This window comes from Miscanthus floridulus, chromosome 14 (assembly GCF_019320115.1).
Source record: "Miscanthus floridulus cultivar M001 chromosome 14, ASM1932011v1, whole genome shotgun sequence".
NCBI lineage: Eukaryota > Viridiplantae > Streptophyta > Magnoliopsida > Poales > Poaceae > Miscanthus > Miscanthus floridulus.
In genome coordinates, this window is record NC_089593.1 from 52,492,492 (window position 1) to 52,564,580 (window position 72,089).

The 72,089-nt window shown below is 44.2% G+C and overlaps 3 protein-coding genes and 2 pseudogenes across 3 annotated transcripts; 2 read left to right on the forward strand and 3 right to left on the reverse strand.

Annotated features, from left to right (window-relative positions):
- Positions 1-6,406: 6,406 nt before the first annotated feature.
- On the forward strand, positions 6,407-39,325 carry LOC136503441 (disease resistance protein RGA2-like; annotated as a pseudogene).
- A 398-nt stretch (positions 39,326-39,723) lies between these two features.
- LOC136504398 (uncharacterized) lies at positions 39,724-43,209 on the reverse strand. Its single transcript, XM_066499316.1, has 5 exons — positions 42,823-43,209; positions 42,044-42,196; positions 41,805-41,946; positions 40,833-41,074; positions 39,724-40,044 (listed from the first exon to the last, which is right to left on the reverse strand). Exons 1-5 carry the CDS (start codon positions 43,180-43,182, stop codon positions 39,838-39,840), a joined length of 1,104 nt encoding a protein of 367 aa, XP_066355413.1. The 5' UTR covers positions 43,183-43,209; the 3' UTR covers positions 39,724-39,837.
- A 685-nt stretch (positions 43,210-43,894) lies between these two features.
- Positions 43,895-45,233, forward strand: LOC136503443 (uncharacterized). The gene is made up of 2 exons (XM_066498523.1): positions 43,895-43,968; positions 44,198-45,233. Exons 1-2 carry the CDS (start codon positions 43,895-43,897, stop codon positions 45,231-45,233), a joined length of 1,110 nt encoding a protein of 369 aa, XP_066354620.1.
- A 13,513-nt stretch (positions 45,234-58,746) lies between these two features.
- LOC136502885 (uncharacterized) lies at positions 58,747-60,550 on the reverse strand (annotated as a pseudogene).
- Positions 60,551-61,763: 1,213 nt separating this feature from the next.
- LOC136503444 (ATP-dependent DNA helicase PIF1-like) lies at positions 61,764-62,702 on the reverse strand. Its single transcript, XM_066498524.1, has one exon. It carries the CDS (start codon positions 62,700-62,702, stop codon positions 61,764-61,766), a length of 939 nt encoding a protein of 312 aa, XP_066354621.1.
- Between the last annotated feature and the right edge of the window lie 9,387 nt (positions 62,703-72,089).

The following is a 72,089-nucleotide window of genomic DNA, read 5'->3' on the forward strand; positions in this document are numbered from 1 at the left end:
TCGGTATAATGCAGAGGCGGTGGCGACACGGCTGGTGGCTTCCCGTCACTGGCTGCGCCCCTCTAGATCGGATTAGAGATTTCGGTGGGGAACTATAGCTCAGGCGAACCTCATGACTTGAGCCGCCGGCCCCTACCTCTATTTATTACGCAGTGTGACAGGGCCCTCCAACCATAGTGGGCTGGGCGCCCCCAATCAGGGCGCGAATCAAAGGCTCAACTGGGCCGTTGGGCCCAGTTTGGGATTAGAGATCAATCTAACAATCTCTCCCTTGATCTCCTACCATCTTTCAATTTCATATCATTTACTTTTGTTCATTCCATTACAGATTAGCGCATAGAGCATGTTTCATCGTCACGGTCAATTGCCGATAGATTTAACAGCTACAACACACCACTCTGTTCTGAAATAGATACTTAACTTTGGGCATTCTTTTGTCTAGGAATTATAGGCTTTCCCTTAAACCCATGCCGGTTACATGTTCTCTGAACACGTTGGGTGGTAAGCCTTTTGTAAGTGGATCCGCGAGCATCTTTTCAGTACTTATATGCTCAAGACTTATGACATGATCCCGGACTTTATCTTTCACAACATAATACTTTATGTCAATGTATTTGGCAGCACCACTTGACTTATTATTGTGAGCATACTATACTGTCGTATTATAATCGCAGTATAACTTAAGTGGTCTATAGATGTCGTCAACCACCTTCAAATCGAGTATGAACTTCTTTAGCCAGTTCACCTGTCCTGTTACCTCATAACACGCTACAAACTCAGCATACATTGTGGACAATGTAGTGACGGTTTGCTTTGAGCTTTTCTACGAAATAGCTCCCCCTGCGAGAGTGAATACATATCCAGACGTGGATTTTCTATCATCTCCCACATAATCAGAATCTGAATATCCCACTATATGGAGTGAATCAGATCTTCTATACGTCATCATGAGGCTTTTCGTTCCTTGCAAATAACGCAAGACTTTTTTTACTAATTTTCAGTGTTCTGTTCCAGGATTGCTCTAGAATCTGCCAAGTAACCCAGTAACAAATGCCAAGTCAAGGCACGTACATACTTGAGCATATTGTAAGCTTCTGACAGCTAAAGCATATGGAACCGCTTTCATTTGATAGATCTCATATTGGTTCCTGGGCATTGAAAATCTCCATATGTGTCGCCCTTGACTATAGGAGCAGGTGAGGGACTACATTTGTGCATACTGAATTTCTTTAAGATCCTTTCTATGTATGCCTTTTGTGATAGTCCTAATACCCCTTTACTTCTATCTTGGTGAATCTCGATCCCTTGAACGAACGAGGCTTCACCAAGATCTTTCATATCAAATTTTGAGGACAAAAATTTCTTTGTCTCTAGTAGTAGACTAACATAACTACTAGCAAGTAAGATATCATCCACATACAGGACAAGGAAGATAAACTTCACATTCTTTGCATAGACACAATTATCCTCTACATTCTCTTTAAACCCAAAATTCCTTATTGTCTAATCAAACTTCAAATACCACTGTCTTGGAGCTTGTTTTAATCCATATATGGATTTGTTTAGGCGGCATCCCATTCGTTCTTTTCCTTCCATGACAAAACCTTTCGATTGTGCCATGTAAACATTTTTCTCCAAGTCTCCATTGAGAAATAACGTCTTTACATCCATCTGATGTAATTCTAAATCGTAATGTGCCACTAATGCCATTATGATTCTGAAGGAATCCTTACATGAGACTGGAGAAAAGGTCTCATTGTAATCAATCCCTTCTCTTTGCGTAAAGTCTTTTGCCATAAGTCGCGCTTTATATCTCTCTAGAGTCAAGTTTTGTTTTGTAGACCCATTTACAGCCTACTGTTTTGGCTCCTTTAGAAATTATTTCTAAGTCCCAAACTTTATTGGCATTCATAGATTTCATTTCATCTTCCATGGCCTTAAGCCACTTTGATGAATGATCACTTCTTATGGCTTCTTCAAATGAGGTGGGATCATCCTCCATTTGAAATTCCTCAGTGTTGTATACTTCAGTCAGCAAGAATAGCTGATTTTCTAACTCTTTGAGACCTTCTAGGGGCCTCCACATTTAGCACATCTTCTGTTTGAGGCTGTTGTTGCTCCCCCTCATGTGTGGCAATATGTTCTACAGCATCCCGAAGAACAGGTTCCTCATTGTCATTCATTGTTGCCACAGGCGGAATAACAACAGGTGCCGGCACCACAGTATCTTGCACTATCGGTGCAGCGATAGCAGGTAGTGAGAAAAATGACTCATGAATCATCGGAGTGGGCACATACACCCACTTCTCTTCAAGGTCAATTTCTCGAGCTACCATGCTCCCCCTTATCATTTCATCCTCTAGGAAGATAGCATGTCCTATTTCCACAAACTTTGTATGTCTGTCTAGACAGTAGAAACAAAAACCTTTTGACTTTTTTGGGTAGCCAATGCAATGGCAACTCACTGTTTTGGGATCTAGCTTCCCAATGTTTGGGTTAAATACTTTAGCCTCAGCAGGACTCCCCCACACACGTAAGTGGTTTAGTGAAGGTACTCTTCCTGTCCACAACTCATACGATGTTTTGGGCACTGACTTACTTGGTACTCTATTGAGAATATGAATGGCGGTTTTTAACGCCTCCATCCATAGGCTCAACGGTAAGGTGGAGTAACTTATCATACTGCGCACCATATCTATCAGGGTACGATTGCGTCTTTCAGCTACTCCATTCTACTGAGGTTCGCCTGGTGTAGAATACTGGGCTACTATGTCATTCTCCTGTAAGAACCTTGCAAAAGGTCCAGGAACTTGGCCATATGGGGTATGTCGACCGTAGTACTCCCCCCACGGTCGGACCTGACTATCTTAATCTTTAAATTGTGTTGGTTTTCAACTTTTTCCTTAAATATCTTAAATTTATCCAATGTTTCTGTTCTTTCTTTGATTGGATAAATGTAGCCATAACAGGAGTAATCATCTGTAAATGTTATGAACGAATCATAACCATCCATACTCTTTACAGGAAATGGACCAGATGTCTGTGTGAATAATCTATAAAATTCCTATGCTTTGTTTGGCATCTTTCTTAATTTTCTTTACATACTTTCCTTTTATGTATTCTCTGCATTGTTCTAAATCTGAGAGCTCTAATGGAGGAAGAATATCATTCTTAACTAGTCTCTCTATTCTCCCCCTCAAAATATGGCCTAAATGATAGTGCTATAATTTCAACAACGCATCGTGAGCTCTCTTTCGTTTTCTATTTACATCCGCAGACGAGGATACATTCTCATTGTCACACACAACGTTCCCATCATCGCATACAACATTCACATCGTCACGCAGTGATAACAAATAGAGCTCATTTTGTAAGATAGCAAGACCAACACATGCATTATTAAATGTTATCCTACATTTGCCATTTCCAAAATGGCAATCATATCCATCATTGTCCAAGCATGAAACACTAATCAAGTTTCTCTGTAAAGCAGGAACATAAAGTACATCTCTAAGTAAAAGTGTGAAGCCATCAGCAAGCTCTAGAGAAAGATCACCAACAGCTTCAACATCTACTCGGACTCCATTTGCAACTTTAACGTGTCTTTCCCTTCTTTGCGTAGTCCTCGTCGAATGGAATCCCTATAAAGAATTAGCAATATGAATAGTTGCACCTGAGTCAATCCACCAAGTAGAAAGGTCCTAATGGCTAGAGGGGGATGAATAGCCTAATAAAAATTTCTACAACAACACTTAGCAAACCGGTTAGACAATTATGAGGCGAAGCAAGTGTTGCGCTAGCCTACTAAAAATACAAGCCACCTACCACAATTCTAGTTTAAATAGTTTCTATCCATACAATAGCTATGTCACTACACTAAGTTAGTGTGCTCTCAAAGGCTAACTAAAGAGCCACACTAACCAAACTAACAAGCTCTCACGACTAGCTACACTAAAGAACTTGACAACTAGTTTGTGGTAATGTAAAGAGAGTGAGCAATTTGTTTATGCCGCCTTGTCGAGGAGTGAACCAATCAATCGCAAGAATGAATACCAATGAAAACCAATCACCTCGGAATCAAATGATGAACACAATGATTTTTACCGAGGTTCACTTGCTTGCCAGCAAGCTACTCCTCGTTGTGGCAATTCACTTACTTGGAGGTTCACGCGCTAATTGGCATCACACGCCAAACCCTCAATAGGGTGCCGCACAACTAACACAAGATGAGGATCACACAAGCCACGAGCAATCCACTAGAGTACATTTTGGCTCTCCACCGGGGAAAGGTCAAGAACCCCTCACAATCACCACGATCGGAGCCGGAAACAATCACCAACCTCCGCTCAACGATCCTCGCTGCTCCAAGCCATCTAGGTGGCGGCAACCACCAAGAGTAACAAGCGAATCCCGCAGCGAAACATGAACACCAAGTGCCTCTAGATGCAAACACTCAAGCAATGCACTTGGATTCTCTCCCAATCTCACAAAGTTAATGAATCTATGATGGAGATGAGTGGGAGGGCTTTGGCTAAGCTCATAAGGTTGCTATGTCAATGCAAATGGCCAAGAGAGTGAGCTTGAGCTAGCCATGGGGCTTAAATAGAAGCCCCCACGAAATAGAGCCGTTGTACCCCTTCAGTGGGCACAACACGGGGTGACCGGACGCTCTGGTCATATTGACCGAACGCTGGACCTCAGCGTCTGGTCACGCGATGCACGCCACGTGTCCCTCTCTTCAAAAGTCAATCGCCTGATCTCAACGGTCAAGAGGACGACCGGACGCAGCAGCTAACAGTGACCGAACGCTGAACCCCCATCATCCAGTCGTTTCTAGTAAGCTTCCAGAAATGATTTTTCTCGACCGGACGCGTCCGGTTATGCTTGACCGGACACAGCCAGCGTCCGGTCACACGGTGTCTTCCTCTATGCTGCCATGTCAGCATGACCGGACATAGCCTTCTAGCGTCCGATCGCTGAGCGACCCAATGTCCGGTCATTTGACTGACGCCAGCGTCTTCGCTGTTACAACTGACCGGACGCGCTGTTCCCTCTGAGACCAGCATCCAGTCACTTTGTGACCAGCGAGACCAACTCATTTTCACCTCTATCTTCTTCACCCTTGCTCAAATGTGCCAACCACCAAGTGTATCACCTTGTGCACATGTGTTAGCATATTTTCACAAACATTTTTAAGGGTGTTAGCACTCCACTAGATCCTAAATGCATATGCAATGAGTTAGAGCATCTAGTGGCACTTTGATAACCGTATTTCGATACGAGTTTCACCCCTCTTAATAGTATGACTATCAAACCTAAATGTGATCACACTCAAGTGTCTCGATCACCAAAACAAAATAGCTCCTACAATTTATACCTTTGCCTTCTTTTTGTTTTTCTCTTTCTTCTTTTCTTGTTCAAGCACTTGATCATCACCATGGTATCACCATCATCATATCATGATCTTCATTTGCTTCACCACTTGGAATGTGCTACCTATCTCATGATCACTTGATAAACTAGGTTAGCACTTAGGGTTTCATCAATTCACCAAAACTAAACTAGAGCTTTCACAAGTAGATTTTGAATATTGTACATACAGGGATTCATTTATGAACGTAATAATGTTCTCACCTTTCTTTGCCATGATCATCTTTGAGTAATCGGGATAATCTTTCTTATAATGTCCTGTCTTCTTGCAATAGAGACACTGGTCTTTCTCTACTGTAAACTTGTTCTGTTGAGGCTGATGCAGCATGGGACCCTTTCCCTTTGGCTTTGAGGAGTTAGCATTATTATTCTTTTTCTTGTTGTCTTTCACATAATTGATAGTGCCACCATTGATAGCTTTCATTCTCTTCTCCTCTTGCACACACATAGCCATGAGCCTCTCTAAGTCCCACTTCTCGGGCTGTATGTTGTAATTGACAATAAAAGTGTCAAATTCTTTTAGCAAGGAAGCAAAAATTAGATGGATAAGTAACCCTTTCTTGAGAGCCAGATCTATTGGTTTTAGCTTGGATGCCAAATTGCTCATCCTTAGTATGTGCTCTCTTATGCCACCATTTCCAGAGTATCTCTCTGTCACCAGCTACTTTATCAGTTGGGTAGCATATGTCTTTGAAGAGCCAGTAAACTAAATCAAGATGCAAGTGGATGTTTTGTAGTGCAAAACGCACATGCTCTCACATGGGTCGGTTAATCTATGTGCCCCGATCAGTCATATGTCCAGCTGTCAGCGTGATACTAGTTGTCACTAAGCAAGGTCAGAGCTCACATTAATTATCAGTTCCAATTTTCCTCAAAATCAGTTGCTGAACCCATCCTCATCTTCATCTTCATCCTGCAACCACACTTCTCTGCGTACACCCTGCCCTCGCATGTGTTGTGTGTTCTAAGCGCTCCGATGGCAGAGGTTCTGGGCACCATGGTGGTCATGCCACTCGTGTCCATGGTGAAGGACAAGGCCTCCAGCTACCTCCTAGACCAATACAAGGTGATGGAGGGCATGGAGGAGCAGCACGAGATCCTCAAATGCAAGCTACCTGCCATCCTAGACGTGATCGCTGATGTAGAGGAGTAGGCCACAACCCACAGGGAAGGGCCGAAAGCTTGGCTTGAGGCGGTCCGGAAGGTGGCCTACCAGGCGAATGATGCCCTCGATGAGTTCAAGTATGAGGCACTCCACCAGGAAGCCAAGAAGAAGGGGCACTACAAGAAGCTTGGCTTTGATGTAATAAAGCTCTTTCCTACTCACAATCGTGTTGTGTTCCGTTACAGGATGGGCAACAAGCTTCGCCAGATTCTTGTAGCACTTGAGGTCCTCATCACAGAGATGCATGTATTTAGGTTCAAATTCCGACCACAGCCACCAATGCCTAAGGACTAGAGGCAGACAGAGTCAAACATCATTGACCACCAGGAAATTATGAGCAAATCCAGAGGCAAAGAGAAGGAAGAGGTTGTTAACAAATTAATTGGTGATCAAGTGAGTGACTCGCAGCTTATGGTCCTTCCCATCGTTGGAATGGGGGGCCTGGGCAAGACTACCTTAGCTCAGCTTGTGTACAATGACCCTGGAGTTAAGAAGCATTTTCAGTTGCAACTATGGGTATGTGTCTCTAACAACTTTGAAGTTGATTTAGTAGCTAAAAGTATAGTTGAAGCAAAAGCAAAAGAGAAGAGCAACAGTGATAAAAGTGAAAAATCACCACTGGGGAGCAGCAGTGATAAAAGTGAAAAATCACAACTGGATAGACTTAAAGAAGCAGTGAGCGGGAAGAGGTACCTCCTTGTCTTGGATGATGTATGGAACCGTGATGCCAATAAGTGGGGAAAGCTGAAATCCTGCCTACAACATGGCAGCAGCGGCAGTGATGACAACAACTCATGATCAAGTAGTTGCTAAATTAATGGGCACAACTGATGAACCCTATAGTATCACAGGATTACATGAAGACTCCATCAAGGAAATTATTGAGGCAAGAGCATTCGGTTCAAAAAAGGAAAGGGATGCTAAGCTCGTTGAAATGGTTGGTGCTATTGCAAAGAGATGTGCTGGATCTCCTTTGGCCGCTACAGCCGTGGGATCTCTACTTCATACCAAGGCCAGTGTGCAAGAATGGAAGGCTATATTGAGCAAAAGCGCCATATGCGATGACGAAACTGAAATTTTACCGATACTCAAGCTCAGCTATAATGGGTTGCCATCACATATGAGGCAATGCTTTGCTTTCTGTGCTCTTTTTCCGAAGGATTAAGAGATAGATGTGGAAAAGCTAATCAAATTATGGATGGTTAATGGTTTTATTTCAAAGCAGCATGGAGTGAGTCCTGAGATCACTGGTAAATAAATCTTCATGGACCTGGTGTCAAGGTCATTTTTTTAACATGTGAAGGAAGTCCCAGTTGAAGTCCATGACAATAAGGCTCCTAGAGTTACTTGCAAGATTCATGATCTTATGCATGATGTTGCACAGTCTTCTATGGGAATAGAATGTGCTACCATATTTACAGAGCCAAGTCAAAGTGAGAAATTTCCATATTCTGCTCGACGTTTATTTATATCTGATGATGTACCAAATGTAAAGTAATCTGTTGCTCCCTCACCTGTACACGCGGCAGGGGTAGGCGCCGAAAGGCTCTCCTGCCGCACTGTAGCCACAGCAGGGGCAGGCGCCAAAGTTAGCCCTGCTGTCACATCTAGTAACTGTAGCAGCATGGGTAGCCTAGCATGTCTATGTACTAGGAATATATGGGTAGAGTTGTATATATAGCTTCCCACTGCAACTCAGTAAAGTTGAGCGAGTTCAGTTTTGTCATCTCCTCTGTAGAGCTCCGACCAACGCTGGTGCTTGTGTTGTGTGTGTGCACGCTCTGTTCTCCCTCCCTTCTTCTACCTCCAGCCGTAGTGTGTGTGGTCAGCAATGATGGTGAGCGGTCGGCTCACCCGTACCGGAGATCTCGAGACCAACAAGTGGTATCAAAGCCGTACAAGCGCCGTCGCTGAACTAACTGCTAGCGATGATGGATGGTTTGGAGATGGGCGATAGCAGCGGCGCTGCTATGGCTGCCCAGCCACGACAGGAGGTCATCGTGCGCATGGTGTGGGAGGTTAGCGGCACCAGTTGGCCAACGCTGACTCGCACCAACTATGGCGAGTGGATGGTGACCATGAAGATCAAACTCAGAGCCCGACGACTCTGGAATGCCATTAACAAGGGCACCGACAACGAAAAAGATGACATATCAGCATTGGAGGCTATCCTCGCTGCTGTGCCAGCAGAGTATAGGGAGTCGTTGGGGGCAAAGAACTCTGCTAAGGAGGCGTGGGAGGCCATTGCAGCGATGCGCGTCGGCTCTGACCACGTAAAGAAGGTGATAGCCCAGTTGCTGAAGCAAGAGTACGCCACCCTCAAGTTCAAGGATGATGAGTCAGTGAAGGACTTCTCCCTCCACCTATAGTTGCTCATCAGCAAGCTAAGGAGCCACGACGTCAACATCGACAAAGAAGATACGGTCTCCAAGTACCTCCACTCCGTTCTAGTGAAGTACATCTAGATCGCTCTGTCCATAGAGACGTCGGGCGATGGATGAGCGCATGGAGCAGGCCATAGCAATGATGGACAGCGGCAAGCTGCTACTGACAGAGGAGGAGTGAGCTGCCCAAAAGAAGTCTAGGGATGCCTCCTCCAGCCGTGGTGACGATGGCAAGCACCATAGCAAGGCTTCTTTGGAGAAGAAGAAGAAGAAGATCGACCCTAATGCCTACCGGCACTACGGGAAGATGGGCCATTGGGCAAAGGAGTGCCCAAATCACAAACAGGAGAAGAAGGCTTAGGCTCATTTAGCATAGGCTGATGAGGATGATGAGGCCACTCTCCTAATGGCGATGTTCTGTGCACTGCACGATGTTGAGGCCAAGGAGAAGGGAGAGGTGATGGCGGTGAAAGGGCACGACAACGCTCTGAAGGCTGTCAACCACGAGGAACCACGCACCCAAGTCCACCTCGGATGTGTGGGTGGCAAACAGGAGCAGCGGTGGTACCTGGACTCTAGCGCCAGTAAACACATGATGGGCTCCAAGGAAGCCTTCTCCGAGCTCGACGGTAACGTGACCGGCACGGTGAAGTTCGGTGACGGCTCAAGGGTAGCAATCCGAAGGCGTGACACCATCATCTTCAGGTGCCAGAACGTTGAGCACCGCATGCTGACGGATGTGTACTATATCTCATAGCTACGTTCAAGCATCATCAGCATCGGGCAGCTGGACGAGCGCGGATGTGAGGTACTGATCAAGAGTGGGATCCTAAAGATTCGAGATTTGGAGCGGGGTCTTCTCACGAAGATAAAACACTCACGTAATCGATTGTACCTGCTCGACTTGAAGGTGGAGTAGCCAGTGTGCCTAGCAGCACGACACACCGAGGAGCCATAGCTGTGGCATGCCTGGTTCAGCCATCTTAGCTTCGACGTGCTCGGTCGGCTGGAGAAGATGGTCCAAGAGTTTCCCCACATCAAGTACAGAGGTGAGCTGTGTGACAGCTACCTGGCCGGGAAGCAGACGAGGCTATCGTTCCTAAAGGTGGCCAAGTATTGTGCGGTGGATGCTCTCAAGCTCGTCCACAACGATCTCTGCAGGCCAATCATGCCAGCCACAAACGGTGGCTGGTGGTACTTCCTCCTACTCGTGGATGATTGTAGTCGCTATATGTGGCTGCAACTCCTAACGAGTAAGGACGAGGTGGCAATGGCGATCAAGAAGTTCAAGGCACGCGTGGAGGCAGAGAGTGGCAGGAAGTTGCGCATGCTGCAGACTGATTGTGGCGGTGAATTCACTTCGATGGAGTTCGCTACGTACAGCGCGGATCAGGGTGTGGTGCGACACCACACCGTGCCATACTTGCCACAGCAGAATAGCATGGTGGAGCGGCGAAACCAGATGGTAGTTGGCATGGCTCGATCCATGATGAAGGCCAAGAGCATGCTGGCCAGGTTTTGGGGTGAGGCGGTGACCACGATGGTGTTCATCCTCAACCACACGCCCACCAAGGCCCTCAAGGGCAAGACGCCGTTCGAAGCTTGGTATGGGCGCAAGCCGAGCATGTCATTCCTTCAGACATTTGGCTGCATTAGCCATGTTAGGAAGACAAAGTCGGTCCTCACTAAGCTAGAGGACAGGAGCACACCAATGGTGATGGTGCTCCTAGGCTACGAGGAAGGTACCAAGGTATACCAGCTCTACAACCCACGCAGAGGCAAGGTGGTTGTCTCACGCGATGTCGTGTTCGATGAGAAGGCGGCCTAGGACTAGGACAGTCCGGGCATGGGGGAAGCTGGCGGCTTCACTAGCACCTTCGTCGTCGAGCACTTGGTCATCCATGGTGGTGGAGACACTGGAGAGGAGGTGCCAACCACTCCAGCAACAAAGCCAAGCACTCCTAGGGCGGTGTCGAGCACTTCGGGAGGGGTATTGAGCACTCCAGGAGTGGTGTCGAGCGGTCCTACAATGGTGTCGATCACTCTAGGATGGATGCCAAACGCTCCCATAGCAGAGCCAAGAGGTCTTGTAGTGGTGCCAACCACACCAAGACTGGTGCTGAGCACTCCTGCAGTGGTGCCAACCACTCCAGGAGTGGTGACGAGCGGTCTAGGAGTCGTGTCGAGCACTGCAGCCAGGGTGCCGAGCACTCCAGGTTGAAAGCTCTAGTTTAGTTTTGGTAAATTGATGAAACCCTAAGTGCTAACCTAGTCTATCAAGGTAGCACACTCCAAGTGATGAAGCAAATGAAGATCATAGCATGATGCTGATGATACCATGATGATGATCAAGTGCTTGAACTTGGAAAGAAGAAAGAGAAAAACAAAAGCTCAAGGCAAAGGTATAAACCATAGGAGCTATTTTATTTTGGTGATCAAGACACTTAGAGAGTGTGATCACATTTAGGATTGATAGCCGTACTATTAAGAGGGGTGAAACTCGTATCGGAATGCGGTTATCAAAGTGCCACTAGATGCTCTAACTCATTGCATATGCATTTAGGATCTAGTGGAGTGCTAGCACCCTTGAAAATGTTTGTGAAAATATGCTAACACATGTGCACAAGGTGATACACTTGGTGGTTGGCACATTTGATCAAGGGTGGTGAAGTTTTGGAGCAAGGGTAAGAAACTCTACTGGCGGAGTGTCCGCCCGTAGAGTGCGGACAGTCTGACGGTGCCACCGGCGCCCTAGACAGAAAAGACAAAGGTCACTGGGAGTGACTGAATGCTGGCCTCGATTGGACCGGCGTGTCCAGTTAGATGTATCAGTGAAGATGCTGGTGTCGGTCAAACAACTAGATGTTGGGTCGCTCTGCGACCGGACGCTGGCAGGGTGTGTCCGGTCTGTGCTGATGTACGCTGACGTGAGGCGCACAGAGGAGACGTTGAATGACCGAACGCTGGGTGAATCCGATCAGGCATGACCGGATGCGTCTGGTCGTGAAAATTCATGTTTGGAACCTTACTGGAAACAACCGGACGCTGAGGTCCAGCGTCCGGTCACTTTCTAACTGACGCATCCAGTCAACTGATGACCTTTGAAATATGACGAATAGTATTTGAAGCAGGGGACACGTGGCGTGAATCACGTGACCGGACGCTGAGGGCCAGCGTCCGGTCGATCGGACCAGAGCATCTGGTCACCCCACGCTGTACCCAGTGAAGGGGTACAACGGCTCTATTTCATGGGGGCTTCTATTTAAGCCCTATGGCCGGTTGAAGCTCATACCTTTGGCAATTTTCATTGACATAGCAACCTTGTGAGCTTAGCCAAAGCCCTCCCACTCATCTCCATCATTGATTCATCATCTTTGTGAGATTGGGAGAGAATCCAAGTGCATTGCTTGAGTGTTTGCATCTAGAGGCACTTGGTGTTCGTGTTTCGCTGCGGATTTCGCTTGTTACTCTTGGTGGTTGCCGCCACCTAGATGGATTGGAGCAACGAGGATCATTGAGCGGAGGGTGGTGATTGTCTCCGGCTCCAATCATGGTGATTGTGAGGGGTTCTTGACCTTTCCCCGGTGGAGAGCCAAAAGGTACTCTAGTGGATTGCTCGTGACTTGTGTGATCCTCATCTTGTGTTGGTTGTGCAGCACCCTATTGAGGGTTTGGCGTATGAAGCCAATTAGCGTGTGAACCTCCAAGTGAGTGAATCACCACAACGAGGACTCGCTTGCTGGCAAGCAAGTGAACCTTGGTAAAAATCATTGTGTTCATCATTGATTCTGAGGTGATTAGTCTTCATTGTTATTCATCCTTGTGATTGATTGGTTCTTTCATCTACACAGTGGTATAACCTTCTTGATCACTCTCTTTACTTTACCATAAACTAGTTGACAAGCTCTTTAGTGTAGCTAGTTGTGAGAGCTTGCTTGCTTGGTTGGTGTGGCTCTTTAGTTAGCCTTTGAGAGCACACTAACATAGGGTAGTGTCATATCTCTTGTGTGAATCGACACTATCTAAACTAGAATTGTGGTAGGTGGATTGCATTTTGAGTAGGCTAGCGCAACACTTCTCATAATTGTCTAACTATTTTGTTAAGTGTTGTTGTAGAAATTTTATTAGGCTATTCACCCCCCTCTAGCCATTAGGACCTTTGAAGTGGTATCAGAGCCGAGGTCACCGTGATTTGAGGCTTAACAACCTTCAGTGTAAAAATAGCTCAAATCAACAACACCAAGAAGCCACCCTAATTTGATAGCATAAATTATCCTTATTGGAAGTCAAAAATGATCACACATATCAAGTCAATCAATAGAAAGGTGTGGAAGGTGGTAGAAACCAAAATTGAGATTGAAGATCCAGAGAATCCCACCGTGGCCGAAGAAGTGCTTCTCCAAAACAATGATATTGCTCTAAGTGCCATTCATGATGCAATTGATGAAAGAACATTTGAGCAAATCAAGAATATTGAGATGGCACATGAAGCTTGGAAGAAGTTGGAAGAATCATTTGAGGGCACTCAAGCCATAAAGGGTGCTAAGGCATACATCCTCAAAGAGAAGTTTGCAAGCTTCAAGATGAAGGAGGATGAGAGTGTGCCGGAGATGTTCCATAGGCTTCAAGTGCTTGTCAATGATCTCAAAGCACTTGGAGAAGAGGTGAAGGACAAGGACTTCTCCCATAAGTTCTTGAGGTGCTTACCTTCAAGATTTGGCACATTGGTCACCATTCTAGTAAGAAGCGGTTTGGACACCATGACACCAAACCAAGTATTGGAAGATATAATGACCGATGATACTTATAGAGATGATGATGAGAAGGAAGAAAAGAAGGAGAAGAAAGATGACAAGAAGGATGACAAGAAGAAGAGCATGGCATTCAAAGCCACATCATAAAAGGGCAAAGCTAAGCAAGAGACATCAAGTGAAGAAGATGAATCTTGGGATGATGATGATGATGAGAAGATGGCTCTCTTTGTCAAGAGATTTGGCAAGTTCATGGTAAAGAAGGGCTACCATGCTAGAATGAAGAAGTCTTCATCCAAGAACAAAGAAGAGTCAAGAAGGTGCTTCAAGTGTGGAAGCAAAGATCATCTTGTTGCTCAACGCCCATACAATAGCGACAATGATAATGACAACAAGAAGAACAAGAAGGACAAGAAGGAAAAGAAAGAGAAGAAGGACAAGATGGCATTCAAGAAGAAGAAGGGTGGTTCATATGTAGTCACTTGGGATAGTGATGCTTCATCAAGTGATGATGATGATGATAGTGATGATAACAAGACCACCAAGAAGAAGGTTCTTGTAAGCATTTCTATCAATGAGAAGCCTTCTCTCTTCGAATCCTCATTATGCTTCATGGCTAAGGCCACTAAGGTATAATCTTGTGATGATAAAAGTGATGAAGAACATGATGATGAAAATGAACATGAAAATGAAAATAACCATGATAGTGATAGTGATGATGATGAACCCACCAAAGATGAACTATTTGACATGCTAGAGGATGCTAGAGAACACTTTGACATCAAGAGAAGGGAATGCAAAAGCTCACTCACACCTTAGCTAAAGCTTATGATGGTGAGGACCGCTTGCTTATGTACTTGGGTAGCCAAAGAGCTTCTCTCTACAAAGAGGAATTAGGCTATACCCCCAAGAAAGGCAAGGCGGCCTTTGCTCCTCACAAGACTAGTTTTGTGAAGAACAATGGTCGGTTTTGCACTAAATGCAAGCAAGTTGGTCATAAAGAGCATGAATGCAAAAACAAGAGCAAAAATGCTAATGTATCCTCCATTAAGCTTGATTCATGCTATATGCTTACTAAGAGCACAAATGGTGTGGAGGCTAAGTTCATTGGTAAACCATGGATGGGCTCAAAGAAGAAAGCCATTTGGGTACCAAAAAACTTAGTGACTAACCTTCAAGGACTCAAGCAAGTTTGGGTACCTAAAAAGAATTGATCTTCTTTTGTAGGTCAATTACAAAGCCAGAGGAAGGCATTGGGTTCTTGATAGTGGGTGCACTCAACACATGACCGGTGATGCAAGAATGATTTCGATGCTAGTGAAGCTAAATTATCTACATGCTTATTCACTAAGTCTAGCATCGGTTGGTTATGGCATAGAAGGCTTGGTCATGTTGGAATGAAACAATTGAATAGATTGGTTAAGCATGACTTGGTTAGAGGCTTGAAGGATGTTGTGTTTGAAAAGGATAAGCTTTGTAGCTCTTGTCAAGCCGAAAAACAAGTTGGAAACACCCATCCTAAGAAAAGCATGATGAGCACTAGTAAAGCATTTGAGTTATTGCACATGGACTTGTTTGGGCCAACACAATACACTAGCATTGGTGGAAACAAATATGGATTTGTGATAGTGGATGATTACACTAGATACACATGGGTATTCTTTTTAGTGGACAAAAATGATGTATTTGCAACATTCAAATAATTTGTCAAGGGCATTCACAATGAGTTTGAAACAACCATCAAGAGAGTTAGAAGTGACAATGGTAGTGAGTTCAAGAACACTAGAATTGATGAGTTATGTGATGAATTTGGAATTAGACATCAATTCTCGGTCAAGTACACTCCTCAATCAAATGGCCTTGTTGAGAGGAAGAATAGAACACTCATTGATATGGCAAGGTCTATGCTTAGTGAGTACAATGTGAGTCAATCCTTTTGGGCCGAAGCTATCAACATGGCTTGCTATTGTAGCAACCACCTCTATTGTCACCGATTGAAAGAAAAGACACCATATGAGCTCTTGAATGGTAGAAAGCCCAACATTGCATATTTTCGGGTCTTTGGTTGCAAATGCTATATCTTGAAAAAGGCACAAGATTAGGTAAGTTTGACAAAAAATGTGATGAAGGATTCCTACTTGGCTATTCCACCACAAGCAAAGCATATAGAGTCTGGAATTTGGATAATGGTACTCTTGAGGAAGTTCATGATGTTGAATTTGATGAAACCAAGGGTTCACAAGTAGAGAATGAGAACTTAGAAGATGTTAGAGGCATTCAACTTTTAAATGCCATGAAGAACATGGATGTTGGTGAATTGAGGCCTAGGCAAGTGAATGATGATGAAGATGATCAAGTGCAAGTGCTCTCTAATTCAAATGTACAAGATGATACAAATCAAGTTAGTGCAAGTGGATCTCATGACAATGAACAAGATCAAGTGGCTAGTACATCATCTCAACCCAATGATCAAGCAAGTGCAAGCAATCAAGTTCCAATCCTCCAACCAACCAATGTTGCAAGAGATCATCCATTGGACACTATCATTGGTGATATTTCAAGAGGTGTACAAACAAGATCAAGATTGGCATCATTTTATGAACACTTCTCATTTGTGTCATCCATTGAACCAAAGAAGATAGATGAAGCATTAAAGGATGTTGATTGGATGAATGCTATGCATGAAGAATTGAATAACTTCATAAGAAATCAAGTATGGGAATTAGTAGAGAGACCAAAGGGACACAATGTGATTGGAACCAAATGAGTCTTTAGAAACAAGCAAGATCAAGATGGGATAGTAGTAAGGAACAAGGCAAGATTGGTAGCACAAGGCTATACACAAGTTGAAGGTCTTGACTTTGGAGAAACATATGCCCCAGTTGCTAAATTGGAAGCAATAAGAATCTTGCTAGCTTATGCTTGTGCCCACAACATCAAGCTCTATCAAATGGATGTTAAGAGTGTATTTCTCAATGCTTACATCAATGAAGAAGTATATGTTGAGCAACCTCCCGGTTTTGAAGATGATAAAAAGCCCGACCATGTGTACAAGTTGAAGAAGGCATTGTATGGATTGAAACAAGCACCTAGAGCATGGTATGAGAGATTGAGGGACTTCCTCATCTCTAAAGGGTTCATGATGGGCAAGGTTCACACCACTCTTTTCATCAAAAAGATTGGAAAAGATCTATTTGTATTGCAAATCTATATTGATGACATCATATTTGGATCAACCAATCAAGACTTTTGTGATGAATTTGGAAAGATGATGGCTAATGAGTTTGAGATGTTCATGATTGGAGAGTTGAGTTACTTCCTTGGTCTTCAAATCAAGCAATTGAAGAATGGTACATTTGTAAGTCAAGGCAAGTACATTAAGGACATGATCAAGAAGTTTGGCATGAATGATAGCAAAGCCATTAGTACACCAATGGGAACCAATGGCAACTTGGATAGTGATGGAAGTGGAAATATAGTGGATCAAAAGTTGTATTGGTCTATGATTGGAAGCCTACTCTATGTGACCGCATCAAGGCCGGATGTCATATTTAGTGTATGCATGTGTGCAAGATTTCAAGCCTCACCAAGAGAAAGTCATTTGAAGGCCACAAAGAGGATATTGAGGTACTTAAAGCATACACCAAATGTTGGTTTGTGGTATCCCAAAGGAGCAAAGTTTGAGCTAGTTGGTTACTCCAACTCAGATTATGCGGGATGCAAGGTTGAAAGGAAGAGCACCTCGGGCACATGTCAATTGTTGGGAAGATCACTTGTTTCATGGTCATCAAAGAAGCAAAATAGTGTTGCATTATCAACCGCCAAAGCCGAATACATATCCGCCGGTAGTTGTTGTGCACAAGTACTTTGGATGAAGGCCACTTTGAGTGACTTTGGAATCAAGTTCAAGAAAGTGCCATTGCTATATGACAATGAGAGTGCAATCAAGCTAACCAACAATCCAGTTCAACATGCAAGAACTAAGCACATTGATGTCCGCCATCATTTCATAAGAGATCACCAACAAAAAGGGGACATTTGCATTGAGAGTGTAGGCAACGAAGATCAACTTGCCGATATATTCACCAAGCCATTAGATGAGAAAAGGTTTTGCAAGCTAAGGAATGAGTTGAACATATTGGATTTCTCAAATATGTGTTGATGCACCCCCACTCATATGACATGCCTCTCCTTCGAGCTATCTAAGGTAAAAGTTGATTAGCATGACATACATCCTTGCTAAGGACATGGTTAGTGCATTTAGTCACATTTTCAATCTCATTAGGACCTTTCAAGTGGTTCCATTTTATTAGGCTCATTCATGAAAATCAAATGAATTTGATGTTTATATGGTATCACTATTGCTTCTATGTTTGACTTGATCTAGTGATAGCATATGCCATGTTTGTAGGGCTTGTAAATCTAGTGTTTAATCTAGAAAATGAGCTCTAAGTGTTTAACTCAACATGGTACAAGATAACCCTCATTTGGAGGTGTGAAGAAGCTTGTCCTTGGATCAAACCGAGTTAAATATCTTTGGCATATATTCTAGTTTGAACCAAATTCAGAACTTTGATCCTCATCCCATTGATTGACATTGATAATCTCGACCCTACAAGTAATACTATCTATATTTTGAACCTTTGTGGTCGTTGATGACAAAGGGGGAGAGAAACAAAGATAGTAGTAAAGATAGTGAAAAAGGGAGAGAAATATCATAAAGGGAGAGATATGACAAAGGAAAGGGATCAACTAAAATTTTGAGCACACAAGTAGGGGGAGCAAGCTCATGAACTTGTATGGTGCATTTGAATGTGCATTTCATATGTTTGCTTGCATGGCACAAGTTTTAAAATTCAATATCTATACTTGTGTGGTGTATGCTAGTTGTCGGTTTGAATGATGAAATGAAAACTAGCATGCATAGGATATCTAGTGATTTCATTTCCAAATATTTCTAAGTGGTATTGAGCTAACCATGGTGCTAAGGATGGTATATTGGTGCACTCCGATTGATATCATGCTTCAAAGGTCCATCTTTTATACCTTAGCATCATGTGGTAGACATTAACTCCTATATTTCCTATCTAAGCATATGTGCAAGCTACAATCCAAACTCTTAGCACATATGTAGGGGGAGCAAATTGCTACCATTTGGGGTTCATGAAACTTGTCCATATCCTTTTACACATGGTAAATATGCTTGGACAAGTAACATGGATTCAATTGAATTTCAATTCATATATTTGTGAAAGGGTTGTCATCAATTACCAAAAAGGGGGAGATTGAAAGCTCTAGTTTGATTTTGGTAAATTGATGAAACCCTAAGTGCTAACCTAGTCTATCAAGTGATCATGAGATAGGTAGCACACTCCAAGTGATGAAGCAAATGAAGATCATAGCATGATGATGATGATACCATGATGATGATCAAGTGCTTGGACTTGGAAAGAAGAAAGAGAAAAACAAAAGCTCAAGGCAAAGGTATAAACCATAGGAGCTATTTTATTTTGGTGATCAAGACACTTAGAGAGTGTGATCACATTTAGGATTGATAGCCGTACTATTAAGATGGGTGAAACTCATATCGAAATGCAGTTATCAAAGTGCCACTAGATGCTCTAACTCGTTGTATATGCATTTAGGATCTAGTGGAGTGCTAGCACCCTTGAAAATGTTTGTGAAAATATGCTAACACATGTGCACAAGATGATACACTTGGTGGTTGACACATTTGATCAAGGGTGGTGAAGTTTGGGAGCAAGGGTAAGAAACTCCACCGGCGCCCTAGACAGAAAAGACGGAGGTCACTGGGAGTGACCGGACGCTGGCCTCGGTTGGACCGGCACGTCCGGTCAGATGTATCAGTGAAGATGCTGGCATCGGTCAAACGACCAGACGCTGGGTCGCTCTACGACCGGATGCTGGCAGGGTGCGTCCGGTCAATGCTGATGTACGCTGACGTGAGGCACACAGAGGAGACATTGAATGACCGGATGCTGGGTGAGTCCGATCGGGCATAACTGGACATGTCCGGTCGTGAAAATTCGTGTTTGGAACCTTACTGGAAATGACCGGACGCTAAGGTCCAGTGTCCGGTCACTTTCTAACTAACGCGTCCGGTCAATTGATGACCGTTGAAATCTAACGAATAGTATTTGAAGCAGGGGACATGTGGCATGAATCACGTGACCGGACACTGAGGGCCAGCGTCTGGTCGATCGGACCAGAGCGTCCGGTCACCCCGCGCTGTACCCAGTGAAGGGGTACAACGACTCTATTTCGTGGGGGCTTCTATTTAAGCCCCATGGTCGGTGGAAGCTCATACCTTTGCCATTTTCATTGACATAGCAACCTTATGAGCTTAGCCAAAGCCCTCCCACTCATCTCCATCATTGATTCATCATCTTTGTGAGATTGGGAGAGAATCCAAGTGCATTGCTTGAGTGTTTGCATCTAGAGGCACTTGGTGTTCGTGTTTCGCTGCGGATTTCGCTTGTTACTCTTGGTGGTTGCCACCACCTAGATGGATTGCAGCAGCGAGGATCGTTGAGCGGAGGGTGGTGATTATCTCCGGCTTTGATCGTGGTGATTGTGAGGGGTTCTTGACCTTTCCCCGGCGGAGAGCCAAAAGGCACTCTAATGGATTGCTCGTGGCTTGTGTGATCCTCATCTTGTGTTGGTTGTGCGGCACCCTATTGAGGGTTTGGCGTGTGAAGCCAATTAGCGCGTGAACCTCCAAGTGAGTGAATCGCCACAACGAGGACTAGCTTGCCGGCAAGCAAGTGAACCTCGGTAAAAATCATTGTGTTCATCATTGATTCTGAGGTGATTGGTCTTCATTGTTATTCATCCTTGTGATTGATTGGTTCTTTCATCTACACGGTGGTATAACCTTCTTGATCACTCTCTTTACTTTACCATAAACTAGTTGACAAGCTCTTTAGTGTAGCTAGTTGTGAGAGCTTGCTTGCTTGGTTGGTGTGGCTCTTTAGTTAGCCTTTGAGAGCACACTAACATAGGGTAGTGTCATATCTCTTGTGTGAATCGACACTATCTAAACTAGAATTGTGGTAGGTGGATTGCATTTTGAGTAGGCTAGCGCAACACTTCTCATAATTGTCTAACTATTTTGTTAAGTGTTGTTGTAGAAATTTTATTAGGCTATTCACCCCCCTCTAGCCATTATGACCTTTCACAGGTGCTGTGCCTACCACTCTGGTGGAACTGGAGACTCCATCGATGTCGATCGAGTTTGCCTCACCTCCAAGCGACATCACTGAGTTCATGGATGCTTTCCACGATGGTGTAGAGGTGCGGTTCCGTAGGCTGGATGACATCATCGGTGGCACAGGGTCCTTAGGCCTGGCGGGTTGGCTGCTCAATGACCCAGAGCTGCTTCTCGTCAGTGCAGAGGAACCACCCACGTTCGCGCTGGGCGAGCATGATGCAAATTGGTGACGGACGATGCTGGAGGAGATGAAGGCGATCGAGGAAAACAAGACTAGGGAGCTCATCGATCCACCTCCAGGATGTCGTCCGATCGGCCTAAAGTGGGTGTACAAGGTCAAGCTAGACGAGCACGGCACCATTGTCAAGCACAAGGCGCGTCTCGTCGGTCGAGGCTTTGTCTAGCGTGAGGGCATTGACTTCGAGGAAGTCTTTGCGCCGGTAGCACGCATGGAGTCTATCCGACTGCTGCTGGCTTTGGCAGCAGCAAATGACTGGCGCATCCATCACCTAGATGTAAAATCAGTCTTCCTCAACTACGAGCTGGCGGAGACGGTCTTCATCAGACAACCTCTAGATTTTGCCGTCAAGGGAGCGGAGCACAGGGTGCTCCGACTGGGCAAGGCGCTCTACAGGCTGTGGCAGGCCCCACGAGCGTGGAACACCAAGCTTGATGCCACGCTGGGCGAGCTTGGGTTCACACGGTGCGCAACCGAGCACGCGCTCTACACGCGGCGATGGAGAAAGGAGGAGCTTGTCGTCGGTGTGTATATGGACGACTTGATCGTCACCGGCGCACGTGCGGAGGACATCGACAGCTTCAACCGTGAGATGGCGGCTCATTTTTGAATGAGCGATCTCGGCGCGCTCTCCTACTACCTCGGCATCGAGGTGAGACAGGGGAAGGAGGCGCTCACGCTCGGTCAGAGCGCGTACGCCTCAAAGCTGTTGGAGCGGAGCGGCATGGCTGAGTGCAAGTCGTGCGTGACTCTGATAGAGAAGCGGTTGAAGCTGACGAAGGCCAGTACCGCGACGAAGATAGATGCAACACTCTACCGGAGCATCGTCAGCAGTCTGTGCTACCTAATCCACACCAGGACGGACATTGCGTTCGCCGTGGGCTATGTTAGCCGCTTCATGGAGGATCCCCGAGATGATCACTGGGCCACGGTGAAGCGGATGCTGCGCTACATCAAGGGGACAGTAGATCAGAAGATCGTCTTCCCCAAGACCAGCGGAAGTGGGCAGCAGCTCACTGTGTTCAGCGATGCAGACATGGCGGGGGACATTGACGGACGGCGGAGCACCTCTGGCGTACTCGTCTTTCTCGGGTCGGCTCCAATCTCATGGCTGTCGCTGAAACAAAAGGTGGTGGCGTTGTCCACGTGCGAGGCAGAGTACGTAGCGACGGCCACAGCAGTGTACCAAGCTGTGTGGCTGCGCCGGCTGCTGGACGAGCTGACCGGTGTGGAAGCTCACATACTAGCACTAATGATTGACAACTAGCCCATCATCGCCCTCGTGAAGAATCCGGTTCTCCACGACCAGAGCAAGCACATCGACGTCAAGTTCCACTTTCTCAGGGACTGTGTCGATGGAGGGCTTATCGTCATCGAGTTCGTCGAAACTGGTCGGCAACTCGCGGACGTCCTCACCAAGCCGCTCGGCCGTCTTCGGTTCACGGAGCTGAAGAAGATGATCGGCATGGTGGAGGTTCTAGGGTTAGCAGTAGGATTAAGGGAAGAATTGTAAAGTAATCTACTGCTCCCTCGTCTGTACGCGCGGCAAGGGCAGGCGTCGAAAGGGCTCCCCCGCTGCTACACTGTAGCTGCGGCAGGGGTAGGCGCCGAAAGGCTCTCCTGCCATACTGTAGCCACAGCAGGGGCAGATACCAAAGTCAGCCCTGCTGTCACATCTAGTCACTATAGCAACATGACAGACTGACATGTCTATGTACTAGGATTAGATGGGTAGAGTTGTATATATAGCTTCCCACTGCAACTCTGTAAAGTTGAGCCAGTTTAGTTTTGTCATCTCCTCTGCAGAGCTCCGACCAACGCTGGTGCTTGTGCTGTGTGTGTGCGCTCTATTCTCCCTCCCTTCTTCTACCCTCAGCCATAGTGTGTGTGGTCGGCAACGACGGTGAGCGGTCGGCTTACCCGTGCTGGAGATCTCGGGACCAACAGCAGAAACGACTCTGAATGGCTGTCTAGAGAAAGGATCTATGGCTGTCCAAACACTGATATATGATGGACATGCATATGAATATCTGAAGCATTTATCAAAATACAGATCTATTCATGCATTAAGGATCAACCGAGGTTCATTCTTAAAACCAAAGTATCTGCATCAACTAAGGTACCTTGATCTCTCGAATAGTAATTTTATCAAAGCACTTCCTGAAGAAATAAGAATCTTATATAATCTGCAAACACTGGACCTTTCATACTGCGGCAATTTGAGACGACTTCCAAAGGAAATAAAGTATATGACTGCCCTCCGTCACCTCTACATTCATGGATGTGAAAAATTAAAGAGCATGCCTTCAGAGTTTGGACGCCTCACTTCCCTACAGACGCTTACATGGTTTGTAGCAGGTACTGGCTCTGGTTGCAGTAATGTGAGAGAGCTTTGTCAGTTAGACCAGCTTGGTGGTCCACTAGAGCTAAGCCAGCTAGAGAATGTGACAGAAGCAGATGCAAAAGCAGCAGACCTTGGGAACAAGAAAGAGCTATCCCGATTGACATTGAGATGGACGTCGTCTCTAGAAAAGGAGGAAGAGGAACAAGACAATCATAAGGTGCTGGAGGCCCTCAAGCCTCATGACGCGCTGAAGGTTCTAGGTATATATGGCAATATTTGTGGCACTTATCCAACATGGATGAATACGTTGCAACAAATGGTGAAGCTTACACTATCGGATTGTGAGAAGCTCAAGGAGCTTCCTCCACTGTGGCAGTTACCAGCTCTACAGGTTCTCGAGTTGTGGAGATTGCAAAGTCTTAGTTGCCTGTGCAGCGCTGATGCACCCGTCACGCCGTTTAAGGAACTGAAGGAGCTTTCTTTGGACCGGATGCTAAACTTTGAGACATGGTGGTTCCTAAATAACAAGGTACAAGGAGAAGAACAAATATTTCCTCAGGTTGAGAAGTTGACAATCTGTGATTGTGCAAGGCTGACTGCATTACCAAAAGCATCAATTATTAAGGAACCTTCAGGCGGAGTTATTAATACTGTGTGGCGCTCGGCATTTCCAGCGCTGAAGGAATTAGTATTATATGTTTTGCCAGCCTTTCAGAGATGGGAGGCAGTCCAAGGAACTCTAGGAGAAGAGGTGACATTTCCTCGGCTTGAGAAGCTAGTAATTTTGTGGTGCCCAGAGTTGACTAGTCTCCCTGAAGCACCAATTCTAAGTGTATTGAAGATCCGACAAGGCAATCCACAAATGGCCATAGAGGTAGCAAGCTGCATCATCACTGCTTCGTCGTTGCATGTCGATGACGACAGAGAAGCAGCATGGCTGGATGGCGACAGCTTGCTTCAATTGGTGGATGGTGAGGATGTAACACCCTAAAAATGACATTATTTTGAAATAGCTAAATATGATTTATTTATGCAAATTGTGAGCCTTAAAAGATAGGGAAATAATAAATTTTGTGGAATTAAAATTTAAAAATAAGGTTAGAAACCTTTTTGATGCATACATGCTGCTGCATATCATTTTGTGAATGTTAGGAATTTATTAAATATTTCAAAAAGAATTAAAATTTGAATTTAAAAAGAGATTTGGAAAATAGTAGAAAAAGAAAAGGAAAGAATCATTTTTCCCTCTCCCTTCTTGAACTTCGGCCCGCAGGCCTTCACTCCTTCACCCGCAGCCCAGTTCTCCCTCGGCCCAGCTCGCCTCCCCGCCCCGCTCGAACCAGCGCCCGTAGCCCAGCCGCGCGCTGCGCGGCCCAGCACCGCGTCAACCGCCAGCCCAGCCGCGCGCCCCGGCCGCTCGGCCCAGCAAGACCCGCCGGCCCAACTACGCGCCAGCAACCGCCGCGCCTCCCCCATGCTCAGCAGCTGCCAGCCCGGCCCCACCTGTCGGCGCCATCCTCCACCTCCCGCACCCCCGCGGAACCGTCGCTGCCGCAACCGCTGCGCCCACGTCCCGCGTCGCCCGCGCCCCGGCCTCTACAAAACGAAGCCGACCCCCCCCCCCCCCCCCCCGCGCGCACCCCTGCTGCCTCCCCGCCTCTTCTTTGCATTCGCCGAGCGCAGCAGAGGCCACAACAGCCGCAGCTGAAGGTCGCCGGGATCCGCCATTGCTGAGCTCGGAACCTCCGCGCGAACAGTCGTCTCCGAGCCGTCCCCGTCTCCATTTCTCCCTTGGTGAGCTTCGCCTTGTTCCCCTATCTCTCTCGGTGCCTTTAATTTGACGAACCATGGCCTCTAGGGCCTTAGCCGCGTGCGTCCGTGTGCTCTCGCCACCGGCCATGGCCGCCACCTCACCAGCCGCGTCCTCCGGCCTCCGCATAGGCCTGGACGAGATCCCCTGTTTCCCCTCTAACCCCCGGTGCCCTCGGTTGGGAAAACCGTGGACCGTAGGCCAGTAACCGAGCTCGCCGACGTGTTTCTCGTCGCCGGCAATGGAGCGCCGCCGCGGCTGCTACTGTGCCCGTCCGGAATCCTTCTCTCTCCCTCCTCAGGTCTAATTCGAGCCCTCCATCCATGACCCGACGGCCGAGATCTTCCGATACCCCTTCGCGTGGCTGATTTGCAAAGAGACCCTGGACTTTTCTAAGTCCTAACCCGCAGTCCAAGGCGTAGTTCCCCGAATGCGCATTTTCGTTTGGAAAACGTAAACTTCATGGCTTAAGTCAAAAATACGTTTTCAGTATTACAGAAATGTCATCTGAACTGTTTCGCTTATAAAATTGTCGTTTTAGCTCCGAATTGATGCATTCAAATCGCGTTAGCTTCGTAATTTCATAAGCTACATGTTGGAACTACTGTTAGTCAAGTTTGGAACTTTTTAATTTTATGATTAGATTTAATTAAATATATGGCTATAGGAAAACCTGTTTAAATCATAACTTTTGCATTTTAGCTCCGTTTTTCGTGAACTTCGCGTTGACGTGATCGTAGCGAGACGTAGATTATTTTTACAAACATTTTATCTTGTTTTCAATACTATTGGTGTACTGTTCTAATGATAGGAATGTTTGCTTTGCATGAATGCTTTTGGAATGTTGTATGTTGCCGTGTTGGTCGCGTTCAGACGGTGAGGAAAACGTTGGAGACCAAGAACTCTTCGACGACCAGCAGAACCAGCACGAGTTTGTGAACCAAGGCAAGTATAGCATGGGTCTTCCTTGATACCCTATTTCACTTTAATCAATTACTCATTTGCATGTGTCTAATTTTGATACCCGTAAGGACATCCTAGTGATTGTTAATCATGATCCTTGTCTCCTATGGGTTAAATGCATATGGGTAGATTGCTAGTGCTCTAACTGAACTTGATATACATGATGATGAATGATATTATAGAACTAAGAGTTTAACATGATTCATAACAACTATTCCATAGGGCGAGGGTGCAAATGACCTTTGTTCATGTTACTCCTAGCTCTCCATAAGGACTTATCTATCGGCAAAAGCTGGGATTGACAGTGCAACCGGGAGAGTCATATGGCTTTGACTTTAGCTCAGTAATAGGATCTTTCCTAGCTAGTTAGAGGTTACCTTTTTGGCGCAAATGGGGCTTGCCACGTTGGGTATATGGCTACCTCTGTTCCTATGAGTATAGCCGCGATGGATATATGCCATAGGAAAGGGGGGTTCCTACATCTGTCTGCCAAGGAAACCTAGCGGCCCTAACTTGTTAGGGAAACCTATGAAATGGCTTCATAGTGTACCCTGCCCGTTCACCTTGGTAGTGACATGGGAGTAATTAACCCGGGCATATGGGGATCATGACTCGCGGTGAATGTGCACCACCTCTGCAGAGGGTAACAAACTGTTATAACAGCCGTGCTCATGGTTACGAGCGGCCCAGAAAACTCACAGAATAATTAGATACTTGTTGATGATCATTTATGATGGTATATGATGGATATATGATACACTTGACTCTAATAATTGTTCATATGGGTTTAAAAGGGAGCTTAAGCATAACATGATAATACCTATGAATAAAAGCTTGACTTACTAAAAATGCTAACTGCAGTAAACCAGTGTCAACTTTTTGAGCCTCATAACCCCATGTTAGTTTGTTAAGTACGGGATGTACTTACACTTGTTTATTTTCTTGATTTGGATAAAAATTCCGGATGGGTAACAGATGACAACGGGTATGAGGATTTCCCAGAGGATTTTTAGGCTTGTGGTCAACCAGTTGACCTTCCCTGTGATGAAGCCCCCGAGAGTTTATTATCTTAATATTTCCGCTGTGTGATGTAAGACTAAGTTGTAATATGGATCTGATGTAAGAGACACCGTGATGATACTTTATATGATTTGTCGACTTGTGTGTGTGACTGTTTCCTGGGCACACATGAGTATTGTGCATTCAATTTTATCCTTAAAATTGGGTATGACAAATTAGTATCAGAGCCGTGTTGACTGTAGGACGCAAGCTTAGATAGAAAACGGACGTTTTAGCATCTTTGCTCCTCTGGTTTCTTGCTTACTATCTTATTCTTGTTATTTTATTAAAACATTTATGCTTTTCATACCTTAATCTATTATTTAAAATTGTTGATTCTAATTCTATCTCACTTTAAATCTATAGATGTCTCATAAGCCGAAGACTGCTCGCCTCAGCACCGCCGGCTATCGTGCCATGTTCACCCCACGTACCCCACAGGCGGAGAGGGAGATTGTGATCATCTCCGACGAGGAGGAGATGGCTACACCGACGCCTACACCTGCTCCTACACCAGTCGTCGTGCTCGTCTATCCTGTTGTAGCTACACCTGAGGAGTCGACGGCTACTTCCCCTACACCTGCACCCTCCCCAGCTGTCCCCGTGGAGGACGAGGAGATTGGCTGGAAGTGCAAGTACTACTTCATGCCAGCTCTAGAGACAGCCTACTACCACACTCTCCTCACTCACGTGCTGGACGACTACTACCCCGACTTGCACGCCTCCATCAGCTACCACTGCGCCGAGTACCAGCATCCATTGGAGGCTATCTTTTGGAAGGTAGAGCTGGTGGTCACCGCTTGAAATGACATCAAGAATGGACATGAGGTGGAGACTGTCCACTGTGCCCCTGCCAGGAGAGCCCATGCTTTGGATGGCATGGAGGATGCAGCCCAGAACGCCTACATCCGCTACCATGGTCGTCGCTTTGAGGCCATGAGGGAGGATCGCTTCAGGTTCCTTCCTCGAAATGATCATGAGGGTGTTTGGCAGGTTTTGGCTCCACCAGAGAATGACCCAACTCTGGAAGCAACGGTGCAGCATGTCTACGCTATGCAGGGGGTGGATGAGGAAATCAAAGGAGAGCTACGTGCATCTCAGAGGGCGTAGAGACGTCTTCAGAAGCAAGTGGATGAACTTTGAGCACAACTTGGGCAGCCTTCGATCTACAAGAAGAAGCGCCGGTCCTTCACCATGATTGACACCGCTCCATAGGTGTTAGGTGCCTTGATCTAGACTACCACGTCGTTAGATAGTGTTACTTATTTAGTCTTGTTTGGTCTTGTGAACTTGGTTGATTAGATGTTTAATTTATGAACTTGGTTGATTTGGTATTTTGCTTGATTTCTGGAAGTTTGTGGGCATGTCCACAACTTCCTTAGATTGGAACTTTAAGTTTAGAATGAAATCTTAATGCAGATGTTTCGCTTTATCTTATCTCTGATGTGCTGATTTCTGGAGCAGCCTGTGTTCTTTATCTGATATCTCGAAATCTGGGCTGTCAAAAATTTTGAAATTTTTGTGGAGATAACTAGACCTCTGTATCTTTCAAGTGTCTCTAGAATCAAGTCAATAGCTGTTCAAGTTTGGGAGATCTAGCTGACACAAGTTGATATTCCTGCGCTGTCTGGAACCCAGAACAGTTTCGGTTTAGCTCTACTTTTGACTTTGTGTGTGTCAGAATCTGTAAAAGTGGTCTAAATGAAAGTTGTAGCTGATGTCCTAAGCTTTCTAACAAATCTTGGTGCACCTCTGTTGGATCTCTGAAACTCGAGTTATAACAGTTTTACTAAACTGCTGAAATTGAACCTTGTCCAGAAAATTCTCAGCATTGTTTCTTATCTTTTGTAAGCTCTCTATAGTTGGAAAATCTCTAAATTTTGCACATTTGTTGGAAAACAGATGGCCGCAAGAGGAGGAAGAGGCAGAGGCCGTGGTCGTGGGCGTGATGCTCTCATAAATCCACCACCACCGCCACCTGTGACCATAGAACAGATATTGGGAATGCAAGCGCAGCTGATGCAAGCTATGATGCAGCGCTTGGACAATGAACCTGCAAGAGGACCACCACCTGTTCAGGTTAGAGATAAGCGTGGAGAGTTTATGAAAGGTCGTCCACTGGTGTTCACCCATGCCTCAGACTCTATGGAGGCAGATGATTGGCTGCGTGCTGTGGAGAAACAACTAAACATAGCACAATGCAACGACCTTGAGAAGGTGTTGTACGCTTCTGGGCAACTCCAAGGATCTGCTCAGGATTGGTGGGAATCATTCCAGTTTGGATGTCCCAATAATGCTCCTGCTATCACTTGGTAGGAATTCAAGGACAATTTCCGATCATACCATATTCCTGATGGACTAGTGGAACTGAAGCACAAAGAATTCAGATCTCTCAAGCAAGGATCAATGACTATGGCGGAGTATCGAGACAAGTTCGCCCCACTATCACGCTACGCTCCTAATGATGTAGCGGATGACAAGGATAAGCAACGCCGTTTCCTCAAGGGACTCTATGATGGACTACAGCTCCAGCTGATGTCTAATACTTACCCTAACTTCCAGTCTTTGGTGAATCGCGCCATCGTGATTGATGGTAAGCGCAAGGAGATGGAAGCTAAGAAGAGAAGGCTCCAAGGGCAAGCTTCTGGAAGCAACACTTGCCCACGTGCTTATCCTCAGCAAGGTTTCCAGTAGAGGAATCAAGGACCAACTCACCAAGGAAACTGTGGTCAGTATCTTCAGCGGAACCAGTTCCAACAAGCACCTCAGAACCAGACCAGCAATCAAAAGTTCAACGCCCGACCACCTCACACTACGAAGGTGAACTATGTGTCATCTGATGCAGCTCAGGAGACGCCTGAGGTCATGCTGGGTACGTTCAGCGTCAACTCTATTTCTGCTACCGTACTTTTTGATTCTGGTGCTTCGCATTCTTTTATCTCCCAAGCTTTTGTTAGAATGCATAGCATACCTTTGTGTGCCATGAAAAACCCCATACTAGTAAATTCCCCGGGAGGTAGTATGCCAGCTTCTTATTGGAGCCCCTCAACTAGCATTTCCTTAAGGGGGGTAGACTTCAAGGTGAAGCTTATTGTATTGAGAACAGCGGGAATTGATCTTATCCTGGGAATGGATTGGATGAAACAACACCGGGCAGTGATTCAGTGTCAGGAGAAATCTGTGGTTGTGACATCACTCAATGGAGATAGAATCTATGTAGAAGTGGTAGTGCAAGCTCAGCCTACAGCCACAGTGAACCAGCTAGATGGTGAAGTCAATGAACAAGATTGTGTCGTGGAGGAGTTCTCAGATGTCTTCCCCGATGACTTGCCAGGTATGCCACCTGACTGAGACATTGAATTCATTATTGAATTATTACCTGGAACTGCACCAATAGCTAAACATCCATATAGAATGGGAGTTAATGAATTAGAAGAGCTTAAGAAACAACTAAAAGAGTTGAAAGAAAAAGGTTTCATACTCCCCAGTTCTTCCCCATGGGGGGCACCTATGATCTTTGTGGATAAGAAGGATGATAGTCAATGGATGTGTGTGGATTACCGCTCACATAATGAGGTTACCATCAAGAATAAATACCCTTTGCCTAGGATTGACGATTTGTTTGATCAGTTGAGAGGAGCTCATGTGTTCTCCAAGATTGATCTCCGCTCTAGTTATCATCAGCTTAAGATCTAAATCTCGGACATACCCAAGACAGCATTCACTACATGGTATGGATTATATGAGTACATCGTTATGTCTTTTGGATTGACCAATGCACCTGCATACTTCATGTATCTGATGAATAAGGTGTTCATGGAGTTTCTAGATAAATTTGTGGTGGTATTCATAGATGACATACTAATATTCTCTAAGACTGAAGAAGAACATGCTGATCACATAAAGTTGGTCTTGCAAAAGCTTAGAGAACATAAGTTGTACACTAAGCAGAGCAAGTGTGAGTTTTGGTTAAAGGAAGTCTCTTTTCTGGGTCATGTAGTCTCCAATGGTGGAATAGCAGTGGATCCAGGCAAAGTGCAAGACGTACTAAATTGGAAACCACCAACAATGGTAAGTGAGATTCGTAGCTTTTTAGGATTAGCTGGATATTACCGAAGGTTCATTGAAGGTTTTTCCAAGCTAGCCAAGCCTATGACAGCTCTGTTGGAAAATAATGCTAAGTATGTATGGTCGGATAAATGCCAGATAAACTTTGAAGAGCTAAAGAAGAGATTGACTACAGCTCTAGTATTAATCTTGCCCGATTTAAGCAAGAACTTCTCTATATATTGTGATGCATCCCGTTTAGGTCTTGGATGTGTGCTTATGCAAGAAGGAAGAGTGGTGGCATATGCATCTAGACAATTGAGGAAGCATGAGTTGAATTATCCTACTCATGACTTGGAATTGACAGCTGTGGTTTATGCTTTGAAGATCTAGAGACATTATCTGATTGGACATAAGAGTGATATCTATACTGATCATAAGAGTTTAAAGTATATCTTTACCCAATCAGATCTAAATCTGAGACAACGTTGTTGGTTGGAATTGATCAAAGACTATGATTTGGAAGTGCATTATCACCCAGGAAAGGCAAACGTCGTAGCTAATGCACTTAGCAGAAAGAGCTATGCCAATGGACTTCAGATAACATCTATGTCGGCAGAGTTGTGTGTTGAAATGGAGTATCTCAACTTGAGCCTGGTCACTAATGCAATGGAATTGGTGATAGAGCCTACTTTGGAAAAAGAGATATGCAAAGGACAATTGGAGGATGAAAAACTTAAAGAGATAGCAGAGAATGTAGTGCTTGGAAAGGCACCCGGACTCAGAATGGATGAGAATGGTACTCTTTGGTTCGAGAAAAGGATAAGTGTACCAGAAGTGAAAGCTATCCGAGATGCAATTTTGCAAGAGGCCCATGAGTCTGCTTACTCTATACATCCCGGAAGTACCAAGATGTACTTGGATCTCAAGAAGAAGTATTGGTGGTATGGTTTGAAGAGAGATGTGGCAGAATATGTGGCTTTGTGTGACACTTGTCAAAGAGTGAAAGCTGAGCATCAAAGACCTACAGGGTTACTACAACCAATGAAGATTTCTGAATGGAAATGGGAAGAAGTTGGTATGGATTTTATTATAGGATTGCCCCGCACTCAAAGAGGTTATGATTCAATATGGGTAATAGTGGATCGACTCACCAAAGTTGCTCACTTTTTACCAGTCAAGACTACCTATAATGGTGCAAGATTAGCAGAGTTGTACATGGAAAGAATAGTGTGCTTATATGGTGTTCCCAAGAAAATTGTGTCGGATAGAGGCACCCAATTTACATCATAATTCTAGCATAAAGTACATAGATCTTTGGGAACAAAGTTGAATTTCAGTTCTGCTTACCACCCGCAAACTGATGGACAGACTGAAAGGATCAACCAGATTTTGGAAGATATGTTGAGAGCTTGTGCACTTCAGTATGGTGATAGTTGGGATAAGAGTCTGCCATACGCAGAGTTCTCGTATAACAATAGTTATCAGAAGAGTCTCAAGATGGCACCTTTCGAGGCGTTGTATGGACATAAGTGTAGAATGCCTTTGTTCTGGAATTAGACTGGAGAAACTCAAGTGTTTGGTCCCGATGTCCTCAGAGACGCGGAAGAACAAGTGAGAATGATTAGAGACAATTTGAGAGTAGCTTAGTCCAGACAGAAGAGTTACGCTGATACCCGCAGAAGAGAGCTGACTTTCGAGATTGGTGATTATATGTACTTGAAGGTGTCACCAATGAGAAGTGTGAGAAGATTCAATATGAAAGGAAAGTTAGCACCAAGGTATATAGGACCTTTTAAGATCCTAGAGAGATGTGGAGAAGTAGCTTACCAGTTGGAACTGCCTGAGAGTTTGTCAGGTGTGCACGACGTGTTCCATGTTTCCCAATTGAAAAAAGTGTTTGAGGGTACCAGAAGAGCAGATTCCTTTGGAAGAACTTGCTGTCAAGGAAGATCTTACTTATGAAGAGTATCCGATAAAGATCTTGGAAACTACCAAAAGAGTTACAAGAAGCCGAACTGTAAAGATGTGCAAGGTGTAGTGGAATCGATATACAGAGGATGAGGCTACTTGGGAAAGAGAAGAGGATCTGAGAAAGACGTATCCCCAACTGTTTGAGTAAGCAATCATCCGAATCTCGAGGACGAGATTCATCTTAAGGGGGGTAGAATTGTAACACCCTAAAAATGACATTCTTTTGAAATAGCTAAATATGATTTATTTATGCAAATTGTGAGCCTTAAAAGATAGGGAAATAATAAATTTTGTGGAATTAAAATTTAAAAATAAGGTTAAAAAACTTTTTGATGCATACATGCTGCTGCATATCATTTTGTGAATGTTAGGAATTTATTAAATATTTCAAAAAGAATTGAAATTTGAATTTAAAAAGGGATTTGGAAAATAGTAGAAAAAGAAAAAGGAAAGAATCATTTTTCCCTCTCCCTTCTTGAACTTCGGCCCGCAGGCCTTCACTCCTTCACCCGCAGCCCAGCTCTCCCTCGGCCCAGCTCGCCTCCCTGCCCCGCTCGGCCCAGCGCCCGCAGCCCAGCCGCGCGCTGCGCGGCCTAGCACCGCGCCAACCGCCAGCCCAGCCACGCGCCTCGGTCGCTCGGCCCAGCAAGACCCGCCGGCCCAACTACGCGCCAGCAACCGCCACGCCTCCCCCGTGCTTAGCAGCTGCCAGCCTAGCCCCACCTATCGGCGCCATCCTCCACCTTCCGCACCCCCACGAAACCGCCGCTGCCGCAACCGCTGCGCCCACGTCCCGCGTCGCCCGTGCCCCGGCCTCTACAAAACGAAGCCGACCCCCCCCCCCCGCGCACCCCTGCTGCCTTCCCGCCTCTTCTTTGCATTCGTCGAGCGCAGCAGAGGCCACAACAGCCGCAGCCGAAGGTCGCCAGGATCCGCCATCGCTGAGCTCAGAACCTCCGCGCGAACAGTCGTCTCCGAGCCGCCCCCGTCTCCATTTCTCCCTTGGTGAGCTTCGCCTTGTTCCCCTATCTCTCTCGGTGCCTTTAATTTGACGAAGCGTGGCCTCTAGGGCCTTAGCCACGTGCGCCCATGTGCTCTCGCCGCCGGCCATGGCCGCCACCTCGCTAGCCGCGTCCTCCGGCCTCCGCATAGGCCTGGACGAGATCCCCTGTTTCCCCTCTAACCCCCGGTGCCCTTGGTTGGGAAAACCGTGGACCGTAGGCCAGTAACCGAGCTCACCGACGTGTTTCTCGTCGCCGGCAATGGAGCGCCACCGCGGCTGCTACTATGCCTGGCCGGAATCCTTCTCTCTCCCTCCCCAGGTCTAATCCGAGCCCTCCATCCATGATCCGACGACCGAGATCTTCCGATACCCCTTCGCATGGCTGATTTGCAAAAGTGACCCTAGACTTTTCTAAGTCCTAACCCACAGTTCAAGGCGTAGTTCCCTGAATGCGCTTTTTTGTTTGGAAAACATAAACTTCACGGTTTAAGTCAAAAATACGTTTTCAGTATTTATAGAAATGCCATTTGAACTGTTTCGCTTATAAAATTATCGTTTTAGCTCCGAATTGATCCATTTAAATCGCGTTAGCTTCGTAATTTCATAAGCTACATGTTGGAACTACCGTTAGTCAAGTTTGGAACTTTTTAATTTCATGATTAGATTTAATTAAATATATGGCTATAGGAAAACCCGTTTAAATCATAACTTTCGCATTTTAGCTCTGTTTTTCGTGAACTTCGCGTTGACGTGATCGTAGCGAGACGTAGATTATTTTTACAAACATTTTATCTTGTTTTCAGAACTGTTGGTGTACTGTTCTAATGATAGAAATGTTTGCTTTGTATGAATGCTTTTGGAATGTTGTATGTTGCCGTGTTGGTCGCGTTCAGACGGTGAGGAAAACGTTGGAGACCAAGAACTCTTCGACGACCAGCAGGACCAGCACGAGTTTGTGAACGAAGGCAAGTATAGCATGGGCCTTCCTTGATATCCTATTTCACTTTAATCAATTACTCATTTGCATGTGTCTAATTTTGATACCCGTAAGGACATCCTAGTGATTGTTTATCTTGATCCTTGTCTCCTATGGGTTAAATGCATATGGGTAGATTGCTAGTGCTATAACTGAACTTGATATACATGATGATGAATGATACTATAGAACTAAGAGTTTAACATGATTCATAACAACTGTTCCATAGGGCGAGGGTGCAAATGACCTTTGTTCATGTTGCTCCCAGCTCTCCATAAGGACTTATCTGTCGGCAAAAGCTGGGATTGACAGTGCAACCGGGAGAGTCATATGGCTCTGACTTTAGCTTAGTAATAGGATCTTTCCTAACTAGTTAGAGGTTACCTTTTTGGCGCAAATGGGGTTTGCCACGTTGGGTATAGGGCTGCCTCTGTTTCTATGAGTATAGCCGCGATGGATATGTGCCATAGGAAAGGGGGTTCCTATATCTGCCTGCCAAGGAAACCTAGTGGCCCTAACTTGTTAGGAAAACCTATGAAATGGCTTCATAGTGTACCCTGCCCGCTCACCTTAGTAGTGACATGAGAGTAATTAACCCGGACATATGGGGATCACGACTCGCGGTGAATGTGCACCACCTCTGCAGAGGGTAACAAACTGTTATAACAGCCGTGCTCACGGTTACGAGCGGCCCAGAAAACTCACAGAATAATTGGATACTTGTTGATGATCATTTATGATGGTATATGATGGATATATGATACACTTGACTCTGATAATTGTTCATATGGGTTTAAAAGGGAGCTTAAGCATAACATGATAATACCTGTGAATAAAAGCTTGACTTACTAAAAATGCTAACTGCAGTAAACCAGTGTCAACCTTTTGAGCCTCATAACCCCACCGGGATGTACTTACACTTGTTTATTTTCTTGATTTGGATAAAAATCCCGGATGGGTAACAGATGACAACGGGTATGAGGATTTCTCGGAGGATTTTTAGGCTTGTGGTCAACCAGTTGACCTTCCCTGTGATGAAGCCCCCGAGAGTTTATTATCTTAATATTTCCGCTGTGTGATGTAAGACTAAGTCGTAATATGGATCTGATGTAAGAGACACCGTGATGATACTTTATATGATTTGTCAACTTGTGTGTGTGACTATTTTCTAGACACACATGAGTATTGTGCATTTAATTTTATCCTTAAAATTGAGTGTGACAGAGGAGAAACGGAATCACAATAAATCCCCTTCCCCTCTCACGGTTATGGACTTATGCGGGTGCGACGTTTTCTTCTCTCAGTCAAAGTGCTCTGGCGCTTTGGGCATGTTTAGTGAAGCTTGAGGATTTGCAAATTCGGGCCTGCGATGCTCTTGTCCACTGGCCAGAGGAAGTGTTCCAGAGCCTGGAATCCTTGAGGAGCTTAACAATTTGGGGATGCCACAATCTAACAGGAAGCAAACACGCTTTTTCTGAGCCGTCTATGGCCCTGTTTGTTTCCGCTTCTTCCAGACACGCTTGGATTATAATCTAAACGAAGATTTTCTCGCTTCTCGCTTTTCGCTTCTCGTAGTTCAAATCTCTGAAGCGGCTTACCACATAAGCGAGAATCGGTGAAAATAAGCAAAATGTTTGGTGGGATTCTCACTTATTTCCACCGATAAGTCACTTATAGGCGGAAACAAACAGGGCCACCCGAACGGAGCTGTGTAATACGGCCACGCCTGGAGTCTCTGGAGATACGAAATTGTGCATGTTTGGTAGAGGTCCCATCAGTGTGCTACCCAAGTCATTAACTATTGACGGATGTCCTAAGCTGGAGTCCATCGCATTCAGTAAGCAGCTGGATACTAGTATGATGTTGACGAGTGCACAAGGTGTTGCTGCAGCACAGGACGACAAATCAGCATTAATTCCAGGCTCGGGCTCCTGCAGCGACGCCACGGCATCCACACCAGTTGCTAAGCTCTCATCATCAACCAAACATCACTTCCTTCCTTGTCTAGAATATCTAGACATATCCGACTGCGATGGCTTGTCAGAGATTCTTGATCTTCCTCTGTCCATCAAGACTTTGAAATTTAAACAATGCAGCAAACTTCAAACCCTTTCAGGGCAGCTGGATGCCGACCAAAAATTAAAAATTTGTGGACTGCTGAAGCTTGAAATCACTGGAACCTTTCTTAGTAGAGCTCGCAATGCTGGAAAAGCTCCGTCTTTGCAATTGCGAAAGCCTGGTGTCCTTACCAAACGGGCCTCAAGCATACTCATCTCTCAGGTTTCTTACTATCATGTCCTGTCCTGGTATAAAGTTACTTCCCCAGAGCCTACAGCAACGACTGGGTGATCTCAAGGACGAGGATAAACATCTAGATGACCATCATTATCAAGGTAACCTTCAATTTCTCTATCTTTTTAATGAAATGTTAATGAGTTGTAAAAAGCAAATATTTGACTTACCGAATTCTATTAGTTACAAAATATATGTTATGCCATGCCCCAGTGGTAAAAAAGAAAGAAAGTTAATGGCTACATCGTTTATTACCTTGCTTCTGACTCAAGTTGAAATCAAGTAGTTAACCCAACTTTATTTAGTCAATATAACATGACATCCCAGATTAGTGCTGCCAAATTGTGTATTAGTATCGATTGCAGAAATTCCCTAGAATGTATGGTGTACATAATGTTGTTACAGAAACTAAGTTATTATTGTTGACTTCGAAAAAAGCATCATATGTACATAGTATTATATTGTGAAGGAAAATATGACCACTGCCTCCTAATTACTTGATGAATTAGAGCTTCTGAAAAAAAAAGTGTTTGAATCTGCTTCAGAACCTACAGTTTTTACAGCACTATTTTTATCTGTTATTTGTTTCCCTTGATGAAAAGAAGCACCTAAAAGCCTTAACGCAGGTCAAATGATCTATAACTCAAATGACTGAAACATTTAAATGGTTCTTAGGGTCTGAACAAAAAAATAAAAAAATGTTGTAATTATGGAGATTTAGAGCTAAATAAAGCTTTACCTGTTCTCTGCAAGTTCACAGATACTTTGCATATAGTTATATTCTTCTTGCACTTTACATACAAAGATAGTAATTTTAATTTTGAAAATATCATCTATGATCAGAGCCAAACTCTTGGAAATATGCTATCAAGAGGCACTTTTGTGCTTGAAACACGCTATCAGCAGTCAAGACTTTTGCTAGAAGTTGCTTCAATTCCATGATGGTGGAGAGCAGGCAAGTTGATTCCTTCGTAATTTGGACTCCAACACTAAGTGTGGTAATTAAGAAGTTTCAGTTATGGTCTCAATTGGGCCCAAGAAAATGATAGTAGTTGTGATCCACAAACTACATTACTTTCAGGAGTAGGCATATCACCATAGTCCAGCAATCCAACTTATCTTCAAGGACACTGGGCCATCTAAGCTTTGCTACAAAATTTTTAGGGAATCGAATGCTGTTTTCCTTACTGACTAAATCACAAAAAGATTGGTTTTGCATTGGAAAAAACCTTTGTACGATCCAAACTTTTGTATTGAAGAGAAATTTTGCTGCCTTGCTTAAGATAGAAGGACAACCGTAATGGATAGCCAATTGAGAAATTATTTCTGTATTATAATGCTAGTGCAACGAGAAATGAGACATTTATTAGGTTTGTACTTCCTGTCTCAAAACTACTTAGATCCTGATTTGCTTTACACATTAGTTATTTCTCACTTGCAAACAATGGTATTGAATTTGCCTTTTGGGTCGTAATGTTACCTTTTCCTGAATGTTGCTGAGTTGGATCTCAACTCCTGTAGGTTGCTCTTATGATTATGGATTGTTTGCATTCTCACCGCCAGTCACCAGAGATGCTAGTATATGTTCGTACAACCACAACCCATCTGAGAATCTCAGACTGCCATATACTATTGTTCCAGTTGCCATGCATTGTTGACAATGGTGTAAAATTCATAGCTGTGATTCAATGATCGTCAGCCTAGTGCGGCCTAATAATAATGTACAACTTAAAAAACTTGCACCCATCCTTGTTGTCTTCAATGTATTAGGCATCGTCGGTTACTCAATTCCAATCCATTCAATCAGAAGCAACAGGCAGCTGAAGCTATCAACATTTTACCTGTTCAGCTAATAGCTTGTGTAAATTGTATTTGCAGCATGCATACAAGGATAGGCAATACTAATGGATTCATATTCTGCTACATCCTACAAATAGGGTTATTACCGAAAATGGTCTGGGGCAGATTCGCATCAATCGTTGTACTTTAAGCTCTCACAAAACTGTTAACTTCTCTCAGCATAATTGTTATGGGAAATTCTTCTAAACATCGCATCAGCACAATAAAGGCAGGCATACATCATAGTCAAAACTGATAGGACAAACACTGGATTCAACTGCAGTATGTAGCATGCCATTGAAACAATAGCATCTGCTGGCCACAGCAAAGATCATAGATACAATTGGATGAGCTCATCACTAACAACAGAAGGCGTCAGAACACCAAGATCCGTCAGGAGAAGTGTGAGATATTGAGGAGGTGTGTAGTCTCTTGCAGATGTCTCCACTTCCACCCCAGTGGGTACTGGGACTCCAAAATCTATTGGTCGGTGAGCTGGTGTCATGTCCTTTTGATCCAAGGGATATAGCCGAGCGAACTGCAAGAGTGAAAAAGACACAGGCAACATTATCAGAGGATAATTGCATGCAGCAGCATCATGTTAGTGACAAATTGACCATCAAAATACACAGCATTAGTATCATAATAATAGTTATAAGGTTTTAACTTCCAACATCAACACAGTGTAATAAGCTAATAACTGAAAATAGTCTTAAAGGTTATAAACTTTCTCTAAGAGCATCTCCAGGAGTTTGGTATAGTTTACTTGCCACACTAATAAATCTAAGTTAACAGAAGAAATAGCAACCTTAAATTTTGTCTCCAACAGTCTTCTATAATTAAACGATTTTGCATTGGGAACCCCCGAACTATTTGTAACCAACCAAACCTTTTTTTAATAGTTTCTTTGTCTCTTACCGCTTTCTCACTTGGAACCCTTTATTTTCTTAATTTATCATGCGTCCAATTTACTCCGATCTCCCGAGAAAACGACAGGGCAAAGAGAGGATAAGGAGTTCCTCTCAACTGGGAAAACTTACAAGTTGGAGAGGATATTTGACAACTTTTTTATTTTTAAGGAGCCCTTTTACCAAACTGTTGGAGGGAACTTTTTTCCCCTTTTTGCTAAAAAAAATCAAAATAAGGAGTTGTTTACAAAACTCCCGGAGATGCTCTAACAGATTTCATATCATATCATGTATTCAGGAAGAAACATTGGTTGTCACTAATAAATTCATTGCATTCCAAAAGTAATGATGCAAAGCAATAACATGAATGAAGTAATGTTAATATATTATTGAAGTACATTATCATAGCATACATTACCTTGTAACTTTCAGCTGCCACATAAACAGGTTTGTTCATACTATGAGCCACAAGAGCTATCTGATAAGTGCCCATCATATTGATTATGCCTCCACTCTCAACAACCCCATCAGCACCAACAAATACCATGTCAACTTCATCCATAGAATAAGCAACAGCTGAATCAATTAGAACCTTAACAGGGATGCCTAATGCTGCAAGTTCATTTGACATTCTTAAACCAGTTCTGTCTGGCCTGCCCTCTGCAGTTCAATAAAATGATAAACAGACATTACAATTATTAGGGTTCAGAACATGTTATCTGCACGTACTAATGGAGTAATAAATGGATGCATGTATGCTTCCTATTCCTGAAGCAAGAACAGCATTAAGCCAGAACGTAAAATGTAAAATCACGATTCAGAACTGATTATAGATGACACAGGCCTTCCTTAACAGTTGCATTATAAAGGACTCTTCCTCTCTTCATATATTAATTCAGGGCGCATAAAGTTCAATCCCCTATTCAAGTAGCATGGAACTCCTAAGTCCTATGAAGTTCGGCAGTAACACACAGGCATCTGCCTACATGTAACAGCTATAGCCATGTGGGAAGCAACTAGAAAAACATGGGATACCAAAATTTGACATAAAACTTCAGACTTTCAGAGTGATATGCATCATGATGAAAACTACACATCAGCTAATGATAAGAATATACCTAATAAAAGTACAAAAGAAATTTAGTTTCAACCATTTTGATGCACTTTCATGCAATCATGGTTTCAAAGGTGACAAGGTGACCCAAGGCGAGTTGGGTACGCCTCATCACCTAGGTGACAAGGCGTAACTAGGCCCCAATGAGAGTTGGGTCAGCCCAGATGCCTAGACGAGGCCTTTGAAATATAGCACTAGATGCAATGTATGTGTACGCCATCGTCAAGCTATCTGTGTAGAAACAGATTATCACATCTTGCAACTAAATCACTATACCTGTGCATAGTACCCGGAAGAGCTTGCGATTGGATGCAGCAAGCTTTAGAACTTCCAATACTACCCTGGAATACCCATGGACAAGTATAGTACACCCATCATAAATGAAATCCTGGCTAAGCATTGCAATTGTCTTGCGAGCCTGAAAAAACATCACCCCCGAAGCATTAGTAAAAAAAGGCATGAATTCTTGTACAGAAACTAGATAAGAATCGGGAGGTTTTGGATATGCGGATAACCTTTAAAGATATCTCTCCAAATTTTTCACCTCGCTCAATTAGGCGTGATTTTGCTGCATCAAACTTCTCATGCTCCAGATGTGATGTCCTCGTTACAAACCGCATGAACAAATCACAAGCAGCTGAAAGAGAAATGGATGTAGCGTCCCAGGACTGAAATACATAGGCATTTTTTAGTGTCAATTCCCATAGTTAGAAAATACACGCGAAATTAAATCCAGAACCAGGAGCAGCACAATGAATGATATGTCATTCACAAGGATAGATCGAAACTCCAAGAATTATGATAAAAATATGGTGGTAGAAGATATTAAGGAAGACAGTGCAAAAAACAAGAGGTGACATTAAAGTTCAGGAATGGATGTGCACGCAACTCAAGCTTCTCGTGGTGGGGTCAGTACTCAGTGATTATAACAGCGTAATATGAGGGCTTTTGTGTATTACAGTGATTATGACAATCAAGCGTTTGGCTTTCCAGACTTTCATTGAATCAACTATACAAAATAAGTCATTCAGAGCATGGTAATAAAGGTGAGACTGTGCCACTAAAAACTCGGGCAGAAACGCTAATTAAGGTCTGAGCCACTTTTATGCAAACGGAATTTCGATTTACTATCCTGCTTAACATGACCACAGACAGCGTCCAATAACGGATAAGCCATCAGCACAAAGAAACAGCTCAGGGAATCATGCTGATCATCAAAGAATATACACTTAATTAGCACAGCAAGCGGGAACGACGGAGCAACCGAGCAGGTGAAATCGGCCGGGCTATCAACCTTGAGCTTATCAGACGCCTTCTTGAGCTCGATCTCGAGCTCCATCATGGTGGTGGCCCTGCTGGAGCGGATGACGGCGGCGAGTGCCATGATGGCGGCCACCGCCTCCGCGGCCTCGGGCTTGCGGCGCCAGAAGTTGAACTCCTCGATGACGCCGCCGCCGGCCCCGGGGGACGACGGGGGCGGGGGCAGGGCGGCCGCGTCGGCGGCATCGGCGCCGGGGGGGATGGCTGCGGCGGCGGCGGCGGCGTGCGCGAGCCAGTCGCTGGAGACGACGGCGTGGTGCTCCGCGCGCGTCTGGTAGTAGGCGGAGATGGGCGGCGGGACGGGGCTAGGGTTTTGGGCGGCGTCGGGCTCCATGGGATGGGAGCAGGCCAGGCCAGCAGGGGGGGGGGGGGGGGGGGGGGGGGGGGCAGAGGATGAAACGAAGCACGGGGATGAAATGGGAAGGGAGAGCTGTGGGCCTGTGGCTCCGTGAGAGATCATCTCAACCGTCCGTTTACGCTCCAGCCGAGAAATAGTGTGATTTTTGTGATGTGGAAAATTGTTGGCACTTCGGCAGTGGTACCACGATTTGACATGTTTCTAATGAGCATTCCCAAGAGTTCCCTATTTTTTTCTCTTCTCCTAAAAAGTTATTGTTTGGCAACTCCTAAAAATATATTAGGAAGGAAAAAGATAGTCATCTCCAAGAGTTTCTAATAAATGATGTCTAAAAAATCAAATTGAGGCCACATCAATATTTTCTGGCTTTTTTTGTTTTTTGTCACGGGAAACATATCGGCGTGCCGTACCCTGAGCCCACGATCTCCCTACCGCCACCGCCAAGTCCCAGCCAACGCAGCCACCACCCGGCCGGCTACCGCCTCCTTCCGGCCAGCGACGCGAGTAGTACTACTGCCTTCCGGCCAGCGACGCGAGTAGTACTACTGTCGGCCAGCAACGTGAGTATCCGGCCAGCGACGCGAGTAGTACTCCTTCCGGCCAGCGACGCGAGTAGTACTACTGCCTTCCGGCCAGCGACGCCACGCGAGTAGTACTACTGCTTGTACACGGCAAGGTGTAAACAATCATGGCGTTTGACAAATCTCTGTTGCAAAGAGAATTAGAAGATTCCTCATCAGACGACGATGATTGTCTCATCATGTCAGCAGCTGCAATTGTTGAAACATATTCAAATCAAAAAGGAAGACATGGTGGTTCTATTCTAGGGCATAAAGTTATTTATCGAGATAGAGAAGGCGGGCACCAAAGGATGTTTCAAGATTACTTGGCTGAGATTTATTCCATCGGAGGTTTGTGCGCATTCACTTGTGATATGATCACTAGTACGCTAAGTAATTATTCTAACATTTATTTTATTTTTTAATTTCAGGTATAGGATGAGTCGGAACCTTTTCGTACGCATAATGAATGATGTAGAATTATACGATGACTACTTTGTCCAAAAAAGGAGTGCAGCCAATGTTCTTGGATTAAGTTGCTTTCAGAAAGTCACAGCAGCATTTCGTATGCTAACATATGGAGTTCCAACTGATGCTACGGATGAGTATGTCTGCATTAGAGAAAGTACCGCAATTGAGAGCCTATGTAGGTTTGTTGCTGCAGTTGTTGATTTATTTGAAGAAGAATACCTGAGATATCCTAATGAGGCTGACACAACATGCTTACTGGCACTCGGTGAGCAAAATGGTTTTCCTGGTATGTTAGGGTCCATCGATTGTATGTATTGGGCGTGGAAGAATTGTCCTATAGAGTGGCAGGGCCAGTACAAGGGGCATATGGAGGAGCCCACTATTATTTTGGAGGTTGTTGCTTCCAACGATCTTTGGATATGGCATGCCTTTTTTGGAATGCCTGGGTCTCATAATGACATCAATGTGCTTCACCGGTCTCCTTTATTTGCTAAGCTGGCTGAGGGCAGAGCTCCTGAGGTGAATTATACCATAAATGGTCATGATTATACGATGGGTTATTATCTAGCCGATGGTATATACCTATCATGGGCTACTTTAGTGAAGTCCATCTCTCAGCCTATGGGGAACAAGAACAAATATTTTGCCAAAACACATGAAGCAGCAAGGAAGGATGTCGAAAGAGCTTTTGGGGTTCTGCAATCAAGGTTCGCCATTGTTCGAGGAGCAGCTCGTATATGGGACATGGAGACACTGAGCATCATCATGAAAGCTTGTGTCATTATGCACAATATGATTATTGAAGATGAGGGAGTCGTTGACCCTACTGAGCGGTTCGATTACGGTGGCCAAAATGTGGAACCTTCTCATGAGAGTAATCGCACCCTCGATGAATTCATTGAAGCGCATAAAAGGATCAGAGACAAGGAAATACACCACCAATTAAAAGCAGACCTCATCGAGCACCTCTGGCAGTATTTTCCTGATAAATATTAAGTTCATAGGACTTCTATGTATTTATTAGCATGAGTACTTTTTCAGCTTCAAATTGCAATCAGTACTTTGTTTGTCCTAAGTTTGATTATAAACAATTTTCCATTCTCTCAAAAACAGATTTGTGCACTTGTGTCATATAATTTAAAATTTTCTTCTTTCTCAAAATACCATGCAGCCGGCCAGTACCAATCAACATCAGCTACAGTACCATGCACTTGTGTATCTACGAACAGTAGGTGAATTTTGACATGACTGCTGATTGCAAAGACATCAACAAAGAACACATAAAAAAGCAGGCAATCAGGCAGCCAACCAGCAGTAGCAGACAGTTCCATGCAGTACAGGACCATGCAGGCAATACGCTGGTAAGGAGCAGACGCCCAGCTAGCACCAGTACCAATCAATTTCATGGCCACATATACAAAGGTTCACTGAATATAAATAATACAAATTAAAAAGCACTTGACCATATATCATAAAGCAAAGGTTCACTGAGTATAAATAATACAGATTAAAAAGCAATTGACCATATATGATAAAGTAAAGGTTCACTGAATTCCAAAATTAAATGGCTATAGGGAAAAAAATCACATGAACTAGTTCCAATTCGCCAAACGACGAGCAACAATCTTCTGCTGCATAACTGTGTAGTACTGCTGCTGCAAAGGGGTCAGGGCGCTAATGTCCATTGCCATTATTTTTTCTTCCTTTTCGATTGTGTCATTTTCCACCTTCCGCAATTCAGCTTCTACCTTTTTTTCTTCTACTGCTAGGCGCCTTTTCTCTAGCTCAAGTGAAGCCATGTGCCTCTCCTCTTTCTTCTTCTCTTTCTCCATGTCAAATGACTCCTTCGCCCACATTTTGTCCAAAGCCTCCATGCAAGCTTCACCTCCTCCTCGCCTTAGAGCATCTTTTTGCCTTCTTCTGTCCCTATGGCCTCTTTCGGGCTTCGGACTCTAGAGGTGCAATCTCAGTGACATCTTCAGTGATGTTGACTTCTACATTTGTGGGAGTGGAGTCTGGGCGAACCTTCTTTTTCTTATTACTGGCTTGCTTCAGCTCTACCAGTTCCCTCCTCTTGGCCTTCCACTTCTCTTCATCCTTCAAAATGTTCCAGCACTGCATGAGAGTGAATGTCTTCTCACCGTTCATTCCTTTGAACATAGTTAATGCTTCAGAAACCTGCAAACATATGTGTTTATTAAATATCAACGTGTATGTCTTCTAAGATTACTGAAATAAGAAAAAGAATTACCTTGTCTTGAATGTTTTTTCCACTTTGATTTCTACGCTCAATCGCATCATAACAAGCACAGTACTTGTTGACATTCTCCAAAATATACATCGATCTATGCATTAGTGAACTCTCTGTTCGGCTTGCAAATGACTTCCTGTGGGTCTCATAGTAATCATAAATTCTACGCCAAAAGGAGGAATGAGACTGATTAGCACCTTGCACGGGGTCTTTGCTGACGTTCAACCAAGCCGAGACAACAATTTCATCCTCGTCCGGAATGAAATTTTTTTGCCTCTTGGCGTTTGGCCTTGGAACGCATGGGCGTTTATTACCACAAGCACTGGACTGCACTTCTACAACTTCATCACCTGCTACTGCCTGCACTTCATCTTCTTCAACATCAGCTCCTACCTGCACATCCTCAAACGCGTGCTTTTCCTGTGTCATGGGAAAGCTGAACTCGTCCAAAGAACGAACACCGTCAAATCATGTGACCAAGTCAGTCCAATAACCACCACCGGACATTGCGACGAGCCTGCAAATATGGACAAAGAAATCATTACCAAATGCTCCTCTGTTAGTATTTCTCTTTCTTAATCATGCAAGCAATAGGCAATCAGCAGAGAACTCCACGCACCACAGTAGTAGTAGCAGGCAATAGGCATCGGCAGAGAACTCCATGCACCACGGTACAGAGGAGAAACCAATAGAAAATTGTAACATCCTAAAATTTGCATTCTTTTAAAATTAGTAAATATGATTTATTTAAGCAAATGTGTGTGCATTAAAAGATAGGGAAATAATAAATTTTGTGGAATTAAAATTTAAAAATAAGGTTAGAAACTTTTTGATGCATACATGCTGCTGCATATCATTTTGTGAATGCTTGGAATTTGTTAAAGATTTCAAAAAGAATTGAAATTTGAATTTAAAAAGGGTTTTGGAAAATAGAAGAAATAGAAAAGGAAAGAATCATTTTCCCCTTCTTTCTTGAATTCGGCCCGCTGGCCCCCTCTCTTTTCCACGTGGCCCAGCACCAGCCCCAGCCCAGCTCGCCTACCCGCCCCGCGGCCCAGCACCGTGCCAACCGCCAGCCCAGCCGCGTGCCTCGGCCGCTCGGCCCAGCAAGCCACGCCAGCCCATCACCGCGCCAGGCAACCGTCGCCCACGCTCCCCCGTGCCCTGCCGCTGACGCCCGGGCCCCACTTGTCGGCGCCGTCTCCTTACCCGCGCGGCTCGGAACCGTCCGCGCCCACCGCTGCAGCAACCGCCGCCCACGACTGACATCGTGGGAGCGCCCCCCCCCCCTCGCGCCCTGGCCGCTACAAATAGCAGCCGAGCCTTCCCCCGCGCACCCTGCTGCTCCCCGCTCTCGTCTTCGCGCTCGCCAAGTACCGAGGAAGCCCCGCAACCGCCGCTCCATGGTCACCGGGATCCGCCGTCTTCTCCTTCGCACGGACCGCAGCCGCCGAGCTTCCCCATCCTCCTTCCTCCCCGCGGTGAGAACCCCCTGGCCTCCCTCTATCTCCCAGTACCCCTACTTTCTCTTTTCTTGGCTTCTCGAGCCCTGGCCGTGAGCTCCACAAGCCGTGGTCGCCAGCCATGGCGGCCACCGCGCTAACCGCTGTTCCCGGCCGCCGTATCGGCATGGCCGAGACCCCCTTCTTCCCCCGCCTTCACCGGTGCTCTCGGTTTCGCATTTGGTGAACCCTAGCCCCCTAACCGCGCGCGACCGAGACCTCCACGCCGCCGGCAATGGCGCCTCACCGCTGGCATCACTGTTCCGGCCGGACACTTTCTTCTCCCCCCCCCCGAAATCATTCTTGACCATTCATTTCTAATCCAACGGCCGAGATGTTCTGATACCCCTTCGCGTGGCTGATTTGCATAAGAGACCCTGGACTTTTCTAAGTTCTAACCCGCAGTCCAAGGCGTAGTTCCCCGAATGCGCAATCTCATTTGGAAAGCGTAAACTTCACGGTTTAAGTCAAAAATATGTTTTCAGTATTTATAGAATTGCCATTTGAACTGTTTCGCTTATAAAATTGTCGTTTTAGCTCCGAATTGATCCATTCAAATCGCGTTAGCTTCATAATTTCATAAGCTACATGTTGGAACAACTATTAGTCAAGTCTGGAACTTTTTAAATTCATGGTTAGATTTAATTAAATATATTGCTATAGGAAAACCCGTTTAAATCATAACTTTCGCATTTTAGCTCCGTTTTTTCGTGAACTTCGCGTTGACGTGATCGTAGCAAGACTTAGATTATGTTTACAAACATTTTATCTTATTTTCAATACTGTTGGTGTACTATTCTAATGATAGGAATGTTTGCTTTGCATGAATGCTTTTGGAATGTTGTATGTTGCCGTGTTGGTCGCGTTCAGACGGTGAGGAAAACGTTGGAGACCAAGAATTCTTCGACGACCAGCAGGACCAGCACGAGTTTGTGAACCAAGGCAAGTATGGCATGGGCCTACCTTGATGTCCTATTTCACTTTAATCAATTACTCATTTGCATGTGTCTAATTTTGATACCCGTAAGGACATCCTAGTGATTGTTTATCTTGTTCCTTGTCCCCTATGGGTTAAATGCATATGGGTAGATTGCTAGTGCTCTAACTGAACTTGATATACATGATGATGAATGATACTATGGAACAAAGAGTTTAACATGATTTATAATAACTGTTCCATAGGGCGAAAGTGCAAATGACCTTTGTTCATGTTGCTCCCAGCTCTCCATAAGGACTTATCTGTCGGCAAAAGCTGGGACTGACAGTGCAACCGGGAGAGTCATATGGCTCTGACTTTAGCTCAGTAATAGGATCTTTTCTAGCTAGTTAGAGGTTACCTTTTTGGCGCAAATGGGGCTTGCCACGTTGGGTATAGGGCTACCTCTGTTCCTATGAGTATAGCCGCGATGGATATGTGCCATAGGAAAGGGGGGTTCCTACATCTGCCTACCAAGGAAACCTAGCGGCCCTAACTTGTTAGGGAAACCTATGAAATGGCTTCATAGTGTACCCTGCCCGCTCACCTTGGTAGTGACATGGGAGTAATTAACCCGGGCATATGGGGATCACGACTCGTGGTGAATGTGCACCACCTCTGCAGAGGGTAATAAACTGTTATAACAGCCGTGCTCACGGTTATGAGCGGCCTGAAAAACTCACAGAATAACTGGATACTTGATGATGTTCAATTAAGATGTTCTATGATGATATACAATACACTTTACACTGATATAGGTTCGTATGGGATTAAATGGGAGCTTAAGCATAACTTGATAATACTTGATAATAAAAGCTTGACCTACTAAAAATGCTAACTGTAGTAAAACCAGAGTCAATCTTTTTTGAGCTTTATAACCCCATGTTAGCTTGTTAAGTACGGGATGTACTTACACTTGTTTATTTTCTTTATTTGGATAAAAATCCTGGATGGGTAACACATGACAACGGGTATGAGGATTTCTCGGAGGATTTTTAGGCTTGTGGTCAACTAGTTGACCTTCCCTGTGATGGTGTTCCATGGAGTGTTATCCTTTACTATTCCGCTACGTTGTGTAAGACTACTTAATGTTATTATTTGTGATGTAAGAGACACCGTGATGATACTTTATATGATTTTTCAACTTGTGTGTGTGACTGATTCCTGGGCACACATGAGTATTGTGCATTCAATTTTATCCTTAAAATTAGGTGTGACAAATTGGTATCAGAGCAGTGTTGACTGTAGGACGCAAGCCTAGTAGAAACTGGCCATTTTAAGGTTTAGATGTTGCTACAAAAACCCTTGCTCTATGAACCTTGATATTTTCTTCTCTACTATATCTCTACCTTTGTTATACATCTCTACCTTGGTGCTTAATTTAAAGACTTTGTTCTTATCTTCACCCCTTGATTTGATATGCTTTTAGAACTATCCCTCATCATCTTCTTACGTAATCTGAAGAAGAGTCTTAGGATTGTTACCCCTAGTATAATCAGGGCGATAGTATCGTAATTTGAGTCAATGATTGAGTTGTGCACCTTTATTGCTTGTTGAATTGTTATTATGCTTATGATTGTTTTGAATCTTTTGAAATGATTGCAATGATCTTGTTGGGTGTTCCCACAATTTCATTTATCTTATAGGCCTAAGGTATAAGGATTAGTGCAATAAATAGTTGGGTTATGGTTTTCTTCTGTTTCCTCTATCCTGTCTTTTTGGAGCAGTCTGCACTTTTCGACTTATATCTCTGATGTTGGATGACCACAAATCTTGAGAAAATTATGGACAATAGTAGACTTCAATATCTTTCTCTAAGCGAAAGAATCACCTTTATAGCTATTTTGGTTATAGAGATACGAAAATCACAAGGCGATGCATTTGGAACCTGGAACAATTTCTGTTGTGTACCCTTTTCGACCAAATTATCTACGGAATTTGGAAAACTGTTCTATAAAGAAGTTGTGGAGAATTTTATAAGCTTTCAAACGGTATAAGCTACAACTTCATTGGCTTAACAGAATGAGAGTTACAGCCGTTTTACGACGCTATTGTTTTTTAGCTCGCAAAGAATTCTAGATTTCTTGTTCTTGCCTATATACAAGAGTATCAATGTGATGACAGAACGTCTTGATATTAGTTAGCTCATCTAGAAGGAGATGCAAGCTATACTTTGGTGTCCCCTGGTTTATTTTTCTTAAGGGGGGTAGCCAAGCTGAAGAATTTGCAAGCTAAAGTGTCCTGCGTTCTTGTTTGCGCAGTGGAAGCGTGGTGGTACCCAAAGATGTGAAAGTAGTTTAAAGTCTCAAGATGGCACCTTTCAAGGCGTTGTATGGGCGTAAGTGTAGAACGCCTTTGTTCTGGAATCAGATTAGAGAAACTCAAGTGTTTGGTCCTGATGTCCTTAGAGACACGGAAGAACAAGTGAGAATAATTAGAGACAATTTGAGAGTAGCTCAGTCCCGACAGAAGAGTTACGCGGATACCCGCAGAAGAGAGCTGACTTTCGAGATTGGTGATTATGTGTACTTGAAAGTATCACCAATGAGAAGTGTGAGAAGATTCAATATGAAGGGAAAATTAGCACCAAGGTATATAGGACCTTTTAAGATCCTAGAGAGACGTGGAGAAGTAGCCTATCAGTTGGAACTGTCTGAGAGTTTGTCCGGTGTGCACGACGTGTTCCATGTTTCCCAATTAAAAAAGTGTTTGAGGGTACCAGAAGAGCAGATTCCTTTGAAAGAACTTGCTGTCAAGGAAGATCTTACTTATGAAGAGTATCCGATAAAGATCTTGGAAACTGCCAAAAGAGTTACAAGAAGCTGAACTGTAAAGATGTGCAAGGTGCAGTGGAATCGATATACAGAGGATGAGGCTACTTAGGAAAGAGAAGAGGGTCTGAGAAAGACTTATCCCCAACTGTTTGAGTAAGCAATCACCCGAATCTCGAGGACGAGATTCATCTTAAGGGGGTAGAATTGTAACATCCTAAAATTTGCATTCTTTTAAAATTAGTAAATATGATTTATTTAAGCAAATGTGTGTGCATTAAAAGATAGGGAAATAATAAATTTTGTGGAATTAAAATTTAAAAATAAGGTTAGAAACTTTTTGATGCATACATGCTGCTGCATATCATTTTGTGAATGCTTGGAATTTATTAAAGATTTCAAAAAGAATTGAAATTTGAATTTAAAAAGGGTTTTGGAAAATAGAAGAAGTAGAAAAGGAAAGAATCATTTTCCCCTTCTTTCTTGAATTCGGCCCGCTGGCCCCCTCTCTTTTCCCTGCGGCCCAGCACCGCGCCAATCGCCAGCCCAGCCGCGCGCCTTGGCCGCTCGGCCCAGCAAGCCGCGCCAGCCCATCACCGCGCTAGGCCACTGTCGCCCACGCTCCCCCGTGCCCTGCTGCTGACGCCTGGGCCCCACTTGTCGGCGCCGTCTCCTTCCCCACGCGGCTCGGAACCATCCGCGCCCGCCACTGTAGCAACCGCCGCCCACGACTGACATCGTGGGAGCGCCCCCCCCCTCGCGCCCCGGCCGCTACAAATAGCAGCCGAGCCTTCACCCGCGCACCTTGCTGCTCCCCGCTCTCGTCTTCGCGCTCACCAAGCACCGAGGAAGCCCCGCAACCGCCGCTCCATGGTCGCCGGGATCCGTCGTCTTCTCCTTCGCACGGACTGCCGCCGCTGAGCTTCCCCGTCCTCCTTCCTCCCTGCGGTGAGAACCCCCTGGCCTCCCTCTATCTCCCGGTACCCCTACTTTCTCTTTTCTTGGCTTCTCGAGCCCTGGCCGCGAGCTCCGCAAGCTGTGGTCGCCAGCCATGGCGGCCACCGCGCTAACTGCTGTTCCTGGCCACCGTATCGGCATGGCTGAGACCCCCTTCTTCCCCTGCCTTCACCGGTGCTCTCAATTTCGCATTTGGTGAACCCTAGCCCCCTAACCGCGCGCGACCGAGACCTCCATGCCGCCGGCAATGGCGCCTCACCGCCGGCATCACTGTTCCGGCCGGCCACTTTCTTCTCCCCCCCCCCGAAATCATTCTTGACCGTTCGTTTCTAATCCAACGGCCGAGATCTTCTGATACCCCTTCGCGTGGCTGATTTGCATAAGAGACCCTGGACTTTTCTAAGTCCTAACCCACAGTCCAAGGCGTAGTTCCCCGAATGCGCAATCTCGTTTGGAAAGCGTAAACTTCACGGTTTAAGTCAAAAATATGTTTTCAGTATTTACAGAAATGCCATTTGAACTGTTTCGCTTATAAAATTGTCGTTTTAGCTCTGAATTGATCCATTCAAATCGCGTTAGCTTCGTAATTTCATAAGCTACATGTTGGAACTACTGTTAGTCAAGTCTAGAACTTTTTAAATTCATGGTTAGATTTAATTAAATATATTGCTATAGGAAAACCCGTTTAAATCATAACTTTTGCATTTTAGCTCCGTTTTTCGTGAACTTCGCGTTGACGTGATCGTAGCGAGACGTAGATTATGTTTACAAACATTTTATCTTGTTTTCAATACTATTGGTGTACTGTTCTAATGATAGGAATGTTTGCTTTGCATGAATGCTTTTGGAATGTTGTATGTTGCCGTGTTGGTCGCGTTCAGACGGTGAGGAAAACGTTGGAGACCAAGAATTCTTCGACAACCAGCAGGACCAGCACGAGTTTGTGAACCAAGGCAAGTATAGCATGGGCCTACCTTGATGTCCTATTTCACTTTAATCAATTACTCATTTGTATGTGTCTAATTTTGATACCCGTAAGGACATCCTAGTGATTGTTTATCTTGTTCTTTGTCCCCTATGGGTTAAATGCATATGGGTAGATTGCTAGTGCTCTAACTGAACTTGATATATATGATGATGAATGATACTATGGAACAAAGAGTTTAACATGATTTATAACAACTGTTGCATAGGGCGAAAGTGCAAATGACCTTTGTTCATGTTGCTCCTAGCTCTCCATAAGGACTTATCTGTCGGCAAAAGCTGGGACTGACAGTGCAACCGGGAGAGTCATATGGCTCTGACTTTAGCTCAGTAATAGGATCTTTTCTAGCTAGTTAGAGGTTACCTTTTTAGCGCAAATGGGGCTTGCCACGTTGGGTATAGGTCTGCCTCTGTTCCTATGAGTATAGCCGCGATGGATATGTGCCATAGGAAAGGTGGGGTTCCTACATCTGCTTGCCAAGAAAACCTAGCGGCCCTAACTTGTTAGGGAAACCTATGAAATGGCTTCATAGTGTACCCTGCCCGCTCACCTTGGTAGTGACATGGGAGTAATTAACCCGGGCATATGGGGATCACGACTCGTGATGAATGTACACCACCTCTGCAGAGGGTAACAAACTGTTATAACAGTCGTGCTCATGGTTACGAGCGGCCCGAAAAACTCACAGAATAACTCGATACTTGATGATGTTCAATTAAGATGTTCTATGATGATATACGATACACTTTACACTGATATAGGTTCGTATGGGATTAAATGGGAGCTTAAGCATAACTTGATAATACTTGAGAATAAAAGCTTGACCTACTAAAAATGCTAACTGCAGTAAAACCAGAGTCAATCCTTTTTGAGCTTCATAACCCCATGTTAGCTTGTTAAGTGTGGGATGTACTTACACTTGTTTATTTTCTTTATTTGGATAAAAATTCCGGATGGGTAACACATGACAACGGGTATGAGGATTTTTAGGCTTGTGGTCAACCAGTTGACCTTCCCTGTGATGGTGTTCCACGAGAGTGTTATCCTTTACTATTCCGCTGTGTTGTGTAAGACTACTTAATGTTATTATTTGTGATGTAAGAGACACCGTGATGATACTTTATATGATTTATCAACTTATGTGTGTGACTGATTCCTGGGCACACATGAGTATTGTGCATTCAATTTTATCCTTAAAATCGGGTGTGACAAAAATATACAGTCAAACAATTCAAAACTACAGTAAATTGAATCATGCCGTCACAAAGATGATTTTTTTGAAATTGGTACACTAGAATCTGTTGGTGTAATGGGTCGCGAGCTATTTTCAGAACACACCGAGTGTAGGTGAGGCCCGGTCCACTTTTTAGCCTAGCAGCGTGTTGGGGCCACTTTTCAGTCCATGCTTCTAGCAAAACAAAAACAGGCAAACCACACCCAGGACGGTGGACGGAGTGACGGACACCCGCGCCGCCGCCGTCATGGCCGACGCCGCAGCAGCACAGTGAGATCCCCTTTCCCAGTCCCAATCTCCTACCCAATCGATTGATTCGCCCTATCCGACGTTCCACACGACCACACCCGCGCTCCCCTCGCAGCCGCCTCCACGCCTTCAGGCGGTGGATGCGCGCGCACGGCGTCGTCTGCAGCGACGCGCTCAGCCTCTACGTCTCCGATCCCCTCGGCGTCCACGTGCGCGCGGTCACACCGCTACCTCGGCGAGAAGAACAGAATGGCTACGTACAATGGGTAGATCGATGGATTACCTCCTCCACACGATGACGGCGGCGACCAACTCCTCTCTAGACAACGGCGGCGGCGACGATCTCCTTTCGCGCGCGAGGGGAAGTTCCGCGCCAAAACACCGCGCCACGAGGGAAACCGAGCGGGAGTCGAAGTATACGCGCGAGGTTGTGGCGCGTAAAGTTACGCGATGAGGGGGATTTTTTCCAACTCCTAAAATATTAGGAGATTGTATTAGGAGTTGTTGGAGATGAATTTTTATGGATCTTTCTAAAAACTTAGGATTAGGAGGAGGTTTAAGGAACTCTTGGAGATGCTCTAATAATCATAAGCTCTCGAATTTCAATGTAGGCAAAGTGGCCTTGGAAGTCCATTGTTGGCAGCTGTGGCTTCTCGAGTTCCCGTTTAGCATACATGATACATATAGGCATATAGCACATTTATAACAGATAAGGTAACAGTGGGCATTTAGTCTAGTGGTATGATTCTTGCTTAAGGTCCCAGAGTTCTATTCTCGGAATGCCCCTGATTTTTGTAATCTTTTTCAGTTTTTCTTCGCTTTTTGCTTCATTTTTTGTGCCCGTACGTTGCTACGGAATAGTTAAAATTTTGTACTAAAAACACGCGGATCGCATGATAAGATAACAATACCGTGAAATTAAATATTAACGTTAAAATAACATTTAATCCAAAAGACAAAGTTGATGAAATTAACAGTCACAAAGAATATTTGCATCCATCGTTTGGGAAACCATTTGAGAAACACACGGATGTAACTTATATATATGCGTCCAGCATTTGGGAAACCATGTGAATCAAATATAGTTGGCCACGCTGCATCAAATTTGCATCAGGACTGATGCTCCTAAGCATCTGAACCTCATCAAACTTATCTGCTACTGCGTAGTGGATTCAGAAACAGGTAAGCACGAAAAAAATAGCTTTGAGGATTCAGAAATAGTGATGGTCAAGCTTTCTCTGATACGCTTTTCAGTAGCTGATGTTTTTTTTCTAGACAACTGAAGACATGTACTAAGGCCCATTCGCGTGCCCTTAAACCCGACTTGATCCGCTTATTTTTTTCATCCGGAACAGTGTTTTTCTCTCACAAATTTATTCAGCATTCCTCCAAACCATCCAGATTCCTCCAGAATTCATAAACTGTATTTTAAATGCGCAAGCATGATCTATATGTCTAAAAATTAGCTAATGGGCAAATGTATAATGTTAACGTCATACTCACATGCAGCATAGCAATAGGACAGAAAGCAAGGAAAGAAATGGGATTTTCACCATATATGCCGGATTGAAAGTAAAACTAAAAACATTAAATTGGAGAATATTTGCTGGCACCCAATGAAGATATTTGGTTTGTTGGGAACTATATTGAAAACTGCAGCAGTAGTCGATTATTAGGACACTCCCAATGCAGAAACAACCATAGTTTCTAGGGTTATTTGGATTCTTGTCATTATAATTTCTCAAGTTTTGAAGAACACCATTACTATTCGTCTTATTGGAAATTTACCATTGCTATTCTGCTTCCCCCTCACCCTTGCCCTTTGCTACGTTTGGAGCGTAGCTAGGCCCACCTGCAGGCGTCGTATTTCCGTATGGGTCCGTATTGCCCCTGTACGAGAGGATAAGGAGCACGCCGCCGTTCTTCTCTGCCGCCCCCGTTCTTCTCTTGCATTCTTCCCCCTTCTCTGCCGCACGCCCGCGCCACCGTCCATTCTTCTCCCCTCATCCCTCCGACCAAACCCTAACCCCATCTCTTTCCGCCGACGAACCAGGCATGAGCGGTGGCGGCGAATCGAGGCGTGGCTGGCGGCGGCGATTGAAGGTGGTGGCGACGGAGACAAACCCTAACCCGCACATCTCACCGCCGACACTCGCGCCACCTGCCATTGCCACAGATGAGTGGAAGCCAGGTTAGTGGAGCGGCGGCTGCCAGCTCTAGCTCGGCGGACTGGGGAATCAAGAGCCCACGCTGCACCCACTCGTAGAGTGCCTAGATTGCCGAGTTCAGTTGGTACGAATCAGAAGCAACCAGCATGTCACTTATGGCAAGACCTTCGTCAAGTGCCCAAACAACATCAAAGTAAGTCAATTTGTGTTCAATTTAGAGTTTCTTAGATGATTTTCATGCGGCTAGGGTTTTGTGGGATCCAGGGTGACCCAACAACATGTGGCATCATAATATCCAATGTGCAGTACGTTGCATTCTTATGCAACCCAGAGCAGCATCAGCAGAATCGATCGAAGAAGGTGAGCCATTTGAGTTCAGGAGAAGGTGGACATGGGTCTATCGAGCTCATTTTCGACCTGAAGCTAGAACTCAATGAAATGAAGTAGAAACTTATAGTGTTGTGACTGATCTTTCGGTGGTGAAGGCGCAAGTTCAGAAGATCAAGATGGATTATGTTGTTATAGCAGCAGTCTGTGTAGGTGTAGCTATTGGTTGTCTTATGAGCAAGCTTTGGAAGTAGTGAATTGTATGCAATGTAGCTTCTGTTGGTCTTAGCTGTTGTAAGCTTTCATTATCTGTTGAATGTACCAGTGCCTGAAGTTGATGAATGGAATCTGAAAGTTTTTCAAATAATTTGTAGTGCTCTGGTTGTAAGATTAACCCCCTAACCATAATTTTGGATCAATTGGTCAAGCCATCATGATTTTAATCCAATTGGTCTCATACTTGTGCTCTGGTTAAGTGAAAGAGAACCAAGTAACAAATTGTATAATATATAGCATCACATGATAACTGACAGACATCATCCTTCTCTGAAGAAACATTGTATAGGGTAATATCTCTCCCACTTTGTAACTTTGATTTCCTTGAATGGTGTCTATTGTAGCTACGATAAATTGAAATGAATTTTGCACAAGTGGACAAAATCAGGAACTTGAAAGCACGGCTACACAAAAAGGATGAGGCCCAATTTTCATGAGAATGTTGAACATACACACGGCCACACACCCACAAAACTATCAGTGTGCTAAGCACTGCATAGAGCATGACCCATTCATGAGTATATGATCACACATATGACAGCAAAAGCAACAGATACTACTGAAAGAGAACCAAGTGACAGCATGAATTCACAGGCATACTAACAATATTAGTGACAGTAGCATTTCAAGCTTGTTCAAGTACTCAAGCATTACAGACATCACAAAAGGCCATCACAGGCATTACAACTAACAGTACATCTAGTTCATCGATTCAGCTTGTTCTAGTTTTCAAGCGTTACAGTCATTACAGCTAACAGTACATCTAGTTCACAAAAGGCCATCACAGGCATTACAAAAAAGGCCATCACAACCATCATAGTCTCACTGTCCATTAGAGATGAGGTCCATCAGGCTTCTCACAACCCTTGCTGGAGGAGCAGCAGCATCCTTTTTCTGCTTCTTTTTCAGTGGTGTTTTTTTTTCTTCTTAGGGGTTTTCTTCTTCTTTGGTGCTTTATTCTTCTTCATCTTCAATGGTCCAGCAGTATCATCTTGTGGTCTCTTCCTGTGTACACACATATGGCAGAAGATCAGTGAAATTAATGTTAACCTTTTATTTGATGAAAAGAATACAAATGATAGAAGATCAGTGAAATTAATGTTAACCATTTATTTGTGCTAGCAGTCTCACCATCCTCTCCAACCATTTCAAGCTTGCAAGTCTTGGAGAAGTGGCCAAAACCTCCACACCTTTCACATCTAACTTTCTTCTTGTTGGCCCTATTCTCTAGGCACCCTCTTTGCCTCACAACCTTTGGCCGACCTGCTGTTCTTCCTAGTAATGATGGGAAAACCTTGTACCCAAGATCAACTTGTGGCCATTGGGATATGTCTGGCATTGGTTCTACTCTACCTTCATAGGCAACCCTGAACTTAGCAACAGAGTAATAATCATGCACAAAGTCAGCTACCTGCATACCTCTATTGGTTAAGATCCAAGCCAAGGCATGCTTGCATGGCTTGCTAGTTACCTGCCATTCCCTGTATGAACACTTCTGATTCTTAAGATCAGTTGTGTGCCATTTATGGTTATTCCAGTCATCTAGCAGTGTTACCTCTGCAAATTCATCATCACTGACTTTAACCTTCACAACTTTTAGATTTTTGCTTATAAGGTTCAAGTCCTTCATGACACCAGGAAGGATTCCATCTCTCCATTTCTGTGCAATCTTCTTCCTTATGTACCTTTTCTCCATTATCATCTCTCTTATCCTGTCAACTAACTCATGGATATGCAGTCCTTTGAAGTCCTTGATCTGAGTATTGAAGCTCTCAGAGACATTATTAGTTAAATAATCACATTTACTCTCCTCAAAGAAGCCACATCTGTACCATATCCTAGGATGATGCTTCTGAAGGTAGTCAATAGCAGCTGGAGCAAACTCAAAGATTTTCTTCATATGCCACCTAAACATGCTTTCTGTGTAGTTCCTTGCAACAGGATACAGATGGTCAGTGAAAACATCCCCTGAGAAGTGTTTCATGAAGTTGTTGTATATGTGCCTTGTGCACTCCCTGTTTTCAGCCTATGGGAAAACAGCCCCCACAGCTGTCTCTAACCCTTTACAAGCATCACTACATATTACTAGTCCTGACGGGTCTCCTATGACATTATGCAAATTCTCTAGGAACCACTTCCAGTTGTCCTCAGTCTCTGAGTGAAACACACCAAATGCAATATGGTACAACCAGTTTATGGCCATCAATGCCTGTTGCTGAAGCCAACTGTCCAGTATACTTTCCATTCAGAAAAGATGCATCTACTCCTATAAAGGGTCTATAACTAGCTAGGAATCCATCAATGCAAGGCTTCAAAGCAACAAAAACCCTCTTGAACCTATTCTTCTTACCAACCTTCTCCAACTCTATTTGTACTCTACTTCCAGGTGAACTTATTTCTAGCTGTGCAGCCCAATTGAAAAGAAGTTGAAAGCTTTCCTCATACTTACCATGTATCTAATCCAAGGCTACCTTTAAACCAGACCACACTTTTGAGTACTTCAACTTTATTCCAAAGTCACCCTCTAATTATTTTTCTTTGCCTCCTTTGCTCCCTTTGTTGGGTTATTCTTAACCCAATCTCCAATCCTATCTGCACACCAGCCCTGACTGGCCATTTTCCCTTCTCTTAGCTTGGTGGTAGGACAATTGTGGTCAGTAGGAAGCTTTTTGATCTACAATAGCATAGGGTAAAAGAAAATGTTAATAGAAAATAATACATCAAAAATCAAAAATAAATGTTAACAGAGACAATGATACATCACAAATTAGAAAAGAAATGTACTTGTACAGTTTTTCTTATTAAAAATGGTGGAAGCATGTATGCGCCAAGGGCATCCCTCAGCAACACACTTTACTATGAACCTTTGCTTATCACTTTTGTAACTAGGAGCAAGCTCAAACCCCGTCTTCACAGCATAATGTCTTAATGCTTTCCTAAATGCAATGATATCAGGAAATAGCTCCCCCTTCACAATCTTTGGGTTCTCAGGGTCATGCAATACATTTATCTCTAGAGGATCAGCATCATTCACCTCTGCCTCAACATGGATAAAGTCATCAGATGGATCAGCAGTAGCATGAGTGTCAGCATTGTCAAATGGTTGTGGCTGTGCAAACTCAGTAGGTGGTGCTTCATCATACATGGCCTCATCATCAACTCCCACGTATTCTTCATTGTTATCAAAGATATCTGGCTCTCTAGCTGCATCTCTATCTGGCTCTCTAGCCATCTCTCTATTTGGCTCTCTAGCTACCTCTCTATCTGGTTCTAACTCATCAGCCACCTCTAGATTCTTAGGAGAAGCACATGGCAAGGTTGTTGGCTCAGTACCACCACTACTAGGTTGTTTAGGCATGTTAGCATCATGAGTGCCTAATTCTGCTGCATCATCAGGAAGAACCACATAGAGAGGCTCCAATGCATCAAACTCAGGTTCCACACAAAATTGCGCTATCAAATACACCTACTATAACCTGGCAGGTCATCTCCTCCTTATGCATTTCAAATAAATCAACCATCTATATCTCATCAATTAGTCTGACATCCTCATTCAATCTTTTGTCAAAGAACCAAACAGTGGGCATCAATCCTAGAAAGAGTGCGACGTCACAAATTATTTGTGGTTTAAAAAAATTCAATACTAAATAAAAATAGAAAATGTTTGAGTACACCCACCATTAGTCAACAGTTTAGGACGTCTTTATAAACAATATTTTTGGTGAAGTTGCAATCTAATTCCTGATTTGGTTTCACCAAAACTCTTGTTGTTGATCTTGACACACCCCTCGACAATGCAACATAAAGTTGTCCATGTGAGAACACAGGTTCTAGAAGATATATTCCAACATTTGGAATGTTTGCCCTTGCGCTTTATTGATGGTCATTGCAAAACTCAACCGAATTGGGAATTGTTTCCTCTTCAACTTAAATGGGAGTGAAATATCATCGGATGGAGACATAGGGATCCTAGTTATGAACACTCTCTTTTCTTGATGTTGCCCAGCAACAATTTCTGCGTCAATTGCATTGTCTTGGAATGCTCTAACCATTAGTCTTGTTCCTTTGCACAAGCCATTATTAGGATCAAGATTGCGGAGTAGAATAACAGGGCAGTTGGTCTTTACTTTCAGCACATGTGGAGGGAGACCGTTTGGAGTAATAGAGTTCAGAAATTCAATTGGGTAGTTGTTAACTGAATCATCATCAACAGAGTCGAAGCTATGATAAACCTCCTCACCTGGAAACATGGCAATCATCTTTGAGTTTAGTTGATCAACATGCTCATTTTTTGTTGAAAGGATGGCACGTGTGCTCATATATTGTGCTAATCTCGCATTTCGCACAAGTGATGGGAAAACATTCTGAATGGGCATGTTTATAGAATCTTCATTATCATGTGTATAACCAATCACAATATCTTCTGGCAGGTGAACATAATCATCTCTGATGGTTTCTTTAGTTCCATTACCAATTCTAAGGAGGTAACTTGAAAACCATGGGTCAATTTGAGCCCTCATGTTACGTGTCAATCTTATCTTGTGCATATTGTCCCATAAATAAGATCTTTGTAATGACGCATCAATTACCTGTGCTCTATTTCCACGTGGAACTACCAGAAGAACCTGCCTAAAATCTCCTCCTAACACCATAACCTTACCCCCAAACGGCAAGGTGCAGCCCATAATATCTTGGAGAGACCTATCAAGACAATCCACTGCTTGACGCCTTATCATAGCAGCTTCATCCCATATAATCAAGGACGCCATACGGAGTAACTTAGCGGTGTCGTCTTGCTTTGAAAAGGTGCACATGCTATTCTCTTTAAGTGTAATGGGGACTTTGAATCTTGAGTGTGCTATGCGTCCTCTAGGCAATATTGATGCTGCTATGCCAGATGTTGCAGTAGCAATTCCTATTAATCCCTCCGAGCGCACTCTGGCAAGAATCGCCTTGTATAGGAATGTTTTTCCTGTTCCTCCTAGACCATCAACAAAGAACACTCGGCTCTTGTTATTGAATACATGATGTATAATTTCATCAAATCCTACTCACTGGTCGATGTTAAGTGACTTATATAAATCCAGATCTTCTTGGTCCACTTGTATGGAAAGCTCCTCTCTAACCTCTCTCATGGTGTCATTGGAAAATTCAACTGCTGATCGATAGAAAGTAATACAAGTCAGTTATGATGGAACGAGGAAAATGTAATCAGGCTAAAAAATGTCCAATTATTTATCAAAAGAAGAAGAAGAAGAAGAAATAAAGAAAGGGATGGAATTAGTTTGTATGAAACTTACCAGCATCATTGAGCTCAGGAAGGTCATAACTTCTAAACTCCTTCCCCATCGACTGAATCATCTCTCTAATGTCTCTCAGTGCCATTTGCTCGACCATAGCTGTGTTAGAATTGTCTAGTTTATAATCCTCGGACATTGATTCTTTGTATTTTTCCCATAGCTCGCGCACGTTGGTGGCCTCACAAAATACAAGTATAGTTGCAAATAATCTGTGTAGTGCGGCTGGCATTTGAAAAGTTTCAGCATCACTCAAGGCATCATCAAGGGACTTATCTGTCTCAATGAGCCCTCTCTTTTCACATGTTTCTCTGAATGTAGAGTATGTGATGCCAGACACTGTTCTTAAATCCTCAAATGAGGTTGCACCTCTTACATGGTTTAGGAGCACTCTTAAGAAATATCTCTCCCCCTCTGCTGGGTACGCATACACAACCCTACCAATTTGTCCTAGCTGTTTCTTTCTTCTCTGCCACACCTTGTGACCACTGATCCACCGGTAGTGTTCTAGGAACTCCCTATATAATAATGTCCTTGTGAAACTATTAGCACGATTCATGTTGAAGTATTCCATGAGTGTAGTCCTAGTGGCAGATGGCCTATGGATAACATCTTCTAGGTTTTTAGACTCTTCAATAATGACAGACTGCATGTTTGGTAGATGTAACTGGAGCTGCAAAACTGAGGGATATACACCAAAAAGATGAAAACAAAAAATCCTATATATAGCTTCAGGGGGTGATATGTATCGTGCATCACGGTACCGATGGATTTCATTGATAACTCCAGCAGGTTCAACTGAGAATGAAGCACGATCATGGCCTTTGTATACATATTGGAACAGGTACTTACAAGCTTTGATGCTTGAGCATGCTTCAACGTTCATGTGGCAATTATACCTCATAAGAAGTCCTAGATTGTATGGCACCACCCACCTATTGTCTAACTCAGCCCCTCTAATTTTCACTCGATGTCCATCATCTCTCCTCCTATACAAAGGATACAAATCTTTGCCCTGTTGTGTTGCATCACAAAATTGCCATGGATACTGAAACCGATAGGCTCCATCAATCATACAAGGACACTTTCTATTCAAGGCTCCACACGGACCATGCAGCATATGCTTAATCACAAGTCCATGCAACACTGGGTACTTGTCCTTGTCTGGTATCTCTGCACAAATAACCTTGTCATATGCATCAGGGTTTGTCAATTTACTTGCTAATTTCATAATTAACAGGATATGCTCATGCAGCAAACCCCTTTTTTGGAACTCCGTGACATGCACATAGGCTGCAACATCTTCAAAGTACTTTTGCTTGGTCAACAAATCCATCAATGATCGTAACTTGGCCCTATATACTCTTGCCACCAAGTCAGGTCTATCTTGTGGTTCCTGGCCAGTCTCTAGATTTTCTATGATCTCCTGCCATTGCGGATTGCATGTCATAGTGATGAAATAATCTGGTTTGCCAAAACGCTGCACAATGGCCATTGCGTTAAGGTACCATCGCATCATGTCACGATCACCACCCGGGAAAGAACGTGGCAACACAATTCTCTTGCCAACTTCAAAAGCCCTGGTTTCTCTATTTGAAACAACATAAACCAGACCCTACATGAACACAATTATCAATGATCGACTTTTATAATTATAATAATAATAAAGTGATTTTTTAGTTGTAGTGTACGACATATTTTGCAAAGAAAACATTTGCCTCACCTAATATAGTTCTGCCCGTATGAGTTTCTGGTTTGCTGGGTTAGCATACCAATCAAGCCTCATAGACTCAATCTTTATATACATGTCAACAGCCCACTGTTGGAATAGTCATCCTCCAAACAACAGGATGTTAAAAAGGCCTCGCCGAACTTGCATTAAGAAACAATAGTATTCTCGAGCAGTGACATATTTTCCAGATTGATTTTCCTCCATCAGGCTACCCAAGTTTTCACCTTGTTGTATGTCAGGGACATTTTCAGCAACATCTATGTAGCAAGAAAAATTATTAGGGAAACTCTGTAGCACATGAGTTAGTTAGATATAAATTTCAATTAATATAAGGATTTGTCTAAACCTGTGGGGTCATGTTCTAATGTTTGCACAGAAGTTGGTGTGTCCGCCATTGTGCCACGTGGAGTAGTAGCAGGGATGATAGGTGCGTCAGTATAGGGCATAAATTTGTTCAAACCAGTCTGTCCTCCAGGATTATATAAAGGATATGACAATGGATCATAACAACCCTGGTATGGTTTAATATATAGTGCCCGATCTCCTGTTGCATACACAAGCACACTTCTATCAAAGCATCTCTGCGGGTCATTTCCTTCGGTCCAGATAGCAGCAACCTGTGATGTCGTCGGTGCATTGTACCTTTGTAAACATAGCGAAGCATGGGTGAACATATAATCTACAAAATTATATAAGCTTAGTTTGTAACTACAATAGAAACTCATGTAGTGTGGTAGAGAAGGTACCTCCTTTGGTCAGGCGTGACATTGGTGTTTAGCTCAATTACATAGTCATCAAGATTTGGTATGGCCCCAACCCTCTTGAATGTTTGAACATAAGGATTGTTCGCTAATATCCTAAGAATATTTCTTATGAGGTTGATATCCAGGTCAGGAGATCTCCGTGTCCTATGTGCTAAGGTATCATATGTATCATAAAAATACAGTTGCATGTGGTGTGGCCCTTTGGAACCTGGCACCAAGTGGTCAAGTCGGTGGTACAAGGAACCTTGCACCCGGAATGTATAGATACCAGTGTCTGCTGTGGTGGCAACACGATGATCCACACTAACCCCAAGGGTCGTGAAAGAGAAATGAGAGTTGAAGTAACGTATGTGTTTTCTAAAATACTTTGCATCAGCATCTACCTGGCTAGTAAATAACCTTTTTAAATCAGCCGACACTTCAGGAATATGCACTTTAACCTTTCCACTTTTGCAGGAAAACCCTGGCAGTTCATATTCAAACCGTATGGCCCCACAGTGTCTGCAATTAGGCACCTTTTTCAAAACATGGTGCTGGTCTGGTATATCATGGTAGACGTAGTCGTACGGATCATCAACGTCAGTACCAGCAACACCATTGGCATATATACGGTATGACTCATATCGGTCATCTGCATGAGAGTTATGAAGTGGTTACGAACGCACGTGGTAAAATTAATATATATATATATATATATATATATTTAAAAACACAATGATTTATGGTCGACGTGAGGCGATACCTTCCCTGTGGAATTGCCTAGCTTCGTCGTCATCGCTATGATGTTCCATGTCTTCCCGGGGATCTGTTGCATGGGCAGCACGTGGTATGTTAAAAACTAACTCTTATGCAGTCATGTTTGTGTCATTAAAAAGCAACCCACCGCCTTCGTCATCAGATTCTTTTATCTTGTTGTTTGCCGGCTGGAACAAGGTAGTGTCATATTCATCTACCCGATCGATGTTTGCATGTAACGTGTGAAGAGCTGGTGTCCCATCTGTATAGTAGTTATTATAGGTTAAAGTTATATAATTAACATCAGAAATTTACATATATGAAACTATGGATTGGAAGAAAAATGAATCAAGCAACCTGTGGGCTGGGCATTGCTGCTTGGAGTATGCTGAATGGACTGATGTGCAATATTTCTCCAGTCCCTTGTATAGCCTCGCATTTTATCCAATAATTATTGTTTTATCGATTCTTCAAGATTGTTGTACCTTTCTCTATTTCTCCGCAATTGATTGGCACTTGAACTGGATTCTGTTTAATCATTTGGTTGATATGGTGAGATATAAATAAATCATAAAAATGGAAAAAGGCATCATTAGTAGGTACTATAAAATTCCAGTTATTGTTTCACCTGGATCCTGAACCATCTAAGCAGATGGCTCCATTGCGATATCCCCACATACTTGTTGCCTTGGTCTGATGTAGTTATCATTTCGACGCAACCATTCCAAAGCATTGCATGGGGTTTGATTTTCTTTGTCCTGAACCGAGGTTGGGCCAGTAAAAATTCCGGAATTCCCCGTCTGAAATGGTGATTCCTGCACTCCTTGAATTGACATACATGGGGTCATATTAACGTCAATAGAATTCATGTTTGGGGCAGAAAAATATCCTTCATTAATTGGTTGCAGAACGACTGATGTTGTTGTCCCATAAGTTGGATATTGCGTTGCTGTTGAAGTAATAAGACAAGGTCAGTAAGTAATATTAATAATAAAAAGATAGCAATCAGATGACCTGCAAAGAGCATTCTTTAGCACCTGGCTGATCTGGTGCATTAGGAGGTGCCGTTGTTTGTGCATTTCGCCGAGCACGGTAGTCCCGCTGCCTCTTATTTCTCTCCTCCCTTTGCTCGCTTGTTTCTTGAGCCCTAATCCTAGCGCGGTACTCACGTTGTTTTCTATTCCTTTCCTCTCTCCTGCGTTGTTCTTCGCTGCAAGCTGTTGACATGGCCTTGTTTATTTATATACTTTTATAGATGATGGCTTATATAAAAAATATGAGTGTATGAAAATACCTGGAGTAGGTATGTTCGTTACATTGTTGAGCGCAGTGCGGCCTTCTCCTGGCGTCCCCATTTTGCCGTCAAGGGCTAGTAATAATAATATAATAGACATGTCCATTAGAACCATGATATATCTTGCCGCCAGTGGTTATTTGAATACTGACATCTGAACCGCCTAAATGCTAATCTGAACCTCTAAATGCTAATCTGAACCTCTGAATGTGAAGATGAAAAAAATTTCTACCGTACTTACTACAACTCTGAACATCTGAACCGCCTCGGCAAGTGACCAATAGTACTTCGGAAAAAAAATCTGCATTTTGTAGTTTCATATATACTATGATCAAAAGTAAAGATAAAAAAATTCATGTACCCTATACGCATCTATACGTATATACGTAGTTAGGTGTATGCATGTGTTCAGATGCGATCTCAGAACAAAGACAGGAGCTAGGCATAGAACATATATACGGCGGCATGGATCCATCTCGGCAGCAACATGTTTGATGATCGAAGTATACAGGCGTACCTGTTCTCCTCGCTCGCGACCACCTCGCCGACCACGCGTCCTCCTCACGCGTGCGATCGTAGCGGCCGCGGGAGACGACGATCGCGGCAGGAGCGAGACGTATGCGACGGCGCCGGTGCACCCTGATCCTCGCTTGCGACAACCTTGGCGGCCGCACGCACGATCACCGCCTACTCGCCTCCTCCGTCGACCGCGGTAGGAGTAGCAACGCCTCCTCCGCCTCTGTGCGTGTCCGAGAAGTTCCGTGATTTTTGGCGGCGTGGTGTTCGTAATACTCGGTGGGGGCTGCATGACGTGGGTGTGGGGGAGAATGAGAAGATTTGATACACTCAATCCAGGCCCTCGATTGTGTAATGAGTGAGGAGAGAGAAGGCTTAAAGTGCATCTGGACGGTTCGTTTGAAATGTGTTGTTTTCCTGGGTACACTTTTTGGGGTGGACTTAGAGGGGACATCTCAGCGGGGGGTCGTTTTCTTGTGTGGACGTAGGAAAGAAAAGATGGTGCATTAGTAGGGTAGATTATGGAATTTTCACTCACTCTTAGTATTTTTCATCGAACACCGCTTGACAATATTCGATTCAATTCGATTTTGGTGTGGGGATCTAGGGTGCTCAATGTCGTGAATTGTAGGGCCCTTAACACGATTATAAGGTGCTCAAATAAAGTGGCATGTTCCCCTCAATCAAAAAAAAGTGGCATGTGAGCAACATGACACATGAGCCGATGGAGGCGCTTCATTCCCCGTCGATGATGAAAAAGAGGGGGGCCACACATAACATACATCTCCCTCCCACGCTGCACCTGCATCAGGCTATGCCGATGTTTTCTTTACCCCCCTGCAGAACTATGTCTACCTATACGTAGATCGGAGAATCTACTCATCTACGACAGTTCCTGAGTCTCTTCCTAATCTGTTAGAAATTGAAAAAAGTCACCATGTTCTACGAAAAGTTACGCGCTTTTGAGTTGCACGTATCTTCTCTCCCCACGTGTATTTGTCTGTCGATAAAGGGGAAGGGCATGAAAGAATAAAAAGTAGAAAATGATTCCTGATGCAAATGTAAAAGAGAGAAAGAATATATATAAGTGGTTAGGATAATTTAGAAGTAGTATAGGATTCCTGATGTAAAATTATCTTCTATATTTTAGAAGTAGATTATTAAAAACTCTTGAAGATGGTCTTCTTTATTCCGTCTAATACTTTTTTATTTTAGAAGTTGTAAAACTCTATGTTTTGGGAAGAAAATATCGGGTACTTTTGGAGATGCTCATAATCATAAAACTATGCACGTTGGTGTCTATGTCACGCCCGGTTTTCAAAAGAAGACCAAGCACTTGTCATATGTGTGCCCAAAAAATCCACACATACAACAACAAAACAGAAATATCAGAAACAATGTTATATAGAGAAAAACATAATCAAAGTAACGCGTAACGGTCACTAAACTTCTCATCGGGCTCCATTCTTCTCAGGGACGGCTGACTTGGGGCTCCGTACGCTAAGCACTTCTAACAGTCTTCCGGAATCTCCACAGCATCTTTGTCCTTCTTCTGAGCAGCACTTTACTACACACTGGGGGTGGGGGGGAATAGCAAGGGTGAGTCCATATCAAACTCAACAAGTACAGGCGAAAAGTATAATGAGATGCAAGGCTTAATCAAAGGAAATGCTAACACTGTTTAACTACAGATTAGCTTTTTAGTTGGTAAAATTTTATTAGAACAATCGGTTACTAAAATGAGTAGTTCACCCCAACCCTTAATTAATAGAGTAAGGTTAACAATATTATTAATCATCATCATCATCATTATTATCGAGGTAACAACCTAAGAAGTAATGATTTTTTTTTAATTTTAACACTTTTTGGAAACTAATTTGAAATCTAACACGGTCGGTTTTTTTAAAAAAAACTAACACTTTTGGCCGCGCCTATTGCCCTGGCGCAGCCAAATGCCTGTGCCGCGCCATGCATGGTGGCGCAGCAGAGGGCTGACGTGGCAGCGACCGGAGTCGCTGACCGCTGACGGGGCAGGGCCTGCCGCGCCACCGATCTTGGCGTGGCACTGCCGCGCCCTGATCCGTGACGTGGCAGTAAAACCAGCCGCCGCTGCCCACGTCCGCCAGTGGCCGAGTAGCCGCCATTGCCCGAGCAGCGTAGCAAGGCTGCCTGGCCACTGCGTCCGCCCACGCTAGCCCACCACCGAGCACGCCAGCCGCCGTGGCCGCGTCCGCCCGTGCTAGCTAGCCCGCCGCCGTGCACGGCACGGCCGCCGAGCCCCCACGCCGGTGCGCCACCCCCTTCGGCCACGCACGGCGGCTGCTCGCTGAGGGCTACGCTCGCGCCTCCCGGCTCAGTCTAGCACGCTGCAGTGAGGTACTCCCCTAATAGGTAGTAAAATTATAACAATATAGTTAGTAGAGTTAGTAAAGTTATATAGTTTAGTTAGTATAGGTAATATAGTAAGTTAGTATAGTTAGTAAAGTTAGGTAGTTTAGTTACTACAGTTATTGAGTCTAGTTATACATTAGATTTAGTCTAATTAGTTGTTGTAGTTAGCCTTGTATAAATGTTAATATTAGATTAGTTAGTACAGTTATAGTTAGAATATGTATTAATATTACTATGGACATTACATATGACGATTTTGACGACATGATGAAGTTTCTTTTAATGCTTTTGCAGATGGATTGTTGTGTTAGAGTTTTGTATGGAGGAAGTGTTAGGAGAGAAGATGGTATGTTTGAGAATATGGAAGAAGAATTGGAATGGTTTGATGAACCTCCTAGCTTCAACAACCTTTGTGTCCGTTTGAATGCAAAGTTTGACGGTGATTTCACACTGAAGGGGAGGTTTGATACTGGGAAGACTAGGGCACACTATGTCCTCATGCCCTTGCGTGACCCTGCTCACTGGTCCTGCTACACTAGGGTTCTCCAAGGTTCTAATGTGCCAATGGTTGAGGTGATGGTGGAGAATGAGTACATGATGTAGGGTGTTCAGGACGGCCCGTCCATTGACGGTGTTGGAGGCAATGAGCAAGAATTGGGGGTCGAAGGGGAAGCAACTCAAGGTAACATGGATTTGGATGGTCAGTTGATGCAGGACCAGTTTCATTCAACTGCAGTAGGTTGTATAAGCAATGACTGCGATGTGAATGATTTCGAACGAGAAGAGGAGGAGCAAGAGGAGGAAGACAGGATCGGTGATGTAGTTAGCCGTGATTCAGATGATTCTGATGATGACCAAGGAGGTACAGATGCTATGCCAACACCGGCTGATGCCATGCAAGTACCGGTTCATACTATGCCATTACCAGTACCAATTGAGGTTTTGCATGGTGTCCAAGCTCAGGGTAGACTAGTCACAGATTTGGCTACAGATGATACCCTCTATGATTCATGGGCTAGAATTAGCGAAGCGCAGCAGTATATTCCACCACCACCTTACACAGCGACTGAACTTGAGCATCTAAGGTCCAAGAATGTATCTTTCATGGGCGTTCCAAACTATAGGGATGTCAACATGACGGATATGACAGTTTATGACACCGGTCTCTAGTTGTGTAGGAATTCATTGTATAACCATGAGAAAGAAACCCTTAGGAAGGGGATGATATTCAACACAATGTCAGAGATAAAACTCTTCCTTCAGGACTATGCTGTGTACCACCATAGGCCATACACCGTCACTCATTCGGACCAGGAGTTGAAGTATCATGTGATATGCAAAAACAATTGTATGTGGAGATTAAATGCACAAGAGAGACAGAGTGATGGCAAGTGGAGGATAACTAAAGTTGTCGAACCCCACACTTG

Bases quoted from the DNA above. Each gene is read 5' to 3' on its own strand.
- LOC136503443 (XM_066498523.1), top strand. From the start codon at position 43,895: ATGGCGTTTGACAAATCTCTGTTGCAAAGAGAATTAGAAGATTCCTCA. The intron at 43,969-44,197 runs GTCAGCAGCTGC...TTTTAATTTCAG, and splicing joins GACGATGATTGTCTCATCAT to GTATAGGATGAGTCGGAACC.
- LOC136504398 (XM_066499316.1), bottom strand. From the start codon at position 43,182: ATGGAGCCCGACGCCGCCCAAAACCCTAGCCCCGTCCCGCCGCCCATC. The intron at 42,197-42,822 runs GTTGATAGCCCG...TATGTATTTCAG, and splicing joins AGGCGTCTGATAAGCTCAAG to TCCTGGGACGCTACATCCAT. The intron at 41,947-42,043 runs GTTATCCGCATA...ATGTTTTTTCAG, and splicing joins TTGGAGAGATATCTTTAAAG to GCTCGCAAGACAATTGCAAT.
- LOC136503444 (XM_066498524.1), bottom strand. From the start codon at position 62,702: ATGGCGTCCTTGATTATATGGGATGAAGCTGCTATGATAAGGCGTCAA.